This window comes from Marmota marmota, unplaced genomic scaffold, assembly GCF_001458135.2.
Source record: "Marmota marmota marmota unplaced genomic scaffold, marMar, whole genome shotgun sequence".
In the NCBI taxonomy this organism is placed as follows: Eukaryota; Metazoa; Chordata; class Mammalia; order Rodentia; family Sciuridae; genus Marmota; species Marmota marmota.
The window spans coordinates 25,112,634-25,184,722 of NW_026000242.1; the positions used below are offsets into that span (position 1 = coordinate 25,112,634).

The following is a 72,089-nucleotide window of genomic DNA, read 5'->3' on the forward strand; positions in this document are numbered from 1 at the left end:
GTGACTTAGGAGGCTGATAGAGGAGGATTGCAAGTTTGAGGCCAGTCATAGAAATTTAGTGAGACTCTGTCTCAAGATAAAAATAAAAAGGAATGGGGATGTAACTCCAAGTAGAGTATCCCTGGTTTCAATCCCTAATACGACAAATACATATACATGAAAATACATATATTCTTATAAGAATATATAAATAATCTTTTAGGACAAATACATAAACATCAAAACCATTTATCCCACTTATCATTATAGATAGATAGATATTTAATACTAATATAAATATATAAATAGGTAGATAAGTAGGATAAATGGTTTTGCAGAAAAGTGGAAGAAAGAATAAAATTTTTCAGCAAACAATTCTTACATCATTGTTTTAATAGGGAAAAATATGAACTTGAGTATCTATGACATTAAAAACAATTACAAGTAAAAAGTAGGAAAGCATTTTCATGAAGCCAGAACAGGTAAAACAAAAATCAGGCTTAAAAATCACAGACTATAAATGGAAATATTTTGTTATTAAATTTTGATCATATGAAAATTAATAATCAAGAAAACCAGAATAAACCTTAGCACATGCTGTACTTGTAACCTGGAATTATGTTCTCTCAGATATATAAATGGCTAAGTCTATTATATAAAATACAGTTTTATATATATGTATAAAATTGTATTTTATATAATATATATTATAATTATAGTTATAATATATATTTTATCACTATAATTATAGTTATATGATATAGTTATATACTATAAATATATAACTATAATTATATATAATATAATTATATGATATAGTTATATATAATATAGTTATATGATATAGTTATAATTGTATATATAACTTATACCTGTTATACATATAATTATAACTATATCATATCAAGTACCCTCTGATATGAATACAAAAATATCAGAACAAATAGTTGAGTTGAATAATAATCCCAAGAAGTAGAGGTAGATGAGCACCTTGAGTAGAAAAGTGAAAGAAATTGATAGAGGTATAAAATAAGCAACCTAAACTATTGGAAATTGGGGCTCAAGGCCTTTGGGACCTGTGCCAGACTGTGTGGAACAAAGAATCTGGGATGTGCACCATCAAACTCCATCTAGCATTAGTTGAACACTACTTCTGAGAATGGTATCTCCTTAGCACTTCTGATACAACCTACACTAAGACTGAGAATACTCTGCAGCCAGAGAATTCCCACAGAGAGTTCCAGGTGCAGTAAGAAGCCAACACATGTACTTAAATGGTAAGAACTGAGAAGACCTGGAAAAGCACTCTCAACTGAGTCTCTACACAAATATTAGCTCTTTAAAGCGACACAAATATTAGCTCTTTAAAGCGACTATATCTCACTATCCCATGTAAGATAGAATGCTATCTCTATAATTACTATCCTCTAACTCTGCTTTGTAATGTACAATTTTTATTTATTATTTACCCCTGCTTCCATTAGAATAAATTTCATAAGGGCTTAAGTATTTCACAAATTTTGTATCTCCAACACCCAGAATAATTTCTGATACATAATAGACCACATGGACTGGATGTTCCTCTTCCCGTAAAATTCAAATGTGGAAGCCCTAATCCCTAATATGATAAAATTTGGAGGTGGAATCTTTGGGGGTAATTATATTTAGATGAGGTCCTGAGAATTGAGTTTTCATAATAGAATTAATACCCTTATAAAATGAAGAGACACAAGATTCTCATTCTCTCTTTCTCTCTCCCCTTCCCACATACACGCATCAATGCATCAAAGAAAGTTCATGTGAGGACATAACCAAGAAAGCAGGCCCTAAGAATACAACCAAGCTGGTTGAGTACACCAATAGAAATAAATGTTTGCTGCCTAGCACACAGTTGTGATACCAGTGATTCAGAGGCTGAAGCAGGAGGCCAACCTTGGCAATGTAGTAAGAGACCTTGTCTTAAAATAAAAAGAAAAAGGGCTGGGGAGGTAGCTCTGTGATAGAGTATCACTGGGTTCAATTCACACTTATTCAAAAGAAGAAAGATTTGATGTTTAAGCTACCCAGACTATGGTGATTTATTAGAGTAGCTTAAAGTGACTAAAACAGTAGGCACTCAATTAGTTTTGGTTAAATTCATAGATGTGATCCAACATCAGACACATAAGACTATCAAAAAGTAAAGCAGTGAATATCAAGTATTGTAAGGAAGTTAGGTAAAGGGAAATTTTATGGATTCATGGGAGTAATGTAAATGATTTTGATTTAAGGATTTTGAAGACTAATTTGTCAACATTAACTATAAAATAAAATACACTTACACTAAGACCCAGTTATAATGACAAAGCAAAACAGCCACTCCTGGTTTATAAGTTATAGCAATTTCTACCTGCATACAGAAAATTTACTAGGATATTTATAGTAGGTAACTATCATGAGCTTCTTATATTTATCAGTTATTTTTCTTCTCTTTTTTAGTGCTAGGGATAGAAGCCAGGGCCTCATGAATGCTGAACTCCTAGCACCATCATGGGCAATTTTATGTTGACAGCTGTTTTAAAAATATCAAACATGTTTGGTAGTTCCTCAAGTGTACAAATTCTTCTATCTCCTCCACCTAATAGAAATTAGTATCATTATAAAAACTACTTAAGAATGTAGTTACTTCAAAGTTTAAAACATGCCATTTCATTGGATTCTCATGACCTTTCAGTAGGATCATTGCTGCTTATAATGGAGTAGAAAACAAAACCAAGTTCAAAGTACCAAGGAGCTTACTCTACAATGGGTAAATAATTTAGGGACTATACTATAATTCTATATTATAGGTAAAGTAAATGCAATCTTAGAAAAATTCTTTCCATTGTCCAATAATAGAGAGTTGATGGCATACTTAGAATTTAAATATACTTTCTCTCACTCTAAATCTATACTCTTCTGGTTGTTTTAAACTAGTAATTATTTTTTAGCAATAACAAAATATATTCTCAAAGTAAAAACAATCAAAGAAAAACTAAAAGAAATAATGACTTAAATGTTAGTGGTTCCTTACAACAAAGACCAAATCAGAATCAGAAATCTACCGTTACAGCTTGATAACAGTCTTAGAAAGCAAGCATGATGGTGCATGCCTGTAATTCTAGTGACTCAGGAGGCTGAAGTAGATGACTGCAAGTTCAAAGCCAGCCTCAGCAATTTAGCAAAGTCCTAAACAACTTAGCCAAACCCTGTCTCAAAATAATCCCCAGAACCAAGTCTTAGAGGTATTTATGTAAAATAAAGGAGTAGTATCCAGGTGCAATACCACATGCCTGTATTCCCAGCAACTCTGGAGGCTGAGGCAGGAGGTTCAGATCACAAGTTAGAGTCCAGTCTCAGCAATTTAAGAAGATTCTGTCTCAAAATAAAAAAGGATGTGAGTAAAATAATAAAAAAGGATGTGAGCTTAGTGGTAATGGTAGATGATCTCTGGGTTCAATCCTCAGGACCAAAAAAGAGAGGGTGGGGAAAAAAAAGAATTATGAGTTTTTCCTTTATGTTATTGAAAACACACATGAAAGAATTTTATATTCCAAAAAATACATTGTTTTCACTAGTAATATTTACATAGTATAAATTTCATTTTTCTTTAGGTGCTTATGTTCAAATAATAATCAAATTTTAAAGGTCAAATTTAAAAATGATTACATCACTAAAGAAAACACACGTAAGAGTTGCTTTAAATAAAATCTGTTTGTTTGATTTTAAAATCAAAAGAAAGTGGTATTATTTTGTTGCAAAGGTCATTCAAGGATTAGAGGCTTGAATTGAAATTTAAAGATTTCTTCCAAGACCAACTCTAAGATTTTAATTATTTCTTTCTGAAAGCACTGGATAAGGACTTTGCTAAAATAGTTATTCTAAGATACCACAGCTGGAGATATTGCCTTGAGCTTAAATGGCACATAATGTAGTTGCTTCATTAGTACTCTTTAAGAAAGATCACTTGGTGTTTCCAGAAGGTTTTGAGTCTATGGTCCTCTAACAGTGAAAGGCAGTAAACTGAAGTGAACTTGTAAACAATCAAGGTTAGAGTGGAAGTAAAAAAAAAAAAAAAAGTAAAATCATTCTTCAGGCCTCAAAAAACTCAGATTTTGTTTCATAATCTTCCCCCAACTAGTTCTGTGGATTTAGACAAGTTTTCTTAAAGTTGCTGAATTCTATTTTCTCCTGTGTCAAACAGAAATGACAATACTCACTTAAACCATAAGAAAGGTTTGTTATTAGGATTGGATGAGCTATTATATATAAATACATTTTAATTCATTTAAAGCTTTCAATATGCACTGAAATGTTATTAAAATAATGTGGAAGTCTTACTTCACAGAAACGTTGGTTAATTTTAAATACGTTAATGTTTGTGAAATGCTATCATTCATTCACAAGTGCATTTGATCAACAAAAGTTTCTGAGTAGCAGTATGTCAGATCTTAGGTTAGACACTGAAAATATATGTTAGGAAAGCATAGTTTCTTAAAATCAAAGTCCAGAATGGGAGAGAAATGAGCAAGCAGATCATAATAAAAACAATTTGTTAAGTGAACTGATTGCTATAGAAGCACTGTAAATGAGAGATTTCACCAAAAAGTGTTAATGATTGAGCTGGATCTTAAGATAGAAAGAGGTTTAGGCAAGCACAGACTTAAAGACCAATTCAGTAGCAGGAAAAAACATGTGCAAAAGGACATGTAACAAGGAGATGTGTCTTCTCAAGAAACCAGATAAACTTGAGGAGAGTAAGAGGTACCTGTAGGGAAGGGGAGAAGAGAGAAAACAGAAATTAGTTTGTAAATCATCTTGCTGATCACAAAAATCATTTTAAATTTTACCTTAAGATGACAGATTATTACAGAATAATTTTAAAGAAATTAGATTTGTGTTTTCAGTAATTTCATCCTATATGTGTAGGATTGACTGTATAAGAAGAAACTTGAAGTTTTGAAACCAGTTATAAGACAAGTAAAGAGAAGCATAATGAAGATCTAAACCAAGGAATCAGCATTGAAAGTAGAGAGAATGAGTAAGATTACAGAAAAATCAGGAAGAAAAATAAATTAGATTGAGGAAAGAGAAAAGTTAAAAGTGACATGACACCACCAATAAAAAGGATAAATAAATATGATTGAATTCATCTTGATGGAATGAACTGTGTTTAATTCACTGATTACCTGAATCTAAACATAGCTATCTATACAATTGCAATGACTATGCACTTTGGTTTCAATGATAGTTTCTATCGTCTCAGGACATGTTACTGTGCTCAGATTGATGAACATTTTTCTGTACTGGCCCTAGTAGACTCAGTGTATTTGTTGCTTCCATGACTTGTGGGTTTTTTGTTGTTGTTGTTTTCTGTTTTTCCTAGGATTATGCAAGTTCCATGCTAACTTGAATTAGAATGGTGACCTCAAAAAATCTACTTACTTCTGTTTCTTTTTAATTTTTATCACACTTGTCCAGATAAGTTTTAAAAGTAAAGGTATACTTTCCTACAAAATAAATAGTTCTGAATCATATTAACTCTGTCAAATTTTTTTCAAAAAAGGCTCCTCTGTAGTCAGATTTGTTCTGTACCTCTTTGGCATAGTATTCCTCTTTGGAAGGGATTTTATTTTGTACCTTGATTCTTGGCCGAGAAAAAAGAAAAAAAAACAAATTCCAGTGTAAGTATGACCTTTAAAATCTCCGCCACTACACCAACATCCTAGGCATTTTGACTTAGCCAACAATGTGATTTCATATATTCTTGCCAGCTTATACCTCTTAGATTTTTATAGTTGAACAGATTCAAAGTGACAGTATTGCTCATATTTATTTTATTACAAGTAGTTTCTAACATAAAAATACAATATGCAATCAAGAGCACTAAGTAAATTTGATGTAGTATTTTGGTTACTTTTTCAATATAATTTAAAATTTGATAATTTGATAGTTCATGATAAATCCATATTGACTAAATTAATTATTGAATAATGTCAATATTATAAATGATTGGTTCTTCTTATTCAGATAATTTAATATGTGTTCACATGGTAGTATGTAGACACAATTTTAAAATGTGTGGCATTTATTGTAGTTCTTGCTGATTCATAATAGAATCTAACTCTGTCTTAAGTAGTGTTTACAGAATCAAAGGCAGGCTTGGCGAATGAGAAGGAACTATGTCGTCTGCTCTGGGGTGAGTTCACAGGAGAAGAATCCTATCACTCTAAGTAATACCTGTACTGTGGACCATTGTCATTGCTGATATGGCTAATGCCAATGGATACCTCAGAATTATCCCATGCCGTTATTACAGGATACCTCCAAATTTTGTCCATTCCATCCCCTTTGTATCCATTACCAGATTTAGTAGTGCAGAGGAAAGAGTTGTCTAGGGAGAATTTGATTAGTTGAAGGTAAGTCACATGCCCAAAATCTGGCTTACAGGATTTCTTCTCTCAGGTACTCAGTAAAGATGACTCCATATGTCAGATGAGTATAGTATTTTAGGGTGTAATTAGGGAGTGCATAAGGAAATAATAGCTGTAGGGGGCCTTGTGAATGTGCAGACAGAATTGAAGGACATTAATGGTAAGTTAACAGGACTGTAAACCATCACTACAGCTTATTACTCCCGCTATACCATCTGCCACAGTGGGTCATATCAGTGTACACATCTGTCTCCTCAAGTGAATCCCCTCAGGTCAGCAAAAATGTAATGATCCTTGAAATGTGATATTAATCAATATTAGCTGATATCATCAATAAAACAATCTGTTTATCCTTTTTTTCACGTATAATATGTACCCCCATTTAAATTCAAATTCACGCATATGTGCTTTTTAGACAGTCTTTTCACATGTCTTATCTAATTATTTTTTTATGATCCTACAAAAGTAACTCCCAGTTAAAAGGGACTGAAGAAAATTAAACTTAAATTTTATTTTATTCTATCCAAATAATCCACATCCCCAAATGTCTTTGGGTTATAGCTTTCAGAGATCCCAACATGTCAATCCTGTGCTGGAAATTTACCCAATAATCATTGGAGCCTTAACACCAGAAATTGATATTTTAGTCAGTTAGGTCTAAGAATGCATAGACTGCTTGCTATCTTTAAATGTCTTGGTTGTTGTTTTAATAGAAATGTCCTTACCTCTCTGGTTACCCTCTTTATAAAGTGCCTGTATGTATTTGTGGCCTGTTCAAAAAAAAGGAACAGTTGGACTCAAATCATATCCGAAAGCTCAAAGTTCAGCCAAAAATTCAAGTATGTAAACTAGAAGACAAATATAGTGAAAGGAAAATAAACCACTGGGTGCTCCTGACTCAGGTGGGACAGTTTGGGGGGACAGTGCAAGGGGGAACTAAGAAGAGGAAGGAAATCTCTCTCCAGCCTTGGGGGAGGAGGTTCCATTTTGCAGTGGAAACGGAGATTTGTCATCTACTGTGCTTTCCATCCTACCTGTTCCTGTGGCCATCGTGTGTATCTCAGGGGCCCTCTTTGTGTGGGGTAAGTCTCTGCTGTTGAAGGAACACACACCAGGCAGGAATTAGGCAGGCAAGCTTAGGGGTAGAAAGACAGAACCCTGGAGAATGCCTTGGCATTGTCACATAGGCTGGAGGGATATGTCTATGGAAGTGTGCTTTCAATTGAAAATGATTCTTGGAAAATTGGTTTGGGAAGGAACCTAAGAAATGACCAATTTTAAAAAAAATATTTTTGCTTTAATACTGGGTTTTGTGGATTCTGAGATTCTTTAACTGTGTCTTCCAGGGATAGAAAGAAAGTATGTTGGATTGAAGGGTCCTAGTCACCTTACCTTAGCCACAACAGCATTTCTCATACATGTTGAAGACATCATTTTTCCATTTAATTGAGTAATGGTTTCCTCAGCTCAAATACTGATTTTAAAATCACTGACATAGTTCAAGTGAATACTTCATTTTATAGCTATAGTTGAAGAAAAAGGGGTCAGAAAGTTAAGTTAGTAGACTAAGGTCTTACAGCTGCTGTCAAAAGAGCTAGGACTAAAATCCTATGCTCCTTTCCCGGTCTCCATGTTTACCACCATATCTTTTATTCAATTTCATTCTCGATGGTCAAACAAAGCACTCCCTTCAAACAAATTTTATAAATGAATTTTTAACTAGTGGCTTTAAATAATTCAAAGAAAATCATAATGAAGATAGTTGATAACTGTAATTATCAGTAATTTGCAAAAGATATATAGATAGATATGAAACACTTTTGTTAAAATAAGCATCACTAACCCTCAATTTTTTTTCTGTTTCACTGTTGGGAGAGCTCAATAGAGAATGGAATATTTCCAGGTATAAAGAATAATGGGCAATTAGAGGAAAGGTGTTGCAGACAGAACACAGAACATACAAAGATAGATAAGCATATTAAGAGCATGAAGGTACTTATGCATGAGAAAATAAATTATATTAAGCAACTGAGCAAAACAAATGTGTTCAGATGAAAGCAAGGGACACTATATAGCACATGATTAATGTAAAGTACCACTGTATCATTGTGAGAAGACTGACATATAAGGAAATGGCAAATTCTCAAAATGACTTTTTCTTTACAGGTTAATATATGTGCTCTTGCTGCATATAAAAAAAGTTGAAGTGGGCTCACAGAAATGGTATGTTATTTCCTTACTATAAACATAAGGACTCTAAGCCATTTACCACCTGAGAGGACAGTTTATGCCTCTGCTTTCCCAAATAGCATGCATATTTTACTACAAGCTCCTGCCAATGTGATTCTTCTCAATAACTCCTGCACTTGTGAGCCCCAGCAGCCATGCCTCCTGATTTTAGTCAATCAGGCTCCATTTTTCATCCTGTTTTCGGGTCACATTTGCTTTATTTAAAGCAGCTGTGTTGAATCAGCTGAAACACAAACTATTCAATGGAAGCCTTAAGCGTGTGACTAGAGCTGCACATAAATACCTCTGACTTGGAGCTTTAATATAAAGCACTGCACATACACACATTTAATCAGTAGACAATTCAGAAGCACTGCTCAAGTAGATAACAGTTGTCTGTGTTGTAAATTAACACTGCACTTCATTCTGAATAAGGATAAGCTTTTAAAAAAAACAGTGTTTTATCACAGATCTTCCATTTTTTAGGTAAATGATTATAAGCTAAAATAGAACCTTGGATAATAATTTAAAAATGAGTGACCTAACATTGGGGCCCTTTTATTTTTCTTTCACTGCAACTATGCTAATTTGAATAAGAAAAAAATTTAAAAATAACCATGGTGATTAGCAGAAAATATCTTATAGCCTATGAAAATATTCCAGTAGTTTAATACACAGCAATAGCTTAAATTATTCACATGGGCTACTCTTGAGATCATATGTTGAAACTGAAAAATATTATCATGACATGGAAAGTCAGAAGTGATAGCACTGGCATAACACATCTGCATGAGACTGACATTTTTGGACAAAGCAGTTAAAGACTATGGGCCCTCTGATACCACACTGAGCACCAGCATTATCCATGATGGTGGCACAGCCAAAAAACCAAATTCCCATAGAGTGAGGGTGGGATCAGGACTGGACTAACGGGGCACTGATTTAGTAGAAGCAAGAGGAAGAACAGCATCCAGGGGCAGTGATAAAGTTGATGTATGTCTGAAAGATAGAGATAAGAGGAACTTTGTGGTCTTTGCACTTTGTTATTGATCTGCTTGCTGGGCTATTTAATGTGTCTAGTAATAATACATTATTTCCCTAGCTTCAGACTTAAAATGTGATAGTAAAAATTAATAGAGTAAAGACTATTTTTCTCCTTCCTTGTGCATTTTTACTCTATTACATTTGTCATGGGAATAGTAAGACGTTACACACATTAAATAGCCCTCTTATGAGCCATGATGATTAGTGGTTTGAGTGTCAGCAAAAGGGTGTGGATAATCCTGAGAATTCAATAGGGAGCTTTAGACCATTCTTCTGAATCCTGCACATCCTTGACTTCATGAATTTGCAGCATGGACCCAGACTTTGGAGTCAGAAAGACCAAGCTTAGGAAGGTTATCTAACCTTGTCAAGTTCACTGTAAAATGGGAATGATAAGATATAATTCAGAGGGTCATTGGGAGGATTGTAATAAAGGAACGTTGCAGACAAGTGCTTAACAAGAGCCTGACATGAAATGATAGCCATCATTATTAATTAAAGAATCAGACCATAAAGAATAAATACATATAAATCAGTGTTCTAAATCCTGCCTGTGTATCAGAATCACCTGTAGAATTATTTTACAATAGAGATGCCAAACTCTATCCCTAGAGAGACATTTATTCAGTAGACACAGCATACAGGTCACTCTTACAGAAGTATTTTCCATAGTCAAAGAAGAGAAAAACAAGTTAAAAATGAAGATGGCTTACACAGAGTCAACAAATATTCTGTCTTTCTGCTTATTGCCATGCACTATTGCACACACCACATAGAAGAAGGTGTATAGCTATAAATAGATGCTGTGATTCTGCAATTGATATCTAACTGCATGAGGTGAAGGAGATATTTCCAAGTAGAAGATTAATATTTGAATGAAGTATCATCCAGCTAAGCAAGTTCATTTCTCTGTGATTCTGAGTATTGCAAGCTCTGTTTTGACTGCAATCCAAGATGCAAAAACAGGAGCCTGAACTCAGACCATCTGGCCTGTACTTCTGCCTTGGATTCAAGAATTGTAAAACGTGATAGGTGCAAATTATTCATGCACTCCCAACACACATTGCCTCTTTCCTCCAGCCCAACCCTCCCATTATGTTTTTGGAATGGCATCTGGAGCCTGATCAAGTTCATAACCATGATCCCAGTAAAGAGAAGCCAAAGTTGAAAGCAATCCAACTGTGAATGAATATTTGGCTAAACACTGCTATGTCTCTCAGACTGCAAAAATGGCTCCTGTAAGAACCAAAGGAAGGATGGTGGATCATGCACTAGGGAAGTCAGAGAAGCTGAGATCTTATAATCTTAACCTGAATAAAGAGCTATTCAAACAGATTAGGGCAACATGTATGGATTTTTTCTGCTTATTATTTTTCCACATGAAATGAAGGAAACATTTCAATTCATTAAATATTAGCCTTGTTGGATTCGATTATGAACAATTTTTTTTATTAAACTACTACCATAAACATGTCAAAACAAACCTGTCAGAGCCTCATGAATGTTCTCCATTCAATCATTAATGAGAAAACTAGTGATAATCACTATACTATGCTTACTATTGCCAGACACTGTCTTACATTTTATCCACATATCAACACATTTAATCATAACAACTACCCTATGAAATAAACAATTTCAATTCCTCTATATAATGTGCCACACAAATTTAAGGAAGAAAGGACCCATGCCTATGGCTGATAAGAATGCTACTGGAAGATGGCCCTCCTTTTCCAGATGGATGGGTCAGGCAGTCATGATTCAATATTCAGTCATCATGTGGATATAAAATCTTATCATTTTGCACCAAGTTGGGAAAACCCTGCAAGGTTCTCCCATGCTAGATCACTCCATAGGGTTTTTGAAGACTTATTTGTAATTATTTCCCAGCTCAATTTCTCCCTATGCTCAGTCCTGCTTCCTATACTTTCCATACCAAGAGAACATTATAATAAGCATCCTATAACCTTAGCTCTATCTTAGTCTGATTTCCATAGAATTCAGTCTTCAACAAGCCACTTGAGTGATTTGATCATTTTGACAACCTCTTAGAGATGGGTGTCAGACAATAATGGGACAATGACATGTGTCAGTGATGCTGCTGTACACATCACTCAGCAGCTCTTCTGTGGTATCCTTCTCTCTCTGCTTAGCACAACATTCTAGGCTTATCACTCCACCTGCTACGTCCATTTCTCTTGGTTACACATTCAGAATTTTTAAGATTGGGCTGGTTACTTGGTCATCTTCCAACAAGGCTTTTACTATATAAGAGACTACATCCAAGAGTCTGGATTTCCTATATCTAGTCTATAAATAGTTGCTGATACTAGATTCCATATTTCTTCATTCAATAAGTTGGGGCCAGGTTCACAGGAAGACAAATAGGACAACTAAGAATTTATGTCTGTATAATTACTTCTAGTTGTTTAGTTCAAAGCAAGGCTGTAGATAAAGCAGGCATATAGATTCTCATGATTCACTAACTTCCTAATTTTCATTGCTCTCCACTTGTTGTGGTTAAGATATGTGTTCCCCACAGGTCTGTGTGCTAAATGCTTGGTCTCCAGGATGATGTCATTGGGAAGAGATGTAACCTTTAGGATATTGGACCTAGTGGGAGGTCCTTATGTCACTGGGAGTATGTCCTCAAAGGGTGTTGTTATACCTACGTCCCCATTTCTATTTGCCTTTCTCTTTGTTCCCTGGCACATGAAGTGAGTAGTTTACTCTGTCATATTCCCATCACAATATGCTGCCCTTGCCAGAAAACTAAAATGATGAGCCACTAGATCTTGGACTGAAATATTCAGGATCATGAGCCAAAACAAACCTTTTTCTATTAATAAGTTAATAGCTTCATGTATTTTGTTATCATGATGTGAGGCTGTCCAATTTTCCAAATTCAAAGAATTATACAGTATGAAGTTCCATGTAATCTCTTTCATTGACTCCCATTGTACTCTGATCAATTTTCTGCTTTATGCTGAATAGTCTTTTGAAACTGTTTCTTACCTATATACAAATCAGGTGGTACACATTGGACCATCATGTTATTATACTGCACTATCCTGACTACTGATGACCACTCAAGGATGAGTATCTAATCTGTAAGGGGCCTGTAAGATTGCTCTCCAACATTTTCCTAATTAGAGCTGAGAAAGGACATTATTCGAGGCCTTAAATATAGCCATTGACCACCAAATCAACTCATAGTTTTGTGGTTGTTATATGAGAGAATAATGCATACAAAAGTGACAGGAATTATGAAAGATGATGACTACCCTAATTTCAATGGCTCCTAAAGTCCAACTATGGTTCTCTCCCAAAATATATTAACCTTACAGTCTTTTTTTTTTAAAGAGAAAGAGAGAGAATTTTAATATTTATTTTTTAGTTTTTGGCGGACACAACATCTTGGTTTTGTATATGGTGCTGAGGATCGAACCCGGGCCGCACGCATGCCAGGCGAGCGTGCTACCGCTTGAGCCACATCCCCAGCCCCAACCTTACAGTCTTTAAGCCTCCCATCACTTATGGAATTTACCCCTTGCTTATGACCATGATATACAAAGTCTTTCAAGACATCAGCCTACAATAGTAATCTAATTTCATACCTGTGATCCATCCTTCCCTCCACTATACCCAGTATTTTAATAATATCACAAGTACCTGGATAGTGATTCAGGGCACATCACTGCCTTAGTCCATTTTGTGCTGCTCTAATAAACCTGAGACTGGGTAATTTGTAAAGAATGGAGATTTATTTCTTATGGTTCTGAAGGATGGGAAGATAAAGGGGCCCACATCTAGGAAGGATCTTTTTGCTGTGTTGTCCATGGCAGCAGACAGAAAGGTAAGAGAGGGAAAAGGGGGTAAATATCTGCCTTTTATAATGAATCTACTCTTATAATAACAAACCACTTCTGTGATAATAGCCTTACACCATTTATGAATGCAGAATCCTCAAGACTTAATCACCTCTTACAGTTCTAACTTAACATTGTTGCATTGAGGACGGTGCTTCCAACATGTGTTTTGGGGGAATATATCCAAATCGTAGCATTCTGATCCTGGCCACAGAAACTCAGATCTTTCTTATATACAGAACATAGTAATTCCATCTCAATAGCCCCTAAAATATTAACTCGTTCCTGCATCAACTCAAAAAGTCCAAAGGTTCATCTACATCATATATAATTGAGATCCAAAGCATAGTTTATCCTGAGGCAAATTTATCTCCAACTCTAAGCCTGTGAAATCAAATCAAGTTGTCTACTCTAGAATGAAATGCAGGGACAAGCAGAGGATAGACTTAACCATTGCAAAAAGGGAAATAGGCAAGGAAAAAAAAGGTAACTGCTAAGTCTCAAATCAAACACATCAAGCTACATCAAATATTAAGATGCTAGAATAATTGTCCTTGATTCCATGTTCCACTTTCTGGGCACAATGGAGGAGAGAATTAGACACCCAGGGACTTAGGAACCCCCGTGTTCTGACTGGCTCAGCTCATGCAGCAGTTCTCGTGGGTCAAGATAGCGCCTGCCTGCAGCTGTTCCAGGCTGGGGCTGCATGCTGGTGGCTCTATAGTACCAGGGTCTCAATGGAAACCTGACCCAAAAGTTCCACTAGGCATTGTCCTGGTTGTGGCTTTCTCTGGTGCCTTCATACCTGTGGCAATTCTCTTCCCAAGTTTGGAGTCTGTGCTCAACATCCTTTGAAGTCGAGGTGAAGGAAGTCATGGCTTTACAATTCTTTCATGCTATATGCTTGCACAGTTAGCACCACATGGATGCTGTCAAGGTTTACCACTGTGGCCTCCTCAGTGGTGACATAAGCCACAAAGGTGGGATTGTGTCGTGGCTGAGTCAGCCAAGGAACATCCAGAATGCAGGGAGCAAACACTTGAGGTGATAACAGGGTAGAGAACACTGAAGTGGCAAATGGGCATTTGATCTCATCTCTAGAATTCTTTTCAGAACATGCTTTTTATGCTTTATTTGGTCAGGCCAAGGGGTTTCCAAATCTTTCCATTCTGCATCCCTTTCAATTATAAGTTCTGTCTTTAAATCATTTTTCTTCTCTCAAATTTTACTATATGTGGTTAAAAGAAACGATGCAGCACCTGGAATGTTTTGCTGCTTAGTTGTTGTTTTTTTAATCAGACAGCCTAGTTTATTGCTCTTAACTTCTGCCTTTCATAAACCCTTAGGCATGGAAATAATTTGGCCAAATTCTTTACCATTTCACAACAAGAATTACTTTACTATAGTTTCTATTAAGATATTTCATTTTCATTTGGGACTTTTCAGAATGTACTTTTTTCACCATATTTTTACCAACATTCTGACCATGATAATTTTAATCCGCAAGAATCTTCAATTTTTCCCTAAAGCTTTTTCTTCAGAGTTCTTGCCAAATCATCCATAACTCTCCATTTATGCCTACGTAGACTTTCTAGCCTGCTTCTCTAAATTGTTCAGCCTCTGCCCTTACCCAGTTCCAAAGCTACTTTCACATTTTCAGGTATTGTTAGACACTCCCCTGTTCCACACCAGCTTCAGAAACACATGTACTCTGTTGTTGTTGGGTGAAGAATTCTATAAATGTAAAATGGAACAAGTTGATTGATAATGACATACTTTCTTTATTATGAATGTGCTTCTTGGCTTTCTGCCTGCTAGATCTATCACTTATAGACAAAGAGCTGGAATCTCTGTCATGGTGTAGATATATGTTATCCCCTGCAGACTCGTGAGATAATTATGAAAGTCTTATCTTAATCATTGCATTAATCTACTGACAGGGATTAACTTGGTGGTGACTCTTGGCAGGCATGGTGTGGCTGGAGGAGGTGGGTCCCTGGTGTATGCCTTTGGGATTTATATTTGTCCTTGTTGAGCAGAGCACACACACCGGATTCTCCATGGTGTGGTGTCTTGAGCTGTTTCTCTCCATCACAATCTTCTTCCATGATGTGCTGCCTCACCATGGGCCCCAAGGGATGGAGCCAGCTGTCAATGTACTGAGATCTCTGAAACCGTGAAGCTCCAAATAAACATTCCTCTTTAAAACTGTTCAAGTCTTTTATTCACAACAGCAAAAAAGATGACTAAAACAATTTCCAACTATAATTTGGGGTTTGTCTATTTCTCCTCTCAGTTCTGTTTTTATCTCATGCATTTTGATGATGTGTTATGTGCAAATTCATTTAGGATTATTATATCTTATTGCAAAATTGGCTTCTTTATTATTGTAATGTCCCTCTTCTCTGATAATCTTCTTTGTTCTGAAATAGGCTTTATATGAAATTAATATAGCTCCTCCAGCTTTATTTTGATTAGCAGTGGCATGATATATATTTATCCATCTTTTACCTATTTGAGCCTTTGTGTGTAAAATAGTTTTCATATAGACAACAAATGCTCAGTGTTGATTTTTTGAATGTTTATAAACTTCATCTTTTAATTTGGATCATTCACACTAAAAGTAATTTTGATATAATTGAATTAACATGTCATATTTGTACTATTTTCTACTGGTTGCATTTATTTTTTTTCCTCCTTCCTTCTACTGCCTTGTTTGGTTTAATTGAACATTTTTCATCAGATCCCATTCTGTTATCTATGCATCACTTACACTTCCTATTGAAAATTTCTTAATGACTTCCCTAGAGATTATAATGTACATTTTAAACTCATTAAATTGACCTTTATCTAACACTATACCATTTCACTTGTGATTCAGATCCCCTTTCAATCTCTGTGATACCATCACCACTTACTTCACTTACTGTGTGCTGTAATCACCCAATACATTGCTATTTTGATTCCTTTAAATAAACAAGCATCTTTGGATTAGTTAATAAGTATTTTTATTTTCATTTATTCCTTCTGCATCCCCATTCCTTTATTTACATATACCCAACTTTTTGTACTAAATCTTTTTTTCTTTTCCTTGAATACTTTATGTTAATATATTGCAGGGCATGCCTGCCAATAATGAATTCCCTCAGTTTTTGTCTATGAAGGTCTTTATTTTGAAGAATAATTTCACAGGACATAGAATATTAGGATAGTGGTCTTTTACTTTAAATATTTTAAATACATCACTCCACTTTTCTCTTCTTTTATGGCTTCTGAGAAGTTCACCATAATTCTTCTTATTCTTCCTTCAGAGACAAGGATTTCTATCATCACCAACACTTTGGGTTCTATCAAGATGTTTATCTTTGACCTTGGTTTTCTACAGATCAAATATTAAACAACTGCATGTGATCTTCTTTGGTCCTAATCCTATCTGGTGCTTTTTGAGCTCCTATTATCTTTGGTTTGGTGTCCATCAGTTTTGGAAAGATCTAGTGCATTATCACTTCAAATGTTTCTTATACACTACCCTCTTTGTTTTCTCCTTCTGGCATTCCAATTATACTAATGGTATATATTTGATGTCCCATAATTTTTTATATTTTGTCCTATTTTTTATCCTATTCTTTTTACATTACACTTATGGATATTTGTTAACTACATTCAAGTTCTCTGATCCTTTCCCCATCAACTATCCAAACTACAATTGAATCGATCAAAGATTGTAGCATCTTCAATTTGTAGCATTTCTTTCTGATATTTCTTATGAGTTTCCATTATCGTTTTTCCATTCAATCTTCTTGAGTGCTGTCTACTTTTTCTATTAGAACACTTGGCATATTAAGGCTTGTTATTTTAAATTAGGTGTCTTCCAATATCCATTTCTAGTTCTGATGATGGCTTTGTCTCCCCATCTTTTTAAGTCTCTTTTGGCATGCCTCCTAATTTGTTGTTGAGGTTGTTGTTGAAAGCAATCAATGTTGCACTGTGTAATAGAAATTGAGATAAGTATATCTGTAGTGAGACAGATTATGTTAATGTGGGTAAAAGTTGGAACATGTTTAACTACTGTGAAGCTGTGCTAGAGACTTCAAATTGCTCTGGTGTCTTTCTCTTAGTCTCCTCTTTGACTTTGGGCTTAAGACTTTATCCTTTCTAAGAATCTTTATCTTTTAGCCCTTTTCACTATTATACTAGAATGTTGTTGAGTGGTGGCAAATTATAATTGTATAATTACACAGTCTTTTCAGGAATCTGTGTTTCAGGGCTGTGATCTTCACAAGTTTTCTCTGACAGTATGGCTTTTTCCCTCTGTCCTACCTGCCATATCTGGATACAGTGTTTCTAAGCAATTTTCTTTAATCCTTAACTCCTGTTGACTGTGCCCTTTCTTAGATGAGAAAGGAAAGTTGAAAGGGCCCAAAGTGGGAGTAATTTCCTTTTGCAAACTGATACAACTTTCAGAAAAAGTTATTTTTGCTGGAGAATAGACCTCTTGTCATGGAGAAGGTGCTAGGTGTATTGCCCAGGGATGATTTTTTTCTTATTTCCCTCCTAGAATCAGAGATCTTTTTCCATCTTCAAACTTGAACTTGGTGTGGTTCCTGGAGGTATAGCCCATGAAAATTGTGAAGCAATTTGTTATAAACAAGAAGAGCGAATCAAAATTTGCTAGGAGGAAAAGAAACCTTTATATCCATGTTGAAATTTGTTGTCCAAGTATAAAACAAATAAAGAGACTACTGGTTCCAAAAGAAAGATGAGAGTGGATTTTAAAATAAATTTCCATTTAAAGGTCCTGTAATGTAACAGACTATAGGAATTTAGACATGGTGAGGTACGTCAGGGGCCATAATTTAGTTTTCTTTAAATATCAAATTGCATTGTAAATCATACAACTTCATGTAATAATGTTTGTACTAATTATTTAATATAAAAATGAGTTCCATTATATAACAAAAAATGAATTTTTCAGTTTTTAAAAAACTTTGGGTCTATTTTAGTTATTTATAATAAAACATCACCATCTGCTGGTATTGATTTTAAACTTCAGGCAAAAGTTCCTATAGGGTTTTGCATATAATATATATTTCCTGTATACTTTCTGCATCTTTCTCAGACATACTCTGCCAAGAAATATTAGAACAAATATAAATAAAAGTCCCTTCTGCTAAGTACTCCCTTATGCTACAAAAGTGGGATATGTGAAATCATTATGCTATGATAAATACTATAATCAAATTTCATAATATAACCTATTGATTAATTGGCTCAATTGATACTTACTAGCACCAACTCTAACAAATATTGTTCTAGACACTGGTGAAAGATTGTTCAATAAACATGCAAAAGTTCTACCTCTGTTAATTTATGTTTCACTGGAGAAAAAGGTAGTGTTATGATTTGGACATGTGTCTCACAGAAGCTCATATTGAGACAATGTAAGAATGTTCAAGGGTGAAATAATTGGATTATGAGAGATATAACCTAATCTGTGAATTAATTAACTGGGTGATAACTGTAGGCGAGTAGGCTGTGTTGGAAAGAAGCAGGTCACTGGGGGCATGATTTGGGGGTTTATATTGTGTCCCTGGTGAATAGAAGTCTCTTTCCCTGCTTCCTAGTTGTCATGTCCTAAACTGATTTTCTTTACTATACCCTTCCACCATGCTGTACTGTCTCCCCTTGGGCCTAGAGCTATGGAATTGGTTAGTCATGGACTTAAGCCCTGAAACTATGAGCCAATACAAACTTTTCCTCCTGTAAGTTGTTCTTGTCAGGTCAACAAAAACCTGACTAAAACAGATAGAAACTGAACAAACATGACATGTCAAATGGTCATATGTGCTATAAAGGAAAATGAAGGAGGAATATGAATCATGGATGTTAAAGATAATAGCATAAAATTCAGTGATCACAGAAGGATATACAGGTATTTTTGTAGACATCTGAACTAAGACATGAAGAACTTAAGAAAGTTGAGACTTTAGCCGTCTTACAGACAACTGTTCCCGGGAGAGGGAACAGCCAATGAGAAGTCTAAGAAAGAAAACTTCCCTGGCATATTTGAGGAACATAGAGATGCATTTAGCTTGCATGCAGTGAGCAAAAGGAGAAAAAAATAAATTCAGAGTTTTAATAGGGAAGAAGTATGTATAAAGTCTTAAAGATGAAATACTGTATTGATTTTAAGTAAAACTAAAATCTTGAGAGATTGTTATATGATCCTCTTTATATTTTTCATTTCAGCAATCATTTTAATATATATGTGCATATATAGAAATATCATGATATATCCTTAAATACAAACAATAACATTTATTTTTAAATAAATGTAGATAAATGATAAAATTACTTCTTAGATTTCTGTGATAAGAATAATATGTGAGAAAGGCTATAACTGGAAAGACTTTCAAAACAGGGATATTCAACATTCCAGTTCACAAGTCAACGAGATATTGGTGCTGAAATGTAATTAGTACTTTTTTTCCTACATCAAAAAAGTTTCAGAATAAAATAGACACTAGTATTGCTGTATGTATATACATGGCTGTATAACCAATGTGACTCTGCAACCTGTACACTTGGAAAAATGAGAAATTATACCCCATTTGATTCAAATGTATGATGTGTCAAGATCATTGTATTGTCATGAGCAACTAATAAAAAAAGATTCAGAAAGAAAAGTGCTCATTAAACGAGATTGTGTTTTTAGTGAAGTAGGTTGTGTTCATTATGGGATAGGCTTTTTACCTCCTTGTAGACCAGTAGGACATTCAGTGGACCATATTTTGAGAAGCACTGCTATAAGATATTATTGTAATGGGCCATGTAGGAGCTAATGATGTCTTAGACTATAGTAGTGATGTAGCTTAAGGTCAGTGGCTCATTTCTAAATAGGTACAGAATCATATTCATAGATGTGGGTGTGGGAATTTACATATACACATCCTCAAGGGACTTGCTGATGCACTAAGTGTGGGGGTATAAAACATCAGAAATAACAACAAAGAAAGTCAAAGGTGATACCAGTTTCTGAGCCTATGAAAATATCTTTGTATTTATTAAAATGGGAGATCTGGAACATAGAAAGTTTTAAGGGAAAGATCAAAATTTTAGTTTTGGTCATATTAACTGTCAATATCCAAATAGGAACATTAAGTAGGCAGTTACATACATGCTTCTGGAGTTCAGGGTCAAAGCCTAAGCTAAGTAGATACCTATGTATGTACCATCATTAAATAAAAATGTTTAAAGCTTTAGGATTGGGTAAGATCACTAAGTTTCATGTATGTACATACATACATATATATGCACATGCATATATATGCATATATATACACATATATATGCATATATACACACATATATACACATGTATACAAGAATCATATGAAATTAATGGACATTTTGATGATGAAGCATCAAGAGGAGATAATTATGATAGAGATTCTCTTGAGTAGGTAGGAGAGAATGGAATCTCATCACAAGTGGTATTTAGGATAGGAGTGGGGAAGTCCCTCTACAGCAGTGTGAAGAAAGGAAAAGCACAATCTATAGGCAAAGACACTGCTAAGTGGAAACCTATTGTGGCAGGAGCTTGTGATCATTATGTTCTGAAGGCTTCTATTTTCTTAACAAAGTAGAAGGGTCAACAGCTGAGAATGAGGGTGAGAGAATAAAGGTGGGAAATATTAAGAAAGAGCATAAGGTACTTCCACTATCCAGCACTGGGCATCAATTTAAAGTAACAGGAGGAGGAACTGGGTAGACACAAGCTTAATGTAACTGGGGCTGGTGCTTTTCCCAGTGTGCACAATGAATCAAGAGGGACCAAATTTGTTGAACATTAGGAAACAGAGTGATGATGATGATGCACCACAAATCTAACCTTAGTAAAGAAAGGAGCATGGACATGCTGGAATATATAAAAGTTCATTTACTTATGCACATGTACATGATATCCTATTTTCAGTACATATTTAACCAACCCTAAATCAAAATGAAAAAACAAGATGTACATTCCAGGAAATAAAATATGACTACAAAATAAAACACTGAAAGAAGGCACACTAGTTGGGTTATTAAAAATAGACCATGTGAGGCATATGAGGGTTCTAAGATAGAACCTGAAAACATAAGACCAGAAGACTGTTTACAGTGACTTATTAGAGAATGCCTAAGATTATTCCAGGAATTGTATATATGGTACGTTCAATAAATGTATTCATATTACCAATCACATCAGTGACTTTGAACAAGTAGAATGGGAAGTGATGGTGCTTCTTATATTTACAGAATTCAGAATAATCATCATAAGATAATTAGAAATCAGAATTCTAAATAATAATAGTGATATGAAGATGAATTTTAAAACAAACAAAATTCAATTAGACTAAGCACCCTTGGGAAGAAAAGCCAAGTGCACAAATTTAAGGGAAGGGAAAGAAATGGTTATTTGTATATAAGGTGAAAAATGATTCTTTATCCCCCCCAAAATGAAAGCTGAGTCCTCTCTCATACATAAGATGTCCTTGCACTAGGTGAGGCATAAATCTAAGAATACCCATATTGAATCCAAAGTAAATCTGCCATCCTTGGTTGAGTGCTGCCGGGAAATCAATATGTGGTGGTAGAAGGGGATGGAATAGGTAAGTTATATCTGCACAAATGATGATAACCCAGGCCTTGTCCTTGGTACAACACAATATCAGGGAACACTGATGAGTTTAAGTTGGCCATGTGACTATAAGGTTCCTAAGCCAACGCTAAAGAAGCTGATTTTTTCTTGCAGGATATTAATAAAAATATTACAGAATGTTGATTATTAAAATACAGAATAGATTCTTCACCTGTGTATGTTTCTTCACTTATTTACCCTTCCTAAAGATGGGAAAAGAAATGAATTTGAACTTCAGTTTGCAGACCTAAGTACATCTTCAGGGAGAATAGGGAGAGAAGGTGTAGAGAGGCCACATCCTGATAGAACAAGAGCTGCCTCCTCTTGTTTCTCTCTGCTTCAGCTGGTAATAGGTAGTTTCCTATGACTAGAAATGGAAATTTCTAAGGGAGACTATTGTGTCACCAGCAAGCCAGAAATCAGTTCCTCCCACACTAGCCAAGTTCACTGTCTGTTCCTGAAACAATGGCTGCAGCTGCTACCCATCGGGAGTTTTATTATGTGGGGCCTCATTTCCTTTCCTGCCAGGCGATGCTGAGCTTCTCCTGCCAGCACAGTCTTCTTCCTGCTGTTGTTTCTCAGCTTTGGGCACCATTACATTGCTTTACTCTCTGTTTCCACATGAATTTGGAACTTTTCTTCTTCCCGTTTCCTGTGTCTTGCTGAGTCCTCACACATATCCTTAGATACTTAGGATATAAACAACACTACAGAGGAGTGTGATGAAGCTGCAAAGAGAAGATGTACAGGCCAGTGCTTGCTGTGTGTAAAACTTCACCCTGCCTAGAGCTGTGAAGAATACCAAGCATTTATACATCTTTCCCAGGACTGATCAAATTAAAATTTTAAAAAGATATAAAAACTCATCTTGAAAACCAGGGTAGTTATGATCCAAATTTTGTAGAGTTAAAGCGGTCTCCTGGACCCTTGTCAGCTGAAGTTAGAAATCCTGTTGAAGAGACAATTATCCTACTGCCACTTGCTTTCTGTCTCCTTGTTTGAGTCATTCTGCACAAAAGGTTCATTGACTTGTTTGCTTCATATCCACTTCTTATCTAAGAATCTACCTGCGACAGATAGAAAAGGAAAATCCATGGGACAGTATGACTTTTTAACTTATTGACATTATTCCCAAAGGTGGAAGATGTCCTATGATAAACTCCTCAGCATCAACCTATATTAAATCTGACCTCCAAATAGTTTAGAAGGAAAGATCTATTCCACATCCTAAATAGTTTCCTAAGTTTTCATCTCTCTCCAGTCCAGCAATCATCCTCCTAGTCCATATTTAGAACATTTCAAATTAAGTCTATTTCTAGAACTTCTCAAAAGTAAATAAGTTTATACTGAAAAACTGTTTGTTTTTGTTGAACTCATTGTTTCTCTAATTCCACTCTAGAACTTCCCATGCATTACTTGATTTTAAGCTTAAAGAACCTCTGTGGAAAACAGCAAATAACAATATAATCATCCCCTTTTGGACACAAATAAATAAATGAAGCTCTTAAATGATTTTCCTAAGGACTCACTTGTTCTAGAACCTTGGACTTTTTAACAGAGACTCTCCAGTGTCCTCTGAATTTATCTAAATTCTCTATGAATGTATTTGAATTTTATGCAAGTATCGTCCCCTGAGATAGTAAGTTCTTAATGAGTTTTATTTTAAAATTCACCTCATTTATTTATAGCTTGTAACGTTTAAGGTCTTATTGTTTTAGCAAAATTCTTTTAAACCTAGGCACATTTCTTAAGATGTTCTCAAAGTCACAAATTGGCATTACAGGACTGCAATTGCTAGGAAACACTAACCTTTTTTGCTCCCATAGTCAGACATTGATGAGTGAAAATCTACAGAGAATAATAACTCTCTTCTAAAACACAGAAAAGATAGCTAAGCACATGTTCAGCATGAGAAAAAATATTTTACCAGTGATATGAAAAATTAGAGGCTAATCAATTCAGAAAACATTGTACAGTTTTAATTTGCAGCTTAATTGTGTCACAGAATCGTCTGTCCCATTTCTAAATTTTTAAGTGATATATTTAGGATCAAATGGTTCAGTATAATTATTGATTATCCCATTAATTACATAAGAAAACCAACTAATTTTAAAACATCAAAGTGAAAAATAAGGTACATTTTAAAAATAATACATTTGTCTGACTGCTTCAATGAGGTAAACTATTCCTTAGCAATATGTGAATCTCTTTTTTTCCTTTAATTTCTAAAATATTCTAAATGTAGTCAAAATTAAAAAGTGTATTTTTACCCATTTTTGCTACTATAACAAAATATTACTAAGTGGATAATTTATAATAAACAGTAATTTATTGACTCACGGTTCTAGAGACTGAGAAGCCCAAGATCAATAGGCTAACTCTGCTGAGGGCCCTGTTGCCAAACCATCATTCGGCAGAAGGGCAAAGAAGAATGAAAAAGAGAAAAAGGGAAGAGGGAGTGAACCCACTCCTGCAATAACAGCATTAGTCCCTTCATGAGGGCAGGATTTCATGTTCTAAACACCTCTTAAAAATCCTACCTCTTCATACCAGTATAATGGCAATTAAATTTCAGCGTGAGCTTTGGAAGGAACATTCAAACCATGGAAATGTGGCTTTCTAATTATAAACTATAGTGACATTTTTTGGTAAGATAGATTTTTGCTCTCTAGACAAATTCAAAGTTATGGAATTAGGTATAATTTTAATGATTTAGATTTATTGTTTTCATGAATAAGGGAAAATAATTGGCTGAATTTTCAAGTGACTTGTCAAGGTCAAAAGCTAACTAGTTGAGCATAGGTTTGCACAAGTTTACTAATGCAATATCTAATGATAATTCAGTTCAAGACTACCCTTTCCTCATTATTTTATTCATTTAAACAGTAAGTATTCACTAAGCCACTATTTTATCTGTTAAATTCTGGTATAGGCATTGGAGTTACTATAACAAACAAGCACAGCCCTGTCCTCATGTATTTTTAATTTAGTGAGAATATAGAATTAAATGACTAATGACTTTTAATTAAAATTGTGATGATTCATTCAGAGAAAACATGCAAGTATGATGGCAGCAGATGTTGCAGGAACCTGAAAAAGTTTCTCTGAGAAGATGATAGTAGGAGGATGATTGGAAATATTTAATGGAAATAAAAGTGCAGTGGGAATGGAGTATAGAAACTAGAAAGGAAGGAAAACCAAACTTACAGCTAGAAGGAAACAAGAGTTTGTCTAAAGAGCTGGATCCAGTAAGTAAGAAAACAGTGAAGTGTCTGAAATTCTATGACCAAGAGGAAATATACAAAAATATCAGGCAAAAGTGGTTGGCAATGATCCTTTTGGCCCTAGTTAGGAATTTGAGCATTATCCTCTGTGCTCGGGAGAACCCACTGAATTTCTAACAGCGGTAATAATAGTGTCTGTTTATATGATTTGAAGTTTATATATTTTCTCATTCTCTTAGAAAAAAGACTGAAGATTCCAAAATTTATGAATAAAGAACAGGTACAAAAATCAAAATTTGAGAAAGAGTATTAGATTCTGAGAAGTAATAGTGACTTTGACTATGGGAAAACTTTTAGGGATGGGAAGAAGTGAAAACTTAGGTGAGTATTTAATAGCTACAATACATGTTCCCTTCTTGAACTATTTAGTATATAGAGTGTATACTGTTTGATTTTTTATTAGGGTGTAAAAAATATTGATGTGCCAATTCTGGCTTTCATAACAAGAAAGATAGTGGGACTATTTATTGGAGGTACAGAAAATGAGGGAAGTAATATATTTAGTTTGAAGCTTATTAAATGTGAGCTACCTCTGAGAAACATGCATGGAAAAAATCAGTTGGTCTTATGGTAGTGCCATTCAATGGAGAGATCTGAAATGAGAATGCATATGTGGCAGCATTTCAAACATGGAAGTAAATGAGATTTTCCAAGAAAGTAAATGTAGTTAAGAAAGATTGAGCCCTGAGAAAATCCAGAGTTTAATACTCAACTGAAAGAAATGAGTTTGAAAAATAGTCTAGAAATGATCAATTTAACAGATAGGAGGGCAACTAGAAGAATGTGGTGTCATGAGAATCAGGTGTGGGAAACGTTTAAAGTGTTTCAACAGGGAATGCATGAAGAAATTTATCTAACTCTTCTGAGTGTCTCAAGTCAGACCAGTTCATTAAGATCCTTACCAAAGACATTTCAGTGCTATGAGGAAAACAGTCAGATCCCAGTGGACTGAATAGTGAACGGGAGAAAGTTGTAGTAATTTCAAAGAAAACTCCTTGGTAGAAAGAGGGAAATAGGACAGTAATTACAATGGGCTATCCAGGCTATTAAAATACACTGAAGGGGGTAGAGAGAGAAGAGGGGAGGGGAGGGGAGGGGAGGGGGGATAGTAGAGGATAGGAAAGGCAGCAGAACACAACAGACACTAGTATGGCAATATGTAAATCAATGGATGTGTAACTGATGTGATTCTGCAATCTGTATATGGGGTAAAAATGGGAGTTCATAACCCACTTGAATCAAAGTGTGAAATATGATATATCAAGAACTATGTAATGTTTTGAACAACCAACAATAAAAAATTTAAAAAAAATACACTGAAGATGAGAACTTACAGAATATCTTACTTTTCCTCATTTCCTCACGTTATTCAGAATGAAGTCAACATCATTATTATCTCTGTTCGGCTAGTATCTCTGGGTTCCTCATTGTTTCTGTGATTAAATACCACAATTTATTTCACAGTTCTTAACATTGGATAGCATTTTTTCTTCTAGATATGATGCCAGCATCTGTTTTATTAGGTAGTATTTTTAGGAGTAGAATCTTCACCTTGATGAAGACCAGTTATTTTTAAAAGATATCTAAAAAGATGATTATATGCTTCTGCATCCTATATTCTCAAAGCCCCCTTCCTCATCTGTCTTCTCTCTTCAAATCCCTCTTGCCTGATCAGACCCAAGAAATCTTTTTAGTGAACTTCTAGGATTCTATGAACACTTAGAAACTACTACAAACTCTATAAATTGGAGGCACTAATTCAAGTGTACTGCAAGGAAAACTGAATCAATGATGAACCAAATGGGAAGCACAAGAGAATCCAGTGAATTTATAGGCAAAATGATTAGACCACCTATTTTATCCAGCTTAAAAGATAAGAAAATAAAATATTTATTATTTATAATTAATAATACAATTATACTTGAAACAAAAAAGTGAAATTATGACTCAGTAAAAAAGTGGACGCTTTTATTTCCAAAGTGTTAATAATGGCATTGCCACAAGTTTGTTCATTTTTAGTTTATGCAAGAATTGCAATGTTCTTCTTTTCATTCCGAAGCACATAAGAGACAAGAGAAATGATATCAAACTGTGTGATTTAATATCAATTCTTCAATAACTTTCTTTTGAAATTTTTAAAAATACAGAAATGAACTTTAGTTGGAAATGTATAGCTATGTGAAATTATACAAAAGAAATCTAGATAAAGAAACAGATGTTAACTGCTCCACAGAAGCATCCTCTTGGCCTCCCCTCACTCCTACCTATATTTTTCCAAAACATGACAACTTAACCTGACTTATTACACTATGTATTAATTTTATGGTGTTTGAAATTTATATTAATGACATCAAATATATGTATTCTTTCAGTTCTTGATTGTCTTTACTAAGGCTTATGTTTAGAAAGCATCAATCTGAGTAGCAATAATTCATTTGCTTTGTAGTATTAAATTGTATGAATGTAACACTATTTATTTATTTATTCTGTTGATGAAAATTGGATTGCTTCTAGATATAACTATTAAAAATAATACTTCTATAGCCATTCTTGCATCTATTTTTAGGTATATGTATGCCTGGATTTCCATTTAGTATAAAGATATGAGGTAGAATAGTTGGTCGTTCATAATGCATATGCTCAGTAAAAAAAATTCCAATAATTGTGCCAATTCATTAACCATAAGCAGTGAGAGTTCTAGTACCTTGTCCACAATTGGCTTTAGTAGGATATTCTATTTTAGCAGTATTAAAAGTTGTATAGAGGTATCTCACTGTGATTTTAATTTTCAATTCCCAGATAACTAAAAAGATTGAGCAACTTTTTTGGTACTTATGAAAATTTGCATGTGAAAAGTTAAGTGGGCATATAATTAAAACATTATCTAAATTGAACTATCCTCAGAAAATGTATTAAAGTTAGTCCATGCAAATAAACCAAGAGTTGAAAATAGTACTCACAAATCATCGCAGAAAACTAAGAAAATTATAAAGTATAAGCTCTACATCAGGTATACTTCAAAGAAAAATCAAGGATTTCATAATTATTTAAAAAGAAAGTCATGAAAACAACTAAATCTGAAATATAGTTTTTAATAATGAACTCCTACTTTAGGGTAGTATGTGCCTTTAGGTATTAACCAATCATGTAAGTCACATACATTACAAAAACCTATATGCATATGGAATATAAGTGTTTGCTTTGGTTTCTACTGTTAAAGGCATACATTCAAAAAGTTTTTAGAGACTTGTAGACTATAGCTTTGATGCAAACCATAGATGCATAGCCATCTCTGCTCTCAATTCTCTTGATTTTGACCACAATGCTGTCCGATTTCACCTTTGACCATGTCTTGCTTTCAGACTCTTTAATGTGAGGAGATCTATCCCTTAATGCCTTTCCCTTCTTATTGGTCTTTATTACCACTAACCTTCTGTCAAGGATAACCACTAAGTCCTAGCAAATTACCTTCCAGATACCAGGCTCCACTTATGACTATAGTTTTCCCCAAACTTGACAATGAGTTCAACCCCAACATCGAAGTTTCTCAAATGGATGTGCTAAATTTACCAGGCTGCTGTTCTAATCCAGCCTAAATTATTTGATTCCTGATTCTAAACCTTAATAAATCTGATGATATTTATAAAATATAGTCAAAGTACTTTATTGGCATGAATATAATAGCAAAAGAATCTCCATTATTGATTATTTAATTCCACAAAAGGAAGTGTTAAGATGAGGGACTAAATTATCTTTTTAATGTTTCTTTTTTTCAGTTGATTGACTATATTTTTCACCTCATCAAGTGTTGTAGCTCAAACCATTAACTTTTAAGTGGGTCAGACCAAAATGTATATTTTAAAATTCAAAGCATACTTGTCAAATTCCTATGTGCTTGGTAAATAGTCTACCTTTTGTTGCTATTGTTTACATTTAAATATCCTCTATGGTAAAGTTTCCACAATAATGATGTTTTTCAAATTTTTTTTAAAACCTAGTATATTTTTACCATTTGATTATTGTCCATTTTCATTTAGTAAAAATGTATAATTCCATTTTAAAATTCATTAAATAATCCCCATTTAGTTTAGTTTTTTTAATTTATCTTCAACTGAAATACTACCAAAATTCACCTCAGAATTAATTTTATTTTCATCAACAGTCAAATTTAAAATTAGCATTGAGTCAGCAGTAAGGACAGTCTCTGCATTTTTCACTGAAATGCACAAAAGTAAAATAAGATCTAAATGCACTAACTTAGCTCTGAGCATAATATAGTAATTTCCAAGTTTAATGTGAGGCTCAACATAGATACAGTTTATTAGTAACACAATCATGACAAAGTCAGATTTTTCCCCAAAACCATTCTTTCCTTGAAGTAGTTCTGGTTGTAATAGGGAAGGATTGATGAATTCTAAAATACTCACTGCGGAACATTCAGGAAATACACCCTCACATCTTCCTGAAAGAGCACTTTAAAACGTTTTGCTGAATTTTCTCTGTAAATAACAGATGAGCAAGACATTTTTCCTTTATAAATATCAGAATAAGTTGCAATTCAGTAAATACATTGAGAATAACCTCTATCGCACACCAAAAAGCTGATACATGCAGAGTTTGACTCCTTCCCCATTCCATTTTCCACAAAAGATAGGATTGTTGAATTATGTTTCTTTTTTATCAGCCATAAACTCATAGTTTTCAATTTGGGGCACAATTAGGAGAGTTATAAAAGATTTTTATGATCTTTTCCCCGTCTCAGAGCCAATTATCATGCTATTTGTATATGCAGCAAATTATTCAAGTATTATTCATTTCCCTTGTTATTTGCTTCTTGCTCAAATTGTATTACAGTAAATTGTGACTGCATTCACATAGTGTTTATTTTTGTTTTCCATAATGAATCTACAAGTAGCCAAACTAAATTGCTTAATTGATTGTCAGCATGAGCATGGAGTTCTATTCCTAAGGGAGTATAGTTTCTGAGTCTGATATCAAAGGTGTTTAGGTTTAAGCGGGGTAAAAAGTTCCTTTGAAAGTAATTGGGATAGAGAGAAAGTTGCTGAGTCACGTTTCAGATGTCTTAAATGCCAAAGACAGATGACTATTAACAAACTTAAGGTCCCTTAAGTTGTCCCATAGTTGTAGCCTGAATGAATATGTGTGACATCCAAAGGCAGAGATTTCAATTATGAATCTCTTTCAATTACCTAGGCTGGAATTATAGGTAGTTAGGTATGACCAGCTGGCTGGGCTGGCGACCTGAGCTGGCTACATCAATAAATAAGAAAATGGTGAAAGAAATATTCAACACACAGAAATAACTTTTGCATGCAGGAATCAGGGACAGCTCTCGACCTTAACGGTCCATTGGAAAGAGAGAGACAGCATATGCTGCCTGAGACCATCCTATGTATGACGGGAAGACCTACAAGAAAGTTCAACCCAAATAAGGCAAGAGATTGGGTTTCAAGGGGTTGCTTGGTGATGTTCTGCAGTTGGCAGGTTGACTGACATCTTGGAAGGCCACACCCATCTCAGGTGCTATGTAGGATCAAAGGCAGAGCCAGCATAAAGGACACGTACATGGAACAGCCCAGTCAGAAGAGCAATGTCAGCCCAGTTCCCTCATGTGCTCAAATGCTCATAGCTCCTACACACACAGCCCCCAGCTGGCTTGTGACAGCTAGGCTTAGATACCAGCGGTTGGAATGGAAAGGAAAGGATGCATATAAGAAATATGTTAAAGAATGAATTAGTCAATTGATTTCACTGGAAACTGTGATCAAATTTGACTCCCAGTTTTGAATGTGTAATGCCTGAAAAAGTATGCCCTAACTACAAAGGAACTCAGAAGGGAGAAGGATTTAGGGAGGACGATGGAAAATTTGTTTTTAAAAGGGTTAAATTTAAGTGGCATTAAGACAAATAGGCATATTGGTACTTTGAGGAGCTGGAAGGACAAGAAACAACAGAAGTTGAGAAAATTTCTTTTTGCATCCCAATTTTTGTTATAAAGAGAATGAAACCATAAAGTAGGAAAATTTTGAGTTTTTGCAAAGCTACCTTTCTTCTTAAAGACTTTCAGTGAGTGTTTAAATTAGTGTGTGGTATTCTCCATACACACCTTGACTTAAAAAGCATTTATTAATTGTATATTTTCTAACATGAATGAGAACAGTAAAGAAAAAAAATATATTTAAGATATAATTAAAAAGTAGAATCAACAGAATTTATTACATATTGATTGTAAAAAAATGCTTTACAAAAATTTCAGATACCTTTATATATAGCTAAAAATAAATATAGGAGGTGGTGGGAAACATACATAGAGAAACTAGTATTTGTGTCCTAGGGGACAAAGTTTTCTGAACTATACCCACCAGTACCATGGTGGCCATGCTTATCCTAGAAATATTAGGGAATTTCATCAAATCAAAGCAATGACCCTCTCTAGGTCACTCATTTATTTATCCATTCAGGAAATACTATTTCAAGTCCACTCTGAGCCAGGCATTATGCTAGACACTAAATGCAGAGTGTTGGACAAACAAATGGGATCTCTTCTTAGTTGTATCTACTTTGTGGTATTTTCTCCTACAAATCCACTCTTGACAGTTCTCCTAAACCCAGTTAATCATTGGACATTGCCTGTAACTCCTTTTCAGTACATACTTTCAATCCCTTATCTTTAATACAATTTGAATATTTATAGATATATCAATATACTATTAGTTAATAATTATTTAATTCAATCTGAGGCTAGGAATTCAAAATATACACTTAAAATACTTGAGATGGATAAGTATGTACAGCTTAATGTGTTTCTTAGAAATAGAAATCCATTGCAGCTGGATGCAGTGGGACATACCTGAAAGCCCAGTGACTCAGGAGGCAGGAGGATCACAAGTTCAAGGCCAGACTCAGAAACTTAGTAAGACCTTTTAAAAAAAATAAAATAAAAGAGGCTGGGGATGTGGGGATGTAATTCCTTGGTAGAACATACCCGGGATCGATTTCCAATAACAAAAAACTAGAAAAGAAGAAAAACATTTTACACTTTCTATTATTAGTGCTTTGCACAGGAGCATCTTTTACAAAGATTATATGATTTGAAAGATATTTTTTTATTAAAGGAGATATTAAATCTGATTTTTCAAAGTGTCAAGATAGTAAGGACTTCACAAAACATATAGTTTTATTTCAGGGAACTATATTTTTCTACCAAAATTGCTAGGAATATAAATTGAACTTTCAGAATAAAATAATCTTTTAAGGGTTTTATATTTTGCATTTTTTTTCTTCTTAAGAACTCACACATGTATCAGAACTAATTTAAGTACGCACTGACATTTTGGGTGAAATCTTCTTGATCTTTTTCTAGAGTTAACCTAAAAAGAACCATAGAAACCCAGTAAAATAAGTTTTGTATGTCTATAGGCAAAAGATCATTCTGTTCAGGAGAAAAGACCACTGGGTATGTGGCTTTATCTTTTAATTGATTAAATTCCCAACTGTTTTGGCATAGTATACCCTTTATAAAGGTTAGAACTTCCATCTGTCTATCTTTTCGTGTGAGACTCAGGGAGGTCTCTGCTACAGATGTGGCAGTCCCAGGGCAAGATAAGTGTAAGCTAAAGCTGCTACCTTTCTAGTCAAAGAAAAAAAGCAGTGTTTTCTTTCTTTCTTTTTTTTTTAAGGTATTTTATTCCAGCCAGTCTTTTACAAGAAACTCGCTGTTTCCATAAATAAATAGCAGTATCCACTCTAGACTGGGATTTCTTCAAGGTGACCTTGTGGGGACATCTCAAATAGTTCACTCTCTGATTTGTGTATCTCTTGAGACCAATCAACCTCCTTTTTTTTTTTTTTATTTTCATACCACTTAACTTTTAACAAAATTTAAATATGAGGAAATAATGCTTAAATGGCATCCAGGTCATATGGCTGAAATGTTTTACTACTTGCTTTTCAAGCTTTAGAAATTCTTTCATTTGCTCCCCAATTCCAAAATTACAGAAGGCATGATTTTCAAACTCTGACATGGAAGAAATGCTCTTTGGTTGAGAATTGTGAAATGACTAAGCAAGACCACATGGCCACAGGTCTGATTTAGACATTCTCCTTGCTGAAAGATGAGATTGCATTGATGTGAATATTGAGTAGGATTAATCATATCTTCAAGTACAGGGAGGAAACATACAAACAACTTAGATTGAGGTATTATTAAAATAGCATCAGTTATAAGAGCCTTGAAATTAGAGGTTCTGTGCATTTAGAATGCAGAGACTAGCAAAATGATATGACCACAGTGGTTGTAGATTAATAAATGTTAGAAAAAGAGCAAATGGAAGGAGAGAAGAGGGAATTATAAATTATTTTAGTCTGGTGGATACAAAAGACACCACCAATAAAGGGCCATGGATGGTGTGCAAAGGTGTCTATAAACAGGGGCTATCTTTGGCAAGACCCAAGATCACAAGAAGCTAATATTCTAACAACATTCATAAGATATTCTTGTTGAAGTACATGCACTTTTATGTCAAAAATGGTAGCTTTCTTGTTTCAACCAGTCATAGCCATTGCTATCATGGCTTCAAGAAAGGCCCAATAGAAAAAAATAACCCCACAGAGACTGAAAATGTCTGAGAAGCCAGGTGAAAGTTAGAATAGAAAGTAAGAGTCACAAAGTTATGGATGATTTCTTGATCTAATAATCTCAATGGTCTCACTAAAATGATGTTGGTAATTTAATGAAAACAGAAAATGCAGGAGAATTATAGTCACATTCAATACATTTGGAATCAATGAAAATAGATGAATATTTAATGCCATTATTAAAGGATCAGATGAAGTTAAATAGCATGAATTTGTAGAGACTAAGAAAAATATAACTTTTTCAAAGATATATAGACCTACAAATATTAACTAGAACAGAGTTGGGTAATATCTAGGCATGGAAAATCAAGAATTTGAGAGATTAGGTAATACTTGCTAGCAATCGCATTATGAAAAGGGCCTCCAACAAAGAGAGGCAGTTGAATCCAGAAGGAGTCATAAATGGAAAAAAATAACCAAAAATAGCTGCCTATAGTGTAGAATACAGATAATCATTTGCAGTAAGAAGTGGGGGGAGAGGCACAGAAGTGGTCATAAAAAGAATAACAATATATCTTAAAGTATGAGTAATATTAAGGAGTAAGGAAGGCAATTCCAGCATTGACTAAGGATTTCTATCTCAGCCAAGCTCTGTGCTATTCTTCTAGCAGATAATTTCTCACTGAGCTGTAATAACAACTGTATTATGAAGATACTCTAAATCTTACATATGAATAAACTAAAGTTTACAGAGGGTAACTTTCCCAAAGTTATATAGCTTGAAAAGCACATTTTCTAAATTTAGGTCTGTATAACTGCAGAGTCAATATTCTTTATCACTAAGCTTTGTTCTTCCCTCTACAGCCCTGATTACAAGTTTCCAACTGTGAAGTGATGGAGAATATCATTAATAATGAGAATTTTATGTAACCGTAAGGCTAAAGAGCTTTGAAGGGGCATCAACTCAAAAGTTGGGGGAAATAAAAGTAAGACACTGTGAAAGGGAACGAGGAAGAAGCAAGAAGTGACCACAAACAAGGAGGAGGAAGGAGGAAGGAGGAGGAGAAAGCAAGCCAGCCAGCCAGCAACAGGCAGGAAGATGATGTTCAAAATTACATAATATGGCAGGACCATGCCCCAATGCAGACAAAAAGTAGAATGATACGTTCCAGAAACCATGCAGCAAGTCAACTTCATTGGAGAAGTAAATAAAATGGAAGGAAAATGGACATCTTGAGGATTTCAAAGTGTCTATTCCACATGAAAGGGTAACCCAGACATAACTGAGAAGTAATGACTTGAATTTCAGCATGCTGAGGAAAGAAGTCCGAGTGGGATGGTGGTGAAAACATAAGCTTGACTATGGAGCACAGACACTGCTTACAGTGCTGTGACCTTGTGCCAATTACAAACTGTCTCCTGGTTTCTGCTTCCTTCTAGGTAAGACGAAAACTAACAGTAGAGCAATCCCACAGAGTTATTGTTTAACCACTGATTGGACCCCAGAGCTCTTAGTACTCTGTAAATATCACATTCCAAGAAAGATGGATTATATCATAACCTATAGTCTTTTGATTGTCTCTGTGTCCCACCATTCAAATTATAATCTTCTTGTACCCTGTTTCAGCAGGATGATGGTACATAGAGTTTAGATGACGATATAGAGTTTACTAGCATCTCCACTTAAATATATGTACAAAAATTTCCAAAAAAAAAAAAAGTTGAAAACTATGCAGTTATCTAGAATTCTATAAATCAAAAAATCCTCTAGAAGAAGATTTCTCCCCTCTCACAAAAAGAAAGCCTAGTTTTTATCTAAAAGTTTTCCAGGAAAGGTGGTTTTACAAATGCCCTTGGTAATGTGTTTTCTCTCAGTGGATCCCATTGTATGAATTATAATGAAAGAAAAATGCTAGGGGTGCCAAAAACCTGAAACCAACTGTCCACTGCTGAGCTGCTAAGTAGGCAGGATTGCAAATTTACTGTGCTGCCTTTGTCTTTATAGAGGTCACCAGAAGAGGACAATCCAGAAAGAGGTGATACCCAGTAGTGAGTAGTGATTATTCAGCGTCACAGCGCGAAGGAACACATACACCATGTGAACACGAGCCAAAAGCTGCTGATTATAGGATGGTGTAAAAATAAAATGGGTCAAAGCCAAAAATATCTCAGCAACCTAGAGAACAAGACCATGCTTCTCTTTGATGATGTGGTCCCTTAGTTCTTTCAAAAGGAAAAGTTTCTTTTATTATTCATTCAGTGAGTCAGTTCGATAATCATGGATGGAGTGCCTTGAACTGTTCTAAATGCTGTACTGAATTACACTGACAGGGTGCCTGGTAGAAAAGAAAAAAAGGATTTGTAATTTAAACATAAAGATTAATGTTAAACAAGTGCTGTCGTGATTTGAAGGGGCCCAGTTAATAGTAATAATTTTCCTAGCCCTAGTTCCTGAAATAGTAGAGAAGTAGCTAAGAAGTGAGGCAGATGGAGATCAAAGTGTCAACTCTATTCCTGATGTCTCTGCTGCATGGGAGCAGTTGACTTGCTAATACTACATCCCAGAATTAAGCACACAATTAGATAGAAATTTATACCATGGAGAATAGCCAGGAGATTCTCTACATGTCCTCCCTAGATGACCTGTCCCTGAAAAACTTGTAGCAAAGAGTAACAGACAAGAATCATAGGATTTACTACATAAGACAATATTAATTAATTTCTGAAACGACTTTGTCAATTCCATTAATGCCAGCAGGGTAGAAGAGCTTCCAATGGAATTCATCCTCTACATATTGAGAGTAGTATACTGATTACAAAAATACTACAATGTAGCACCCTTTCCCATACTCATATTACTGTGCAATTCTGCATAATAAGAAGTATATTTCTCTATTCCTGGAATCCAGGCAGGACTGAGATTTACTTTGGGCAAAGAAATATGGTAGAAGTGATGGTGTGCCTTTTCCAACCCTAGATATCCATGATGGCCTTGTATGTTTCAGTTCTGTTTCTGTGTTTTAGAAACCCTGATACTACATGGGAAGAAATCCAAGTTAGCCTGTTAGAAGATGAAAGGTGATTTAGAGCAGAAATGAGGCCAGTCTGACCTTGTCAGTCCCAGCCAATGTAAGAACCAATGGGTGGTAAATGTTGAACCCAAGAGAGATCACCTCTTCTTGGGCCTAATCAGCAAAGAGCTAAGTTGACCTCAAGCCTGGCTTTAAGCCACTAACATTGAGCTGTTTTGTTATACAGCAGTACCTAATACCTCTATGTCTTTGTATTGACAGACCTATTCTCCTTGATTAATTACAGCCTGGAAGCTCTGAAGTGGCATTCATGTGCACCAGGAAACAAACAAGAACACTTACACCATAATAGTTTTGTAGTAGTACAAAATAAAAAAAAAAAAAAAAGATTTTCTTAAAAAAAAGAAGGAAAACAAACCAAATGTCAAAAACAAAATAAGGGGGTAAAAAGTTGTAGCATGTTGATAGAATTGCAAACTTGTTAATTATTAGAAATGAAAAACTACAGATGCAGTTATCATCATAAATTTTCAAGTAAATATCATTGGTAAAGGAAATAAGTCACAAAACAATTAACAAAATAAGACTTCTTCAATATGAAATGAAACTTCAAAAACAATATTAAGAGATGTCGAGAGCTGCCCTGAACAGGAGCTATGTGCACACCTTTAAGTCCTGAGTAAAGAGGTACTGGACTGGTATTGCATCCTGCAAAGCAAGTGGACTTTACCTCTGCTAGGATAAGAAAGGTGCAGCTCTGGGAGTGGGTGTCACCCAACGGGTTGAATTACTCCCACCTGTTTGTTGTAATCCTACCCTTTTGCCCTTTTTTCGATAGAATGTTCCATGGATTAGCTCCTCCCATTAATAAAACCTGCATTTGAGGCGTGCTCTCTTTCTTACCTGTGTCCATTGTGGGAGTTGGGTCAGAGGGGCTGCACAGAACCCAAAGGAAAAGGTATTTCTCTGTGTGTCATTATTTTGTCCTGTGAGTCACGGCCAGTGACCAGAATCTTCCAGAAGGTGGCACAGAGCCAAATGAGTCTCGCCTGGTACCACTGCATCATGCAGTTGTTTGCCTGTTTGCAGAGTAGTTGTGGTTTTGTCCCTTGCATTCTCACTTTGTAATGTGCAGGCACTAAAACAAAAAACAAAAAACAAAACAAAAAAAAGAAAAGAAAGAAAAAAAAGAAAAATCCTCAAACCCCAAACGGGCTTCAGCTGCAGACACTGGCACCCTTAGGGCAGCCTGCATTTTGTCAAATTAAGTTTTTTAAAGGGTAGAATATTGCTGGTGGTTACAGACCCCATAGAGAACAGCAGCTATACCTTTGCATCTGTCCCAAAACAACAGCTGAGTTACAGCTATTCTTGATCCCTGCAGGACAAGAATGTAGTGAAGGTGTTCAATATAAATTGTTTGAGCACCTCTACAAATAGTAGAAAAACAAAATTTGCCTCTAGAAGTAGAAAATTCCCTGTATCAAGTTCTACCACAAAAAATATTTTCTTCTTCTCTCAGTCTCCAAGTACAGATTGCTAGCATATAAACACAAAAAAATCTTTACCTAATTTTTCAAAATACAAAAATTCACAAAAAGAATCCAAAACAGATCCATCAAAGCACTTTTTCCATGAGAGAGGATTCTCTATGCCTAATTAGGGTCTCTCAAATTGCAAAAAAAAAAAATAATTTTTTTTTCTCTTCTTAAAGAGGAAAAATTCCCAGATGCTATAAGTTTAACGTCATAAATTTTTCTTCTGTCTAATTCACTTACTTTCTATAAGTCAACCCACAATACTCTGAAATCCTCAGTACACTTACTTTGGGAGAGAAATTCCAAACCCACTACATTTCTAAAATTCATGCTGGGGTCCCTATTCTGGTACCATTTGTCTAAACCAGTCAGGGTCACTCCAGGTGAACTGGGCTGGTATGAAATAATGACACACAGACAGAGAAATACCTTTTTCTTTGGGTTCTGTGCAGCCCCTCTGACCCAGCTCCCATAGAGGAGACAAAGCAGGCGAGAAAGGGATCACGCCTCGAACCCAGGTTTCATTAATGGGGGGAGCTAATCCATGGAACATTCTATCCAAAAAAGAGCAAAAGGGTAGGACTACAACAAACAGGGGAGTGTAATTCAACCTCATGGGTGACGCCTACTCCCAGAATTGCATCTTTCTTATCCTAGCAGAGGTAAAGCCCACTTGCATTGCAGGATGCAATACCAGTCCAGTACCTCTTTACTCAGAACTTAAAGATGTTTGCATAGCTCTTGTTCAAGGTAGCTCTCAACAAAGAGATACATTCATACATGGGAAAAAAAATTAAAGGCAAAGGGATAACTAACAGAAAATTCAGGATGGCATTTACTTCTAGTGGAGTAAAGCACACCAAGGACTTGAAAGGTAATGAAAATATTCTATGGCTTATTTTATAATTATAATTAATAATACCTCTAGATAATAAATTTTTGTATGCATACCTTATAATAAAATAGTGTTTTAAATATAATACATTGAAAGGGAAATCAAAATGAAGGAATCGATTAAGCAACTATGTTAGTAGTACACAAGACACAATGAATGCTTGACATTGTGTATTACTGGAAGAAATGGGAAAGTATAGATAAAAAGATATAAAACTCTACCACTTACTAGCTCTGACTTTACACAAACTGCCTAACTTCTCAACATCTCAGTTTATCTTTACTGTTCTACCTAAGTAATCAAATATTATGGAATGCATAGAACAGTTCTAGAAGGATATATAAAAGACTATCCAACAAGTGCCTTTTGGGAAGGGAACAGGATACCTGTAAAACAAACAAACAAAAAAGGGGGCAGGGCACATTTTGCAATACGCCATTTTTTAAAAAAATGAAAGCGAATGGTTGTTGTATTTTAAATTTGTACTGACTAGTTTAAAAATTACAAAGTGGGGCATGGTGACACATGCCTATAATCCCAGCAGCTTGGGAGGCTGAGACAGTAAGAATACAAGTTCAAAGCCAGCCTCAGCAATGGCGAGGCATTTAGCAACTCAGTGCTACCCTATCTCTAAGTAAAATACAACATAGGGCTTGTGATGTGGCTCAGTGGTTGAGTGCCCCTGAGTTCAATTTCCAGTACAAAAATTTAAAAAAATAAATTACAAACTCCAGAGACTGAACTGACATGTGATATGAAACCTTTCTGTATTTTCCAAATTCCATATTACCAAGATGACATTAGCTCAACATCTTAGCTTGGTGTGTTATAAGCCTGGACTAGAATCACAGGTCTGCTCCACCACTTACTATGGGCAGGTGGTCACTTATGTCATTAGAGACCCCCTGTAAGATACTCCAGTGGCAAGGTTGCACTGCCCTCATCACACCTGCAGAATATTAGTCTTTTCTATAATATCTATCAGACTATAAGCTTTAAAATGGCAAGAATTTTGTCTCTCTTGTTCATCCCTAATGCCTAACACAATGTAAGCACACAGTTGACAATCATTACATATGTATTTAATAGAAATGGATGAAAATAACTAGCACTTTTGTAAAATCTTTAGACCTACTAAATCTTAGCAGATGATTCACATATGATTTAAACAGATTTTCAAATACAAGTTGAAAGTCAGAATTTTACAATCTTGGAAGATACTCATAGGGCAAACACAAATCTAGGATTCTGTATAAATGATTCATAGAAGTTGCCAATTTTTCACAGATAAAGCATACTAGGGCTGGGGTTGTGGCTCAGCGGTAGAGCGCTTATCAAGCACCTGCAAGGCCCTGGGTTTGATCCTCAGCACCACATAAAAATAAATAAATAAAATAAAGGCATTGTGTCCAACTATAACTTTAAAAAATGTTTTTTATAAAAGCAGACTAGTTAGGAGGACATCTTAAGGATTTATTAGTTTTGAAAACTCTTCCATATTTCTTTATTTTTAAAAAATACTTGGACAAGAAAATAAATTAAAATACATATTTTGCTGGGAAATCTATTTCTGTGCATGTTTTAGCTTATTGGATGACATAATAAATTGCTTCATGATAATTTATACTTGGATCATTTGAACTTGAACATCACAAAATCAGTCTACCATGGAATCATATAATTGGTCACAGAGAGGCTTAAGCCAAAAATAGACTTCTACCCAGAAGCTACTGATACATACATACACACACACACACACACACACACGTATATATTTAACCAATTTAACCATGTTTTGTATGAGGACTTAAGACTATTCAGACCCAGCAAACAGATTCAGGGTCCCTGCAGTGGAAGAAGATGTGAGACACAGGAGAGTAGACATGCTTTATTCAGAAGTAGTAACAGCTCCAGCCCCCAGCCAGTTCCATTTTTATCCCTTTTATCCTCAAGTTTTTTCCATAGGCCCTTTTCATAGCAGGCCAAACAAAGAAGGCACACTGCCAACTGATTACATTAGGGGGCTTATGCTAACATGTTGTTTATGACCTTGAGAATATAATCTGAATCAGTGTTTGGGGCCTTGACTAGCCATAACATAGCTGGTTCCAACCCTTGGCTACACACTAAGAACATAATATAAAACATAACATAGCCTACCAGAAGTCTTGGTAAAGGAGCCTAGATACAGACATTTGGGGGCTGTCCCAACACCATGAAATACGGAATTTCCCCCTTGCTCTGTCATCTAAATTCCTTAAATTTAAATTTAGGAGTAGGTATAGTAACTCACATAAAAACAGGTATCCATCTTAACTGCCTCTCTGTTTGGTTTATCCTAATGTGAAATTTAGTATTAAAAAAAAAAAAATCCCTTGAAACTCGTGATGACTAGAGAGATTTCCCTCACTGAAAACCAGACTAACATCACATTCCATTCTACCTTCTCTCCCTCTCCCAAATATTATCCCAATTATTTGCTTGGGACTTTTGTCTTGGTTCCTATTCTGTCTGGTATGGTGACTGAATGATGGGATTTGAAACTGTCGATTGAGAGGCTATGCCCCCCAGGAATATTTTTGGTGCAAGGGTTCTAATTGAAATGGCCCAGTTGCATGGTGATGCCCTGGAGGTTCTGTGCTGGCCACAGAGCCATTCAGTTCTTGACCTAGATTTCTGACACCAGCTCAAAGGGATAGAAGATTCTGAGTACAGCAAGATAAATACAAGGTTTCACCAGCTCTGCTACTTTCAAGCTTAAAAGTAACTTCAGACAATGGGTTTCCTGAGTGCTGCAGGAAGCTCCAAGCATTGCAACAGTAAAATAGCTACAAAAGTATTCCTAGCCCAGAAACTTTCCAGTGCACAAAGAACAATGCCTCTGCACTCCTTTACTTCCTGATTATTAGACCCTATATAAATAAACTTGCTGAGCCAACTCTTTAGTCACTGTTTCTTCACCAGAGAGTAGTGTTCCACCTGATCCCAGCCTTTTATTTTTAATGTGTGTGTGTGTGTGTGTGTGTGTTTCTTAATCCCCCATTGCCCCTCACTGGTTTCTCAGGTTCAGCTATGCAGGTTGTGGCACTAGTCCTTAGTTTTGATCCATTATATTTCCCAATTTCCCAGTCACTCACTGACTAGCCCTGTATTCTAAGCCACTTATGGAAGTCTGGACCCCTGCCTGAGTTTTATTCATGCTTCTAGGCTAGAATCGCTTCTTATATCTATAAGACACTGCATTAGACTTCACTGGATATGAACATATATCTCTCTTTCCTTCTATAATATTATGGTTGAATATCATGTTTTACGAGTTAGGATTCTCTAGAGGAACAGAACGAACAGTATATATGTATGTATATGTATATGTGTGTATGTGTGTATGTATGTATGTATGTATGTGTGTGTGTATATATATATATATGTGTGTGTGTGTGTGTGTGTATATAATGATTCATTAAATTGGTTTACATGACCAGAAGCCTAGAAGCTAGATAGTCCTACAATAGCTACCTATATACCAGAGAGCTAAAGGAAGTGGTAGTGGATCAATCCAAGTAGCTGGAGTTTAAAACAGAAGGAATCAATGATGCAGCCCCAATCCAAAACTGAAGGCCTGTAATTTCCCTGGAGAGTCACCAGTCAGGGTCTGCTTTGGAAGAGTGAGAGGCTGGAGTCTGATGTTCTCAGGGATCTCAGTAGCAATCTAAGCCCCAACTCAAGTAGCATCAAGCTTGCTTCTGCTACTGCTTCCTCCCTCATTCTTCCATCTAGGCTTCAAACCTATTGGACTGTATTGCCTACATTTAGTGTGGGCCTGCACCTCAGTTTGCTGCCCCACATGCCAGTCATTTCTAGAAACACCTTTATAGACATACTCAGAAGACTCTTAGGCTGAGGCATCTGTTATTCCAACCAAGTTGACAATTCAGATTAACCATCACAAATGTTTATTCTGTCTTATCTTGAATTCTTCCAGTAACAGAAAGCTCATTACTTCAAACACAGATCATTCTGTTAACTATATTTAGCTCTGTTTTTGAAAGTTCTGCATGTGGAACCAGATTCTGGTTTACATTTCTACCCATTAGGACTACAAAAATACTGTCTTCTATTTCTGAATTTGGAAAGATTTAGAATAAATGATTCTTCAACTGATAAGTTGGAACATAGACAGTGATAACCAGACCTTATCATTTCATAATATGTGGTGTGTGGAATTATGCAAACCCAAAAATGGAATTGTTGATTCAGAGGGGAGTTGCACTTTTTACTTGAAAAGAACCTAATAAATTATCCTCCATATTCTTGCATAAGTTAAACCTTTCACCAGCAATGCATTAAATGTCCTAATTCCCCAGGCTCTTACATGTGTTCTTAGAATTTATACTATTTGCCAAATAAACAAGTTTTTTAAAAAAGATCTTATTTTTTTAACATGAGAAGTTGAACTTTTCACTTGTTTAAAATGAGATTTATTTACATTGATTGTCAAATACCACCCTCTTATGAATACTGCTCTGAAGTTCTCATTCCAATTGGTCACAATCAGTTTAAATACATTAGATAAATTAAGAGGTTTTGTTTTTCTTACAGCAAATGAAAGTATGTTTCCTCAGCCTTTTTCTTGATATTTTATGTTAAAATGATTTTTAAAAAATTTTTTAATAATCCCATTTGCCCATATTTTCTTCACTTTCATATTTATTACTTATTTAAATCTTGCTGCTATAAGGATATTAAAATAATTTACTTATGCTTTCTTGTTTGAGGATTTATTTATATGTATTTTACATCCTTGAGTAATCTTATAGCTTATTTATTTGTAAAGTGATAAGTAGGAACCTAATTGTATTTTAATCAAGATGACATTTAGTAATTGATCTATTATTTTTTATACAGTTATAAAGTGTTCTTAATTCCCATATATATTTAGCTATATTTGAAGATTTTAATATGCCATGCCACTGATTGGTTTATCTATTACTATAATGGTATAAAACTTTAAATTATTATATTTTTATAAAATGAGTTGATACCTGAAATGCTAGTTTGCCCAAATAATTTTTTTAAAGTTCTTCTAATTCTTAACATAAACATTAGAATTATAGTTCTTAGTTCAAGATATAACTAAAGTCATAAATTCATAATGGGATTTTCATATGAAAATAACAAAATTCTACAGCATTGGTGGAAAATATTTTTACAATATTAAGACCTTTCATTATCAAAAATATGTTTCTCCAATAAATGATGTATGTTTTCATGTCCTTTAATAAAATTTTTACCTCCACAAAGCTCCAAATATATTTTTTTAGGTATTTTATACATGACTTACTATTTAATAATACAAATTTTTCTGTTGTTCTAAATATTGCTATGTTAGTTTAATTGTGAATATTTGACAATGCATACGCATATAACATAATCAATTTATATACCTTAAGTATATACCATTTCAATTATCAACTATGCCTCAAAAAGTTGGAACATAGTAAAATTAAATTATTGTTACTAAATAGACTTGTGTATATTTATTTTATATCTAACTTAACTTCAGGCATTTTCATTAGTTCTAATAGTTCTTTAGTTACCTCTTTTTACAAAGACATTAATACTATTCATAAGTGGAGACATTTGTGTATCTTCCTTTTCAATAGTTGTTTACATTTTCTGTTTCATGACTTAATGCATTAGTCATGACTTTTAAATAGTGAAATAATGGTAGTAAGACTTATCTGCTATTTAAGGTTCAAGGAAATTATCTAGTGACTTAGTATAAAGTACTGAATTCACAAATAACTTTATCATACTAGACATAATATACTTCTATTACAATTCTATATACACTAATACTATATATATATATGTGTGTATATATATATGTATATATATTATATATACATATATATATATATACACTAAACATATTAAATATGATTCTATATACACCAGAATGCTAACTTCAATTTGACAAAAGTTGTTCAAATCTTTTGTTTTGGTACAATTTTATGGTTTGGTTTGGGGATGTGTAGTAAGATGTTTTTCTCTTTTTTACATTCATGTAATAAAGTAACAGTGATGGGGAAAGCATTTATAAATACTATATTAGTTTGGCTTATTACAATTAACTAAACACTTCCTCCCTCTGCAAATATTTATTGCAAGGATATCAAGTGTTTGCCTTCAGTAATTATCCAATGATATTTACCAAGAAAGGAGATATTCTTTCATATACTTCCACTTTACCCTCATTTTTCATGTCCTATATTGCTCCTAAATATCTGGATCAAAGCTATCAGAAAAGTGGGACAATACACATTTGTTAAAATTCTGTACATGATAGTGTAAATTGTGGGAATAAGTAGAGAAGCTCTGGAAAAAGAAGTCCTGGATACCAAGTCTTAGTTTTCCTACTTCATAGATATTATATTATTTCTTCAGAGGATGCACCTTTTTTCACATTTGATATTTCTAAAATTGATTTGCTTCTTGAAATAAATGGCATAATCATAACTTAAATGTGGGTTTTTCCCTTCAGAACTAGGATAAATTAATGACTCCTAAGGAATGGTGTAATAAGGCTGTGTTAGTCAGTTTTGTGATGCTGTGACCAAAATACCTTACAAGAACATCTTAGAGGAGGAAAAGTTTACTTTGGTTCATGGTTTCAGAGGTTTACTCCATGGTGGGCCAGCTCCATTGCTCTGGGCCCAAGGTGAGATGCAACATCATGGCAGAAAGATGTGGTGGAGGAATGCTACTTGCTCCATGGCAGCCAGGAAGCAGAGAAAGAAAGGGATAGGGGCTGCAGGGAAGACAAACCTTGGTATGCTCCCCATGACTCATCTGCTCCAACCAGGCCCTCCTTGCCTAGAATTATCTCCCAGTTATCCCATTCAAGCTAGGATGAAACAATTAGGTTAGAGTTCTCACAATCCAATCATTTTACCTCCAAACATTCCACGCAGGAGCTTCGGGGGGAGGGGGTCACTTTATAGCCAAATCATAACAATATTCACTAAATTAAAATGTTGACTTTGGGTATGTTATTTAAGAACCATTGTCTGAAAATGTGCATATTGCAATATCCATTTACAGACTAAAAATATTAAATTTCTTACTAGATGTGAAGAAATTTACAACTTTGCAAAACATTTAGCAAAGGTTTGTAAATATTATATATTTGTTACTGCTTCAAAGTTAAAGAAGCTTTGTATAAAGTGCCTCATAGTATACTTGAGAAAATATTAATTTTCAAAGAATGAGCTATTTTCTTATGTTGTCTCACACAACAGAAGCATGAGATGTACATTATTATCCTTACAAAATAAAGTACATAGAAAGTTACTACCTAAAAAATCAAATAATGAATATAACAGAACCATAATTTAATTGCAGATATTTTTCTAATAATTATACCTTTTCACATTTTTTTAAAAAATTCTGTACCACATTTTCTTTATTCATCTAGCAGTTGGTACATACTTAGGCTTGACTATTTTTTTTTTTTTTTGCCATATAGGATATTGAATCCAGGGAAGCTTTACCACTAAGCTGTATCCTCAGCCTTTTTTATTTTGAGACAGAGTCTTGCTAAATTGCCCAGGCTGACATTGATCTTGGGATCCTCCTTCCTCAGCCTCCAGAATAGCTGATATTATAGTTGTGTGCCACTTCTCCCAGCTAGGTTGATTCTTTATCTTGGCTATTGTGAATAGAACCCGCATAGATTGTTATGGGAATATTAAATGGTGCAGCATCTTTGGAAACTGCAATAAACATAGGAGTGCATACTAATTTGCACTCTGACATATTGACTACATTTCCTGGGACAAATGCACAGAAATTAAATAGCTGCATGTGATATTTTTATATAATTTGAGAAAACTCCACGCTATTTTGAATAATATCTATACTAATTTACACTCCCATCAAGAGTGTATGAAGTTCCCTTTTCTCCACATCCTTGTCAGTGTTCATTTATTTTTCTTTTTAATTCTAACTATTCTAACTAGGATGAGATGACAACACATTGTGGTTTTGATTTATATTTCCCCGATGATTAGGGAACTTGAGCATTTTTTTCATATAACTATCATAAGCTATATATGTATTACTTTGAGAAATGTGTAAGTTCTTTTCCATTTTAATGGAAAAAGAAAATGTAGCATATATGCACAATGAATACTACTCAGACATAAAAATGAATGAAACCTTGTCATTTGCAGCAACATGGATAAACTTTGAGGACTTTAAGTAATCCAAGCACAGAAATACACTGCATAATCTGGTTCATTTGTAAAATCTAAAAAAATATATTCTTATAACAGTACCGAGTAGACTAGTGGTAGAATAGTGGTTACTATAAACTAAGAAAGGCCAGGGAGAGGAGCTGATGAAGAACAATTGGTTAAGAGACACAAAATTAGCAGACACAGTGGCAAACACCTACAATCCCAGTCACTTACCAGGTTTAGGCATGAAGACCACAATATTGAGACCAGCCTCAGCAACTTCACAAGACTCTATCTCAAAATTAAATAAAAAGGGTTTAGAATGTTGTTCAGTGGTAAACACCCTGGGTTCAATCCTGGTACAAAAAAAAAAAAAAAATTGCAGGTACTAAGATAGTGTGGGAAGCCACTCCTGATCTATTTAGCATCTTCACTAGGCCTTGAGCCAAGGAAATTTTGGTCTGGCATTGCACACTATTTTGTAGCCACTCCCACTTAATGGATTATGCCATGCATGGGACTTCAGTCTTTGCTAGGCTAGGAAGGCTGCTCTACTAGCTCCAGAATTGAGCATGACTATTGGGCCTGGACAGCCCACCTTCTGCCTTAGTTGGCAAAAGAACATTCTACGGAATACCTTTGATGTTTTTCCCATATATAATAAAGCAAATGCCAGCTCACTCTTTATTTCCTGTGTGGAAGTCGACCCCTAAGATTCGAAAAACCATTCCGCCCTCACTTTCTAAAATTACTTTCTGTCATGTGGTTTTGTTTGCCACCTTCTTTTCTTAACTTTATTTCGCAGCCAGACCACTTCCATGGCCCATGCAAGACGTGGGCAAGAAGACAGAAGGAACAAGTTCTGGTGTCCTATAGAAAACTTAGCAATATTCTAGTATGTCCTTTTAAAAAAAAATAGAAAAGAGGATTCTTAATGCTCTCATTAAAAAGAAATGATACATTTTAATGTGATACCATATATATATATATATGTATGTATAAATAAAGATACTTACCATATATATATGGTAAGTATCATGATTTGATCATTACACGCATGTATATTATAACATTACATTGTACCTCATAAATAAAGATAATTATTGTATGTCAATTAAGAATAAAATGTACTTTAAAAACTTGGAAACATTCTATTTGATGTCAAGTCACAATAATTTGCCAAACAATAGGCATGTAGATTAACAAAACAGAACACAGGAATAGAAGAAATTTTTCTAAAAACATTTAATGACATAACTAAAAGAATAAAATTTTGTAATATTTTTAATAATGGTATTCAGATTAATTGGAACAAGAAACGTAAATGTCTGGAAGCTGCATATACCCACAACACATTCTCTTCATTTTTGCTTTGATGCCATATTCACAGCTAAAAGATCAATCCATTAAAGACTGTCTATGACAGGTTCCCAACAAAATAATTTCAGTTACAAAAACTTCACAATTTCGAAAAGATTTTAAGTCTTTAGAGTATTCTTTTTAATGTGTGTGTATGACATTCTAATAAAGAACTGAATAACAAACTGAGGAACGCTGAAATAATGTTGTTTTTTTTAAGAGAGAGAGAGAATTTTTTTAATATTTATTTATTTATTTTTATTTTTCGACGGACACAATATCTTTGTTTGTATGTGGTGCTGAGGATCGAACCCGGGCCACAGGCATGCCAGGCGAGCGTGCTACCGCTTGAGCCACATCCCCAGCCCTGAAATAATGTTTTTAAGGGAAATTTTCTTTTAAATTTTCACGTAATCAGTTTGGCAACTCACAAAATACATCACAGAAACCCATAACTGATTGCCCTTAATATATTAATCTTTTTATTTAATTGGGGACTTAACCTAGGAGTCCCTACCACTGAAATCCTTGGCCCTTTTTAATTTTATTTTGAAACAGGTTCTCATTAGGGTGCTAAGGTTGGCATGGAACTTGCAATTCTCCTGCCTCAGCCTCTGGAATAACTGAGATTACAGGCATGCACCACTGCGCCCAGTTTAACATATATATCTTCATTTAAAAAAATATTATATTTAATATATCAAGTTTACCTAAAATGCATGTCTGCTGACACATTATGAAATACATCAATACCTGCTAAGAAACTGAGTTCCTGAAACTTTGTAAATATTTATTATCAATTTTTTGTATAAGCTAGTTAGTAACCAAACTTTTACCTTGTGATGGCCAGACTGAGCATGTAATTCATGGGAAAAATGCAAAGTGAGTTGCTTATTTTATATACTATTTTTGGAAGGAGGGAATACCGGGGATTAAATTTAGGGGCACTTGATGACTGAGCCCCATCCCCAACCCAATTTTGGGGTTTTACTTAGAGTCAGGGTCTCACTGAGTTGCTTAGTACCTCGCTTTTGCAGAGGTTGGTTTTGAACTTGCAATCCTTCTGCATCAGCCTCCAGAACCACTGGGATTACAGGTGTGTGCCATCACGCCCAGCTTAATGTACTATTTCTTAAAGACGAACTCTTTGGCATTTGTTCATAAAATTCTAATAGTCACTGTCCTATTTTCTGTCAACATTTTAATAGCCTTATATTTATTTTTTAAAACTGTTCCTTCTTTTAATAAAAAATTCTTCAAGAGCCCTAGCATCTAATTATATATTTAAACATATTTGTTCTACCTACTTATAGTGAATATAAAGCCAATAAGAGGAAGCAGTTCAATTGCAAGTTCAAACACTAAACATCCATAAATTAAGAATTCAGAAAGCAGAACTGATGCTCAAACATGTGATGAAAGGTCATATAAGCTCATGCCAGTACATGGAATCCTAAAGACATCTGTGAACTTTCTCGTTCAAGCACCAAATCCTGAGCCAGGTCTTCATATCTTTCTTAATTTCTGTTTTATCCCTCTTCTGCTAACAGAAATTCTTTATCTTCTCACTAATTAAAAGCAAATAATTGCACAAAATAAGCAGTGAGATAATTAATTGGTATAATAAACACTAAGTGGTTGCTTTAAAACACTGAAATAACAAGGAATGTCAGTCTGTGCCTTTTTTCCTACCAAAAGCAAGAAAGAAATGTGCTTGCAGTGTCAAAAGCACAAATGGGCATATCTTTGATGAAGGTGGACCTCACTACAGTGGCTAATGACTTAAATCACTGAGTTTCCAGCACTGTAAAGAAACTTTTGCTTCTGCTCATATTTTTCATTCCTAAGTAACTGGATGGAAAGAATCCATATGCAGGATGGAGAAAGATTTTATGCATTGAAATAAAATTTGGGGAAACTTGATTTTAATGATACAATCTCTGACATTTGCCCCGACCATATTCCTCACCCCATCTAGTTTTCACTGTCTTTTTCTAGAAAACAAGTGATTAGAAATTAGCACATCTAAGTTGTTTTTAATGCCAAGAAAGTTTCAAATTCTACCTTCACTGAAGAAAGGTGTTTGAAATAAAGACATCAAGAGCAAGAACATCACTGATTAAATTAGGATAAGTGCTGGCAGCAACAAGGGGAGGAGTTCTCATTTGAGCTTTTGACATTTTCAGAAGTGCTAAAGGATGAAAAGAATCACAGAGGGGTCAAGAAGAAGCACTGCCTTCAAGAACAAAGGATACCGATCTCATTGGGAAAAGGAAAGTCCTCAGTACCCAGCCACTGCCAACTTAAGATCCAGGCAAACAGCAACATAACTCATATAGCAACTGTATACAAATCAGGCTCTCATTCTTAGGGGTGGACTACCTCTTATTCCTTAATAATTTACTTAAATAACATGTTAGAATATTTTAAAAAAATCTTTAATTTTACTTTTCCTCCAAATATCATTTGTTTATACAATCTTAATACCTACACAAACTTTTACATTCACATTAGCTCAAAGAAACATTTTCTTGATAAGAGACAACAGATGAAAGAAATACAAAGACTATTTACAATGTAAGGTTCAGGTGCCAGTCCAAGAGAGCCACTACATTCAAACAAGACTATGGGGAAGTCGTTAATAATTAATAGGGCAAGAAAACAATTTATGGAAGGAGTCTGTTGATATTGTCAAATTTAATAAATAATCTGAAAAATCTATGGATTTAAAATTTTTTTTCTCTGGTTTTAAAAAATATACACAGAACACTTAGGGAATAACAGGAATACTTTATACCAGAAATAGCTTCTCTTTCACTACTCTGAGACTCTTTGAAGTCTCTAAAAGTATTTCATAAAAGGTTACCTTGTATCTGCAGGAGTAATGGGACAAATACTAAAGATCAAAAGTTAGAATATGACAAATATTATGACACAATTGTACAATCACAGTGACATATACAATAAAGTGTTAGAAATAAAGAAAAGCACTCTGACAAGGATGTCAAGTGCAGACACTTTCATATCAAAAGAGGCAACAAAATACAATGATAGTTCGAGAAGAAAAAATTTAAAGGAGGGGAAAGAACAGAAAGTTCTTCAAACAAAATGCCATATTTCCAAGTGAGTTTAACAGAAAAGAAGACTGATGTGCCTTTGGCTGAAACAATGACAGTGAAACAATTGACACACTCTTGGGAAAAGAAAAAAATTGTTTTCTTCAAGCACAGGAGAAAAAAAAATATTATCTAGCAAGCAGTGACAGAGGTCATGGAAGATGCCCCACCATCAAGGAAGAGCAAGGGGCAGCTCTGGCAGGGTGAGGGCAAGCAATGGGACCATGTGCTCCTTGAAGCACAGGACATGTAACAGACTGAAAGCACCACTGCTCCCCGTCCTTTGCAGTTTAGAAATTGGGTTTGTGTACATTGCTTTATTTATGTCATCTGCACATTGCCGGGAATTAAGTATTTCAGTCATTCTCAAAGTCCATCTCCAGGCAGTGACAACAATGCCAACATTCTTGCTAAGCAGTTTTGAGGACTGATCTATATAGCATAAGAAAATCAGTTTTAGGGGAAAACACAGGGCCTGCCACTTGAGATATTGAAGGTAATAATTACAGGCATTGCCATCATGAGTCTAAATATATTCTATAGTATGAGAATATTCAAATTTGAACCTGTTTCTCTATTTATATGCATTATATTCCCTTCATACACACACAAAAAATTGTGTAGTGGTAATCTGTGTAATATCTATATATTATTAGAGGAAGGTGGGTATAAAGGGAATAAAGTCAAGCAAGGCTATCATGGAAGTTTACTATCTTACTTAGACTGATAATTTTATAGATGGCAGTTAATATAATACTAAAACAAAGTCATTTTCATGGTTAATAGAAAACCATTGAGTATGTTTTTTCCCTACTGGAAAATATTGTATATCTTATACTCAGTTACTTTCCCTAGTAAAATGTAGAATCTGCTTCCCCACTGTATTATGACTAAACTAGCTTGAACTGAAGAGAAAATTACAAAGCCTGTGATCTGGCAAAATGTTAATGGAATCTTAAAGAAATAAGATAAAAAATATGTAAAGTCTGGAAACCCAAAAACAATGAAAATTCTATCATTTATAAGATATTCATAATCTTTATTAGAAAGGCAGCCAAAAACAAACAAACAAAAATATCAATGGAATGTGTTTTCCTCTTCACTTCTGTCCTATTCAGACTCAATTTGATAAGTCCACTGGCTCTCCCACCTCTACATCATAAATACTTTGCCTGTTCGCCCCCAAGTCATTGGAATGCCTTAGTTCATCATCAGAAGGAATCTCACCATCCTCGGAACTAAACAGAAAATCCTTTCAGAGACAGATGAAAACACTTTGCTCTTCTCAGTTTACCTACCTTCCTGCTTCTCTCTCTTGCTGTTGACCCCTATCCTTCAACTAGAAAACCACATTATAGCCTATATCCTCATTCTTTAAAGCAGATTACTTTCTTGACAGACTTGTCTCTTACTAGTATCAATCTGACTACATAAAGTTCCATTGATATGTCATTATACCCTAAACCATTTGAGGTAAGATTTGGAAGAGAAAACGGAGTAAAATGGGCAGATCTTCATGTTTACTCATCTATCTCTCAGTTGGAAAGATGACATCATGATTAAATCTGTAATTTCTGAAATCAGCTTCTCTAGGTTAAAAATACAGACTCAGCTTTTGTTATTGGTGGGATGCTCACCAGTTTTTGGTTTGTGAAAGCAAAAGGAGACCTGATGGAGATTAATATTGCACAGGGAAGAAGTTTATTATTTAGCTTCGCAGAATACTCAAAGTAAATAAAGTAACTTTCTGCTCATACTGCTGTATCCAGTGCCTTTAATAAGTGGATTTTACATTACATACATCATTTTGTATTTAAAAAATATTTACTGAGCTTGTACTATGTGCTACTTACCAGGAATACAGTTCTATAACAAAGAAAGTCCCTGCACTCAAGGAGCTTCCATTAAATGATGAGAGATACACAATAAATGAAAATACAAACACATGTAGAAATAAACATAAAAATATCACATAATGATCATTTCTTTGCACCGAATTAAAATAAGTTGATAGGATAATCATTGATTGTTATTTTACATAGGTCACTGAGGATAGCTTTTCTTAGAAAGTTGTAATTAACTGAGGCCAGAATAGAGAACAGAGCAGGTGTGTGAAAATAGATAAGACTATTTCAGCAAAAGGGTAAATATTCTTAGAAACAAGTTTGGGATTGTTAAGGATTTAAAAGAATGCTACAGTGAATGGCTGCATCATATTGTGGGAGGGAAGAGGGATCTTGTATGTTTTTTGGAATCTCACATTCATGGTTAGATTATGTGTGAGGGGGGAAAAAGAGAGAGACCACAGATAATTTCTAAAGTTTTAGTTTGGATTAAGCATTTACTAATATGAAAGAGATTGTAGAAGAAATAAATTAGGAAGGAGATCCCCACTGGTAATTTGAAGATGCTCATGAGATAGTCTAAAGCATGCTTCAACAATTAGATGACACAGGCAGACAGGCAAACATCACTGGTGCATAAGGCTATAAAGAATCAAAAACAAACAAAGCTAAGTTTAGACTATTAATATCCTCAGATAATTAAGATATGGCCTCCATGAACCAATAACAAACACACACATGCAGTATTCTAAATCAACACAATATAAAAAATTAAACTTCAAGAGAAGGGCTGCACAACAAAGTTAAGGAAATTTCTTAAAAAGTAGGAAAAAATGAAAGTGGAAAACAGAGGAAAAAATATAAGAAATTTAAAGTTCCTGCTCAGAAATAGTAGAAGTTTCAGACAGAATGAAGAAAAGGGAGAGGAGAAAATCACCCAAATAAATCATTTCTGCCAAACGAATTTTCAAGTTAACACTTTTTTAAAGCCTTAATATAAAACATGAACTATTATAAGTACTTGCTTTGGAATAATTTACTAAATCCTTGTGAGATTCTCATGTGATATGTGCTATTAGGATCACCCTCTTTTCCCTCTAAAGGATCAGGAATTCAAACAAAACATATATGGAAAATAGGTGAAGACAATGAAGTCTACAAAAGACTGCAGGAAACTTGTGTCCGATATTGAATTTTCATTAAAATTGTTTCTGAGAGGGAAGATCTTGAAAAATTTAATGCCCCTCACCACTTTTTTTTTTCACAGCTGCTAGATGTTGTTCTCCAAAAACAAAACAAAACAAAAAAATGAACAAAATAAATCCAGAAAAAGGAATTCATGGAAAGCAGGAAATACAGATTTTACCAGAACAAAGGTGAAAAGAGGCCCTGGGATGATGGTGGCTGCAATAACCACTCCACACATTGTCCAGCAGCCACAGGATGAAAAGCTCAGGAGGGGTATCTTCAAAAATTTGAAACTGACAAAATCTTGAATTATTAAAATGTATTGAGAAAAAAATTAGGCAATAGAGAATTTGGACTCGAGTTAATGAATAAATAGAAAGTATTTTATATGAAAAATAGAAAACTATTAACATATAAGGAATAAAGAAAAAGATGATCAGGATAGGAAAAATAATTCAAAACATCATAATGAGTGAAGATACAGTATACACTGAATGGATCCAGACAGAATTATAGCATATCTACACTGGGAGTATGGGAATGGACAGGAAACCTGTGTGTGTATCAAGGGAGAGTGAATGAGTACAATAGAAGGAAGACTCCATCTTCTACAGTGGAAAATCAAAAATAACCTACCAGAAAAGTCAATATGCCAGTATAAGCATGTTATTTATGGATACCAAAAAAAAAAAAAACAAAACAAAGGAGAGATCTAGACTGGGTAAGGAAGGAGTAATTTACAAAACCCTTAGTAATTTAATAAATCCAGTTGGTGGCAGGGGCAAACCTGGTGTGGCCAGTGGTAAGAGCTAGGAATCTAAATCCTCTTAGGGGTGAACCTTGTCAAGTTATTTAGATAAGACACCTTAAAAAGCAAGTGCATAAAGTGGCATGAACAGAAACCCAGTAAGGATGGAAGGGTGAAAAGGAGGGAGGGAGCTAAGAAAGAGGAAGGAGAAGAGGTGGGGAAAGAGAAGGAGGTTTAAGAAGGCTGCTATTTGTGCCTGTTAATTTTTATAGCATGCAATTTATCAAATCAATATTTTAATAGGCAATTTAAGTTTTAAAATGATAAAATACCCAAAATTGCTCTCAAAATCTACTTTTTAAACTTTCATTTTTCTTGAGGGTATTCAACATCCCCCAAATAAAAATTCTTGCTCAGCAAACACCAGCCTGAAAGTTAACTCTCCTTGCTCATTGTTTTTCTACCCATCTGTTCCATGTCAATTCAGGTTAATAGGACTTGTGCAGCTGAAACCTCCCTCAGAAATCCCCCAGCAGGCATCAACTGGGAAGATCATGGTTTCATCTCTGATATCATTGAATCTGCCTCTCTCTCATACTGTGTTCCTTGAGGCAGTTTCCTTCTCCCCAGTGTTTTAGTCTTAGAGGATGCTAAACTGAATAGCAAATGGGCATTAACTAACGAAGACATAGCACTTACATCCAAGAAGGCAAACACAATCAAAAGTGAAAAATAAAACCCGAAGCTGCAAAACTTGCAAATGGATATTTTTAAGTCTGCTGAATGAATGACACATATCTATTGTGATTACACAACAACACGTGCCATGGAAGAGCAAAGAGCATAAGAAACAATAAGGCCAATGAATGCTCTTCCCAAATCAAGCAGTGCATATGCTAATTATTGCTCCAAAAGCTCCTATTTGCTAAGTTACAGTTGTGAACTGTACAGAAACAAGTTGCAGTCCTCAAGATCACCTTTTAACTGGGGCTCAAATCCCAAGCATACTGGCATAAAAATTAAAGAGGGCAGCAATGACAAAAGAGGAAACTGATAAATTTTCAAGAATTCTGCTTTGTCTTTAGGGCATTTGGATCAAAAAAGAAGAAAGCCACAGACTGTAACACCATTTCTTTGCAATATAAATACCAACGTGATTCAGTCACATATACAGCTCTCCATCTGCCAGCTGTGAGAGGGAAAAGGAAAGCAATTAAGTATGCTATTAATCACGACTTCAACTGGCAGGTTCAAGCACCACATGATTCATGATAGCTGAGGAAAGATCTAGATAATGGGGTTTGTTTCCTCTAAGTGAAAAACAAGTAGAAGAATCCAGGATTCAGTTTTACATTTTTAATTCATTTAGGGGATAGAATTCTGGCCACCCGATTGAAGAATTCTTACCAAATTTGCCATTCCCATTAACTTAATTTGTTTTGCTCTGCTTCCTATTATGATAGGAAGGTCCATGGGCATTATTATACTTTTAAGATTACTCATTCAGTAATAAAAAGTTTATTTTATCATTTTTCAAGGCTGCTGTTGAGAGGGAAAGAGATCGATGAGAAAGAAACATGGAAATGTCTTTTGTAGGAAACAAAAGGACATGGAAAAGGATTTTAAGGTACTAAACACAAATAATATTGCTACAGTCCACAAAGCCCTGGATGTCCTGGCCCCTTCTGCCTCTCCAGCTTCATCCCCCACTGTGTCCTGTGCATTCACAATGATCCAGCCATCTGGACTTCTTTTTAGTTCCTCAGAGGTTCCAACCCCTAATCCTTTGAAGACCTGGACACATGCAATTCTTTAGTTTAAAATGCACCCCACAGCATATCCCTTTTACCTAGCCAACTTCCATTATGCTCTAAACCTTAAATCTCTTTATTATGCAATTCCGCAATTCCACAATTCCATGAACATCTCCTTCAGACTACTTGAAAAAATTATAATCAAATCATAATTAAAATTACAACTAAGGATATTTTCATACCACTTAATTTTAATAAAATGAATATCTGCCTATTTTTGGTTTAATACCCACTCTCCAAATGGATAGCCAATTCCATCAAATGAGGATGATTTTGTTCCATGCTTAATCTCAGCAATTGGCCCAATATCAGACATGTAGTGTGGGGTTAATGAATAAAATATCAACTTCAGATTTTTGTTAAGGTCAGATTTTCTGACTTTTCTGAAATTTGAGGAAAAACTACATGAAAACTAAAAACCCTAGTCCAAAATTTCATGAGAAAAAAAGAAAAAAAAAAAAAACTCTAATGAAGTACTAGCTAGCAGGTTAGAAAGCCATGTGCTTTGAGATTCTACTTTGTGGACAACATACTTCTAGATATTGGAATAATCTCTACAGTATGACCTCTGGGCTCTGCCAATCAAATGTGTTAAATGAGCAAATATAACAAAGGCATCAAGCCTCTCACAGAAAAAAAGAAATGCAGCAATGATCTAATATGGCTATGTTAGAATTTGGTGATGAAGAGTCCAATCTCTGAAGCCAGATGTCTGCCTCAGAATCCACCCCAACACTTATTTGCTGATTACTTTGGGCACGTTATATTACCTCTCTGGGTCTCATTTTCATTATCAGTAAAATAACTATGAGAAAGCTGTATTTTGTTTTTTAAAATTATGAAAGTGCTTAAAAAGAGCCTGGAACGAAGTGAGTTACATAGTCAATGTCCCCAAATGATGTGTGTGTGTGTGTGTGTGGGGGGTGTATTTGTATTTTAGTCCTATAGAACTTGTTTTAGACAGCTTTTGTGCTGCTGTGACTTAAAGATCTGACCAGAACAATTTTAGGGGAAGAAAAGTTTATTTAGGGGCTCACAGTTTCAGATGTCTCAATCCACAGACAGTAGGCTCCATTCCTCAGGGCTCAAGGTGAAGCTGAACATCATGGCAGAAGAGTGTGTCAGAGGAAAGCAGCTCACGGGTTGATCAGGAAGCAGAGGGAAAGAAAGGGATTGCTCCCAGATACTAATATATACCACAAAGCCACACTTCCAATGCTCTACCTCCTTCAGCCATCACCCCGCCTCCCCCGCCCCGCCTTCAGTTACCACTCAATTAATCCCATCCAGGTGATTGATTCACTGATTGGGGTAAGGCTTTCATAACCCAATCATTTCTTCTCTGAACCTGCTTGCATTGCATCACATGTGAACTTTTGGGGGACACCTCACATCCAAGCCATAATAGAACTCAACAACAACACCTACAAAAATCTAAGGAAATGCTCAAAGAAAGAGATTTACCAGAATTATGTGGAGTTCATCAGAAAACAGTGAATAAGAAGATGAATTTTGAAAAATTCCGAAGATGGCTGAGGACACAACTGAGTATAAAAGTACAAATTTAGAGAGTAGAAATGTATCCTGAAACTTCAGACACAGAGTAGAGAGTTGCTTTAGGAGAAAAAGAAGGTTTACTCTGTTGCAATATGTGTACCAAGGAATAAAATCAGTATAACGAGCAACAGGAGTTGAAGGCCTTGGGGCAGATGCTGAAGAGTTTGATTCTAGAGCTAATTAGGAGCTACAATGGTTTCCTGGGTAGGAAGCAATCTGATTAAAATAATTTAGGGAAAGGATAATTGTTGCTTTAATTAGGGTGGATTACAAAGGAAGAGAAACTGTCCAGCTATGATTTGATCAGCAGCAGGAGTCAAAAAAGAAGACTGAAAATTGAGAAGGCATATTTATGGGAAGAGGTGGGGTTTCAAGTATTGTACTGTAGATTCCAAATGTGTAATAACAGAAAGGGTATGACCTAATAAAAAGGATCAGAATGTTTTGTTATGCTTGTTTTTAATAAAGATACACACCTTTTTAATAGTTAATACATTTTACAATTGTTATTAAAGTTAAAATGTTCCAATTTTTTTTTTGTCATGAGAAGAAAAATCTCAGACCAATGTTAGTTGGTAACCAGACCCTCCCCACAACACACATACATCCTTCTTTTAGCCAGATTGCTGTACTAACCTGAAGTACCTGGTGACAAATCAAACCTATCAGACACATCTGCTTCCCTGAAGAAATTACAAGTAGGATCTCAGCTGACTCACTGAATTCATTTTACATAGCTTACCAAACAGCTGTCAGGCTTCAATTGATTTTGTGTCACTTGAAAATCAAGAACTTAGAAGTTAAAAGAACCATATCACAAGGTTGACACCTTAATCTTACTCACCTCTGGTTCTGTGACTGACATTATGAGGAGATTAATGAGTACTTGTTCAATGATATTTTTATGCCTTATGAACACTGTGTTCACTATCAATTCTAGTTTGTCATCTGTACATTTGGTCATTTTCAATTATCAAGTGCCAATATTCATAAAAGTACTGCATGCTTTTGAATATCTTACTTTTTAGACGAACATGAATCTATTCTTTTGGTGATAAATTATATCTAGATGCCTCTAAGGAATAAAACTGTGGGGAGAGTAACTTGTATTAAGTGCCAGATTCTGCACAAGTTGCTTCCCATTTTATCTTATTTAATACATTATTAAATCCTCCAAGGTGAAAATATAACTATCCTTTTCATCAGGCAAAGAAGCAGAAGATCTAGAGTACTGAGTAACTTTGACTAAAGCATGTTAGAGTTGAAACATGGAATCTGCCTTTGGGGCATTGCTTATTTTCAAGTCACTCCTTTTCTCCTGACCACTTCACAGTCTGTTCCCAGCATTTCTGGTCCTCAGAGTACAGCCATATAGTCATATAATACCACAACCACTACCCAGCTCAACTGAGGAGGAGAGACATGCAGCCAGACAAAGAAAAGTTGATTAGAGGGTAGCAAGTAGCCAGTGAGGCAGAAATGGACTACCCTCTTCATCTTCAGAGAGATGGAACTTGCTCTTTTAAAAGATTATAGGCAACTTTACTGTTGAAAATCACTGTCCGGATGTTTGTACAATGCACAAAGATGACGTAGTCCAAAGATGACATGGTCCATAATCCTAAAGGCATACAATTTAATAACTAAGAGAAATTTCTATCCAGTAAACCCATTCAAGAATGAAGGAGAAAATTACTATTTGAATATTAGAGATAATTTTTATAAAAGACACCTTGTTGGAAAAATAAGATTTTATTAAAATAGCAAAGAAGGAAAGAGTTTTCCTGAGAGGTAGAGAAAACAGTAGAAAGAACTACCACTGGGGTACAAAAAGACTTGAAATATTTGGGAAGGAAAAAAATCCAATCTAGATGTACTGTAAACTGTGGTGGTGGGTGGGGGGTGGGTGCTGGGATGACCTAGAAGTGATTAATTACATGATCCTGAATCTGTACTTTGAACTTTAACTTTTATTTTTTGAGCAAAGTCACTGAGAGGTTTTATACAACAAGATAAGTACCCAGTAAAGACTATATCATTATCAGTATCAGTATTACCATTGCTGTTATTATTCATAGCAAAAATACAAAATAACAATAGCATAAGTCAAATGCTTTTGAAGCTCCAGGCACTTTGCTAGACACTTAAATGCAGATGTATACTTGCTCAAGTTTTCACTAAAAGAAAAAAAAGTCCCTGGAACCCCACCCATAACTGGCTTTTCTCTAAAAATCTTTTAACTACTAAATTTTACTGTCTTTGCATTCCAGGTGGAAAATGAGGTACATAAATTGGGCCAGTGCATCCAGAGGGACCAGTAGTTCACACATGGGTAAAGGTATTTTCATTTCCTTTCTGTCTTCACAAAAATTATTACAAAAGCTATTTGAGCTTTCTGCCCCTTTCCTGTAGCTTGATAGTCATTTTTTTCGTTTCCTATGTACTCTAACACTGAGAAATGTGTACTCATTGAAGAAGAAAAAGGAAAATTGAGATTTCTAAAATTTTTGTGTCTGCCAGCATCTAAAGATCTCAAAGCACTTTAGCAATATTATCTCACTATTCTTATGAACCACATCATTTCAGTGCATGGAAAAAAAAAACATAAACCAGTAGATGGCTTAAAATCTGATGAAATATCAGTGATACCAGTGACTTTTAAACCCATGGATATCAAGTTGCAGCCAAAGCTTTAACTGGTTTGATAATACATAGGAAAAGTCTCTTGGTTGCTAAAGAAAAACAATAGAATAATGTTCTACACAATTCCTAAATAGCAGCTTTATTTTTCATAAGCTTTCTCTTTGGTATACAACTTTTTCTTGGCATTGGATATTAATGAGAGGATCAGATGGGAATGAAAGTAACCAGGTAGACCATGATGATGTTCTGAAGAGTGGAAGGAAGGAAAATTCAGTTTTAACCACAGACTTGCCAGTTATTGGCTGTATGATCCTGATAATACCATTTACCTTTGTCAGTTTTTATAGCACTGGGCTTAGTTCATGAACATTAAATGAAGGCATAGAGGTCAGCTCTTTCAAAGTTCCTCTTCAATTTTAATCTTTATTATATCCATTATACTGTAAATTGCTCTCCTGAAAAAAATGACTAACAGCCTCCTTTTGTCCATTCATTCAAAATATGAACCCCAAATGTCAGTGTTCTATAATCCCTGCAAGGGCAAGGTAGGTACCAGAAATGAATGTTTGAGGTGGATAAAATGTATTAGGGAACTCATAGTCCTTCTTCAAATATGCAAGGTCATATGTTTTAAAAAGAACAAAATCTGAGCCAAAGGACATCTGTAGATTGAAAGCTATAAAGCTATTCTTATGCAAAAGTAGTAGGCTTCATTTGTCCTTTCAGCTGCCACTTGCACATGCCCCCAGCTTGATGCATGCATCATGTCTATCTTTTCATTTGAAGTCAAACTTCATGAAATTATCATTTTTCTCTCCAGATGAAAACTTCATCCCCAAATTAAAATTTATTACAGAGATGATTTTTTTCATCAGGAACACGTGTTGCCTTTACTCATGTCTTTCTTGTTAACTCCTTCTGCTAAAATTGACACTGATGACCACTCTGTTTCTTGAACCTCTTCTTTTTAGCTTCCATAAAAACTATCACCTTTCATCACTGTCCTATTCTGATTTCCTCTAGTCATCTTTTGGAAGTTTCTCATCCTCTTCTTGAAGTAATGGTGTTTCCTCTGTTGTTTTAGCTCACTAGCTTTCTCTTTATACACCCTCCTTGGAGATCTCAAATACACTTATACTATAACTACACCTACAGTAAAAACCCTGAAATTATTCAGAACACCATATCTATAGGTTTTCTAGTTATCTCAATTAAAGTCTTATAGGCACCAGAATCCCAGTGTCCAAAACTGTATATGTTATTTTCTTTGTGCTAGCAATAGTTTATTCATCTTTGCTCCAAATTCACCCTTCTTCTTATGTTATAATACTGGATCTTCTGGGTCTGATAAGTATCTCTCTTTTGCCAACAAGCTTACTGTTGAGTTTTATCAATACACAGTAATAGAGGGATACTATAAAGCCATCACAGAAGGAAAGGACTTCCCTTCCATGTGCTATCTTATTTTGTAGCTAGCAGACTGATGTGACAGCCTTAATAAAATGATGGCCTGCACTCTCCAGAAAATTTCTCCAACTACCCAAATGTCTATTCTTATATACTAGTTCCAGCCAGAAACCTCTGGAAAAGTTACCATCTATATGGAAGATCACACTTGCAGATGACCTCTGACCTCAGTCTAGCAAATTTCTTTGCTACCATCAGATTGCATTTTTCTTCTTCTGCCATCTCCTCCAAAAAGGTATGAATCTCTGCTTGGAGCTAAAAGATTAAATAAGTTCTTAGTCTTTCTTTGTTCATTGCCTTTAAGTTCTACAGGAAATAGCTGTTTTAAATTTGCTACTTATATACCACTTAGAGATTTTAGTTATACATTTAACTAAATTTTACAAGTTAATTTTTCTTAAATTAAATATTTTTTTCTCCAAATTATTGGTCTGATTTTTCCTGACTTGACTTCAATGGATACAGAATTGGTATCAGAACTAGTCACAGGAGATGAACACTCAAATATGGGATTGGGGTACACATTTGGTATCTCTCTTGAAATTAATGCAGTGCTGAGCTACTTGCCAATGCAAAGGAAATGCTGGCAATCTGTATCAGACAGTGTCAACACAGTTTTTCACATTGTCACTGTAGTTGATAGTGAGAAAGTTGCAACTGAAGTAGATAACAGGGTTGCTCATGTGGGTGCTTCACTTGTTTGCGGTAGTGATGACCACAAAGACTGTGGCGTGGAACAGAACATCCTTAATATAATAGAGTGCATATAGGAAAACAAACAAAACTCTCCCAAATAAGCAAAACAAATAAACAATGACAATAAACATCTTTTATGGATTGGTATTGTTGGCAAACAAATTTAAAATATACTTGTGTAGGTTAAAAAAATTTAAAAGCATCAGTTAAATTCACATTTTTTCCCAAGTTTCACATCAGGAATAGAACAGCAATTGGACAACAATATAAGGCTAAAACTCTGAATGAGGACCTCTGGCTATACTCTGAGGAAAATGAATATTTCAAGTCCCTAAGGCATGTTTAATCTCCCCTATCTTAGTAGTAGAAGCACTTTGTACTCCTGTGTCTGAGGAAATTTATTATCCTCTACTTGGAAACTCCATGATAACTTCATCTGGAGCAGACATCTTGCAAGAGTATTTTGCAGGTATCTGTTATATAGCTTAACCTAAGAGGAAATTGCTTATACTCCAAAGAGTACAAGATCACATCAATATATCAGCAGAATCCTGAGGTATATGTGTTGGGATTGATCCTACAACCATTAAATTAAAAAGGATGGAATATAACACCAGGTCAAGCCAGACACTTCATTATGAAAGCACCTACTGGATAGTATGTCATTTCTACTAAAGGTAGCACCCTCATCCTTAAGAACCTCTGTGGCTTCACTCTTTGGTTGGCCAGATATAATTATGGAGGTCACAGAAATTCAGACAGGCTCCTGATGTCAAGGAGAATGATGGAATTCCCAGAGAACCAAGAGATCAAGTAGTATAGGGCTGGATTCCCATAGATACAATGAGCATGTGTGTCATAAAGAACAGCAGGGACTTACCAGTAATCGGAATGTTTTGACCTTCAAGTATATCTGACAGTGACTAATTGATCACAATGTCCCTAGGAATGAAACAGATGGGAAGAGCCTACAAGGACACTATTTAAACCTCATAACAGAAAAAAAAAAAAAAACTCAGATGGCCAAAAATCTGACATAAGTCACCACAATGCTAAGTCATGACTTCTCACCCACTTTCTCTATCCAAGGCAGTCCAAAGACATAGACCTTTTAATTAAAATAAATCTGGGTCTCCTATTGGAAGGACCCTGCAGCAATGCCACTAGTACATATCATTATTCCTCTGAGCTTTTCCCAAAGGATACTTTAGCCACTAACTTGAGTGACAGTGAACAGGGAAAATTAAATACCTCAACTTTTGGAGCATTACTAGACATTGAATCATCAATATATTTTTGAGGTCCAAGTGTCACTGATGATCCGCCAAAGTGGGAATTTATGATGATCATGTAATCAACAGAGTCTTAGCCAAATTTGAATAACAGTGGATTCAATAAGTATGCAGATCCACCCTGTGTGATTTTTCCAGCAGTCCCTTATCATGTAGTTAAAACAGACATGCTTGAAAACAGGTAGACTACATAAATTGACTTTTTGATTTATGGTGTGATGTCCATAGTAGAAGGAGCAAGTGAAACTCCTGAAACTTGAAAACATATCAAAACAATAAATCAGAAGCAATAATACATTCCTGGGGAAATTTCAGAGAGTAATGCCAACATGAAATCTTGTAATATTCAAGGGGGGTGATATCTATTACATTCTCACTTAAATCAAAAGATTGGCTTAAGAATTTGGATAGACATGGGAGTTGACTGGATTATCACAAACTTAATCTGTAGTGAATCTAATTGCAGCTGTTGCTCCAGATGTAATATCTTTACATGAGCAAATCAAAACAGCCCCCTGGCACTTGGTATGCAGCTGTTGACTTGGCCTATGTTTTTTCTCTCTGCCAAAGTGTAAGGAACACCAAAAGCAATTTTATCTTATCTTAAGGGCCAGGAATATACCTTTATAGTCTGGTCTTAGAGCTAGGATAATTTTTTTTCCTTTCCTCTGCAATAATATATTTCATAGAAATGTTGACAATCATGACATTCTGAAAAATACCCCACTGATCCACAATCTTGATTATTGGTTCTGACAAACAGAATGTAGCAAGTACTTTTGATGCCTTAAGAAAATATGCAAACCAGAGAACAAGAAATTACACAACTAATGAAGAATGAAATCGAGTGGATGGATGCAACAATAGATGCCCGCTCAAAAGTGACTACGAATGACACCAGCAAAAGGATCAGAAACCTTTCAAGTCCATGTCCATCCATAGATGGCTCACTCATAACTGCTAGTTTGGCTAGATGGTTATGGACTTAATAGGAAGTAGGTTGAGAGATCAGTGACAAGAAAGGGACAGAATTAAGTGGGTGGGACTCTCTCTCACAATAGATACCTACTATGAAAATATTTCTGTCCCTGTGAATGTTCACCAAAAGAAGCTATCAGTAATCCAGTGGACAAAATTCAAAAAAGGTTAGCCATTCCTTTTCCTCAGCAACTTCATTACAGGATCAGCATGCCCATGTTCAAAGAGTCCCTGGTTTCAGGAATGGAAGCTTTTATCTTGTTCACAACTTAGAGATTCCCTTACCCAATCTGACCTAGTGATCGTTACTGCTGAGTATCCAAGAAGAGACCAATCTTGAACTCATGATAAAATACCATTTCCCAACATGGGGTAGAATCAGCCAGGGGGTTGGTTATATTGGACCTTAAACATTATGAGGGGTAGAGATTCATCCTCACAGAAATAAACAAAATACATTCTGGGAATGGATTAACATTTCCCACTTAGTGATTTTACCATTTTCACCATTCACAAACCTGTAGACTATGCTATTTTACAGGCTGTCACTCAGGACTGCTCACTGTGATGCTATTCCAAGCAGCACCACTTCTGATCAAGTAATCTTTTAAAAGCCAAAGAAGCACATAAGCAGGTTCATCCCCCATGGAATTATAGGTTCTTTTAATTTCTCATTATTCCTGTATACTTGTTTTTAATTTGTTCTCTTTCCCTCTTTCTCTTTTATTTCACATACAAATTAGTGGAAATCAACTTTAAAATTTATTTTTTAAGACTGATTGATCAAGATGCCCTTAATGTTTCCCTCAGCTTGACTGAATTTTAAACAGCCTACTTCCTGATTCTAGACATCCATCTCCCTTTTTTTCCAATATGTACTTTAAATACTTGTAAATCCTTTCTTTTCTTGACACACAAATCTTTTTAAAAGCTTTTTGCCAGTTTTACAACTCAGAAGTATGTGTCTCAGGGACCTGGGTGCCAACCCTTCCAAATGTAAGCATCAGGGAAGACAGAACCCTTATCTCCTGGTTTCCAGGTTTCCTTGGGAGGGTGGGAGCTTCACTGCTTTCACCTTCACTAAATATTGCAAGAGCCTACTGATTATTTCCACTCTTGCCTCTTTCAAATCCCATCCCTCTCTTCCAACTCAATATTCTATTTAAGAAAAAGCCATTACTGTTACTACCTTCCTATTCTGTATAAATTTTCCTTATAACATAAAGTCCATACTTACTTCTCAAACCTGGCTATACCTACGACCACACATGTGGAGATACACCAAGGGGAACTCAAAGCATAAACATGGAATACCTTACGAGACCATTGATTTCACTCAAATATTTTTTGGAGCAATTTAATTAACAAACAATGTTCAGATTATTATTTTATTGATAAAAGGTATATAATGAAGAAAATCATAAAATTTTAAATTAAATAATAAAATAATGATGTAGTATTATGCAGCCTCTGTTGTTAAAAGTACTTTAGAGAAACATTAAGAAGCGCTAATGTATATAATAAGGTCTAAGCATAGTGTAGCTCTCAAGGACTTGTCTTCCACCTGTAATCAAACTTCATCAACCAGAACCATGTCTCTTTAGGACTCCCTCTTATACAGTCAGAATTGTTTTGTCTTTGCATACAGCACTTAATCATATAGCTTCATGTTACCATTATACATGCTGCTTCCCTTACCTTGATTGCTGACCTTCTGCCCTCACATATCAATGAGGACTCTTTCAGACTCAGTATTTGTTCATCTTTCAAGATGAAATTTTTGTCTCTCATCTTCATGTTTTTCTGAATTCAGGATAAAACTAAGTTCAGATCCATCTTCTCTTCCCACTACTACTTCTCATATTGTACTAAAATTGTGTGCCTCTTTTCCTACTTAATTATACTATAAGGTTTTTGAATGTAAGAACTAAGTCTTTATAATACAACATTAAACTATGTAGCCTCTGTGCCTACCATCATGTCTGATATATGGTTAATAATCAAAAATATCACTTGAACTAATAGTAAACTGCATAACCAAGTGCTGCATTAGTACTTACTTCTACACAATTAAATCTGAGTTTGATGATATCATCCTTATTTTTCTAATTGATAATTCAAGCCTCTCAAAATTAACGGCCTTGTCTTAAATCTTACATTCTCAATGAAGGAAATTTCACCTCCAAAGGGAATGAAAATTGCTTCTAACCATTGTAACGATTACAATGGCTGCCTTACCTTACAAAATCTTAAATCTGTTGTTGAGTTGTAGCAGGTATCACATGAATACAAATGACATTGCATTTATAAAACATGTAAGAAATCTGATTTCCTTGTAAATGAAGTTTCTCATCCACAAAACTAAGGCAAGTATATGGCTATGTTTACACTTTCTTGACATGGTTTTCCTCAGGGTTGAAGTCATAGCACAAAGACATGTACAGGTCTACTGGCTATTGCTGCTGCCTTATGGATGTCATGTAATGTTAAGTTCTCTTTTGTGTGACTTGAGCTCTAAAAATTAAATAAATAATGGTATTTGTTTTAGTACTTTTTTTTTTTATGTGTGTGTGCGTTTTGTATTTGCAGTACTGGTGTTCAAACCCAAGCCTTTGCACATGCTAGGCAATTTCTATCATGAGTTACATCCCTAACCTTATCACCTAATTTTATAAAAGTTATTCAAACAAATATTATTTTATGCAGTATTAAAAAGAAAAATGTTAATGATAAGTGAATATCTAGTACAAGTTAAAATATATTTTCTCATATCAAGCAAATTTAAAAGTTTTGTCAACTAAAAGTAATTCTATGAAATGAATGTATTTTTTTTTCCTTTTGCTGGAGAAGTAACTGTTTTTGAATGAATTTTAAAGTTTGCTTACATTACCAGAAACTAGGAAGGGTAGGAAGAAAACAGGACATAGAGATAATGGCTAATGGGTATAGTGCATAGGAAGGATTGTAGTGGCACCCCCTCCTCCACAGAAAATCATAACTAAACTTCTCCTGAAATCTTCACCATAATTGATTTTAGGACTATCAGCAAAAGAGTCTCTACAAAAGAGTTCAATGTAGGTAAACTTCCTATTTTCCTATTGCTCTATCACTTGGTCATTGGCCTGGAAGGAATCACGACTCCAGGTGCTAGACTTGATTTTCACAAACATTCATCCAGTATAGTAGTCTGTAAAAGTGTGTTTGCAAATGCAAAATGTGATTTAAAAAAAAAAGACAGATCCTTTAACAAGGTCTCTGGCCTTGAGCTAGAGCTTCACAGAGATGTCTACATATCTAAGATAAGAGAAATTACCAATCGGGCTCCATGGTAACAGTTGGCAGGGGGAGAAAAGAAAGGGGAGAAGAAGCTTTCCCCTTCTCAGGTGTTGTCCTTCAAGGGTTAATTTGCCCAAAACAGTAAAAGAAAAAGCTGCTTTTATGTGAACTTCTGCAGACTGTGAACTTCTGAGCCCCTCCCCTTACATGCTGGGTATAAAGTTTTGAAACTATCTGAACTCGGGGTTCAGGGGATTAATTGATTACAGAGAAAGCTGTACCCTCTGAACCTGGCTGCTGCCAAATAAAACTGTTTCCTGCTATCTTTGGTGCCTTGCGTAGTCTGGCCCCCACAACAGGATAATTTCTGATGTCCTTTAGTACGAGATCATTGACAATAATTAATTGTACAATTCAAAGTAGCTTGCAGAGAGGATCTACAATGCTTTCAATAATAAATGTATGAGGTGAAAGATAAACTAATTACTCTGATCTGATCATTATACATTATTTACATGTACTGAAAACTGCAATGTACCTTAAATATGTATAATAATTATGTTATTTTTAAAAACTTTAATTTTTTATTTTGAAAATTGCTTACCTTGCTATTATTTTTGTGTATTTATATATGCTAATTTGTATATGTAATTAGATACTTTAAAATTATTTAAGTAAAATATACTAAAAATTACTCAGGTATACTTAAAATATATTTAGAATTTTCTAATTTTTAAATTAACTATTAACTTATCTTGTTAGTCATTCTTAACCCTGCAGAATAAGCCTCTGATTACTCTTTTAATGTTTAAAGTTCAGGTGTACATACACTATATATAAAAACATGCATTATGCTTGGGATTATTAAAATTTCATGGAAGGACAATTAAAAAAATATGTCTAAGAAGCAAGTCTGAAAAAATGGCCTTAAATTATACAGAAAGTATAAAAGCCAGAACTCAATTCTGTATTATAGCTGAAAATTCAATTAAAAAAAAAAAAAAGAAGAAGAAGAAGAAGAAGGATCATCCCAGCTGGCTCTTGGCAATCAGAAATCTGATGGAAAAGTCATTCTATCACAAGAGCATGTTGATTTTTCCACCTATGCCTGGGACCTCCAGTGCTCCCTTAATGGCCTATGATTCTCTGCTCAGCAGAAAAGCATTTTCTCTCCAGACATCTTGGAAAATGTTCTTCTCAAGACCAAACACATTGCAAATCACAACAGGCCTAGAATCTGACTTAAAATTCTGTATGTGCTTGCCTGGCCATCTGTGCCAAACAGGAGCTGATTAAAAAGGCAGTTTAAACAAAGTGAATCCATACTAAAATGGGGATAATCTACAAGTGGCCAATGCACTCTTCTAATTCCTATCTAGGCCTGGCAGATCGCCCCATGGACAGGCATGACAAAACATTTACCACAAAAACAGCTGAATCCCCCTAAATAAATAAAGAACACCTTTATCTCTTAGCTAAAGGCCAACAGTGCCCCCCTATTCTCCTATTTGTCTTCCCTACTTTCAGAAAGTTTTGGTGTATAATTAGAGATGTCCTGATATCTTTTCAAAGACAAACCAAGAAGTATTAGGCCCCATTTATTCATTCTCTCACCAGCTCACACAAAACCATGGAAATGCAATGGAGAACAATTATCTCTTTGAAAATTGTAACTAAAATTACTAAACAATGACATGTTACCTAATTAACACAACGAGGAAGACTCATAAAATTAGGAAATTGCAGTCTGTGGGTATTCTGAAAAGCTGAAAACTAACAACCAAGAGTGAAAAACAGCAGCTCCAGGCCAAAGGCTGGCACAGGGTGTTTGACCAGTCTGATTAAACATTGTAAAGTTGCCATTACATTTTATTTATAATCATCCTGACAAGTGGAGATATATATATATATATATATATATATATATATATATATATATATTGAGTTCTCCAAAACAGAGCCCCCAGGAAACTACATGGTGAAAGCATGTTTTGAATTAAGTATTTCTGTATTTCCTAGAAGAAGGAAATAGACTTTGAAGAAGATAATTAAGAGTCATCTATATATAGCCCGGGTTACATAGTAGGATTGATTTGGAAAACAATGCACTACAAAGTGGTTTCCACTCAGCAATTTTCTTCACAGGAATGCAATAGTGATGGAAATATTCATGCCTTAAGAGCATCCAAAGTATCCCTCAGTTTTGGTTTGTTTTATTCTTATAATAAATTTAAGAGAAACTTTAGTTACAGACAATCTTCTAGACTCAGG

General features: G+C 34.9%; 1 long non-coding RNA gene across 1 annotated transcript; it reads right to left on the reverse strand.

Annotated features, from left to right (window-relative positions):
* Positions 1-20,771: 20,771 nt before the first annotated feature.
* Positions 20,772-31,124, reverse strand: LOC125613919. Its single transcript, XR_007344507.1, has 3 exons — positions 29,965-31,124; positions 26,872-26,970; positions 20,772-23,320 (listed from the first exon to the last, which is right to left on the reverse strand). It is a non-coding gene; the product is annotated as an uncharacterized LOC125613919 (long non-coding RNA).
* Between the last annotated feature and the right edge of the window lie 40,965 nt (positions 31,125-72,089).